General features: G+C 39.2%; 1 pseudogene; it reads left to right on the top strand.

Moving 5' to 3' along the window:
* Positions 1–31,921: 31,921 nt before the first annotated feature.
* LOC111750855 (prostaglandin-E(2) 9-reductase-like) lies at positions 31,922–66,985 on the top strand (annotated as a pseudogene).
* Positions 66,986–72,089: the final 5,104 nt, after the last annotated feature.

Here is a 72,089-nt window from a genome sequence, read left to right as displayed (position 1 = left end):
TGATGGGCACCTTGGTTGCTTCCATCTTTTTGCTATTGTAAACAGTGCTGCAGTGAACATGGGTGTGCCTATACCTGTTAGTGTAAAGGCACTTATTTCTCTAGGATATATTCCGAGGAGTGGGATTGCTGGATAGTATGGTAGTTCTATTTCTAGCTTTTTAAGGAAGTGCCAAATCAATTTCCAAAGTGGTTGTGCCATTTTACATTCCAGTCAGCACTGTATAAGTGTTCCAGTCTTTCCACAACCTCTCCAGCATTTATTATTTTGTGTTTTTTGAATTAATGCCAGTCTTGTTGGAGTGAGACTGTATCTAATTGCTGTCTTGATTTGCATTTCTCTAACGGCTAATGATCATGAGCATTTCCTCATGTATCTGTCAGCTGCCTGAATGTCTTCTTTTGTGAAGTGCCTGTTCATATCCTTTGCCCATTTTTTAAATTGGGTTATTTGTCTTTTTGTTGTTGTTTTTATGGTATCATATAGATTCAGAGATCAGACGCTGATTGGAAATGTCATAGCTAAAAACTTTTTCCCAGCCTGTAGGTAGTCTTTTTACTCTTTTGGTGAAGTCTTTGGATGAGCATAGGAGTTTGATTTTTAGGGGCTCCCAGTTATCTAGTTTCTCTTCTGGTGTTTGTGCATTCTTAGTAATGTTTTATATAGCATTTACGCTATGTACTGTGGTTCCTCGAGTTGTCCATATTTTTATTTCCATGATCTTTATCATTTTAGGTTTTATATTTAGGTCTTTGGTCCATTTTGAGTTAGTTTTTGTGCATGGTGTGAGGTATGAGTCTTGTTTCATAGTTTTGAAGGTGGATATCCAGTTATGCCAGCACCATTTGTTAAAAAGACTGTCTTTTCTGCATTTAAATGACTTTGGGCCTTTGTCATTTTCCACAAATATCAGCTGCTCTTATATGGATGGATTTATGTCTGGATTCTCAATTCTGCTCCATTGGTCTATGTACCTGTTGTTGTACCAGTACCAGGCTATTTTGACTATTGTGGCTGTATAATAAATACCAAAATCAGATAGTGTGAAGCCTCTCACTTTATTCTCCTTTCTCAGTAATGCTTTACTTATCTGGGGCCTCTTTGCATCTATATGAAGTTGGTGATTTGTTTCTCCATCTCATTAAAAAATGTCGTTGGAATTTGGATTGGAATTGCGTTGTATCTATAGATCGCTTTCGGTAGAATAGGCATTTTTTTAATGTTGAGTCTTCCTATCCATGAGCAAGGTATGTTTTTCCACTTATGTAGGTCTCTTTTTGTTTCTTGCAACTGTGTTTTGTAGGTTTCTTTGTATAGGTTTTTTTACCTCTCTGGTTAGATTTATTCCAAAGCATTTTATCTTCCTGAGGGCTACTTTAAAAGTATTGATTTGGTGATTTCATCTTCGATGTTCTCTTTGTTGGTGTAGAGGAATCCAACTGATTTTTGCATGTTTATCTGGTATCCTGATACACTGCTGAACTCTTCTATTAGTTTCAGGAGTTTTCTTGAGGATTCTTGAGGTTTTTCTCTGTATAAAATCATGTCATCTGCAATTGGAGATACTTGTAAGTCTTCCTTACCGATCTGGGTGCCCTTTATCTCTTTATCTAGCCTACTCTATCTTGCTAGGACCTCCAGCACAATGTTGAATAAGAGTGGTGATAAAGGGCATACTTGTCTGGTTCCTGTTCTCAAGGGGAATGCTTTCAGACTCTCTCCATTGAGGATGATGTTGGCTCTTGGCTTTTTTATAAAGCCAAAAACCAAACCCACTGCCGTCAAATTGATTTTAACTCATAGCGACCCTATAGGATAGAGTAGAACTGCCCCATAAAATTTCCACGGAGCACCTGGCGGATTCAAACTGCTGACCTTTTGGTTAGCAGCCGTAGCACTTAACCACTATGCCACCAGGGTTTCTTGGCTTTTGTATAAATGCCCTTTATTATGTTGAGGAATTTTCCTTCTACTCCTATTTTGCTGAGAGTTTTTATCACAAATGGGTGTTGAACTTTGTCAAATGCCTTTTCTGCATCAATTGATAAGATCATGTAGTTTTTGTCTTTTGTTTTATTTATATGATGGATTACATTGATTGTTTTTCTAATGTGAACCATGCATACATATCAGGTATAAATCACACTTGGTCATGGTGAATTTTTTTTTTTTGATATGTTGTTGATTTCTATTGACTAGAATTTTGCTGTGAATTTTGCATCTAAGTTCATGAGGGATATAGGTCTGCAATTTTTTTTTTTTTTTTTTTTGGTGTCTTTACCTGATTTTGGTATCACGGATATGCTGGTTTCATAGAATGAGTTTGGGAGTATTCCATCCTTCCCTATGCTCTGAAATACCTTTCCTAGTAGTGGTGTTAAGTCTTCTCTGAAAGTTTCATAGAATTCTCCAGCAAAGCCATCAAGGCCAGGGTTTTGTTGTTGTTGTTGGGATTTTTTAAATTACCTTTTCAATCTCTTCTTTTGTTATGGGTTTATTTAGTTGTTCTACCTCTGTTTGTGTAAGTTCAGGTAGGTAGTGTGTTTCAAGAAATTTACGCATTTTTCCTAGGTTTTCAAATTTGTTAGAGTATAATTTTTTATAGTAATCTGATATGATTCTTTTATTTCATTTGGGTTTGTTGTAATATTGCCCATCCCATTTCTTATTTGGGTTATTTGCTTCCTATCCTGTTTTTCTTGTGTTGGTTTGGCGAATGGTTTATCAATTTTGTTAATTTTTTCAAAGAAGCAGTTTTTGGTCTTGTTAACTCTTTCAATTGTTTTTTCTGTTCTCCATTTAATTCTGCTCTAATTTATATTATTTGCTTTCTTCCTGTGCCTAAGGGTTTCTTTTGTTGCTCTCTTTCTATTTGTTCAAGTTGTAGGGATAATTCTTCGATTTTGGCCCTTTCTTCTTTTTTGTTTGTGTGCATTTATTGATATAAATTGGCCTCTGAGCACTGCTTTCAGTGTTTCCCAAAGATTACGATAGGAAGTGTTTTCATTCTCATTAGATTCTATGAATTTCTTTATTCTATCCTTAATTTCTTTTATAACCCAGCCATTTTTTAGCAGGGTGTTGTTCAGTTTCCAAGTGTTTGATTTCTTTTCCCTGCTTTTTCTGTTATTGATTTCTAGTTTTATGGCTTTATGGTCAGAGAAGATGCTTTGTAATATTTCGATGTTTTGGATTCTGTTAAGGCTTGCTTTATGACCTAATACGTGGTCTATTCTAGAGAATATTCCACGTACATTGGAAAAGAAACTTTACTTGGCTGCTGTTGGGTAGGTGTTCTTTATATGTCTATGAGGTCAAGTTGATTGATTGTGGCATTTAGATCTTCCACATCTTTATTGAGCTTCTTCTGGATGTTCTGTCCACCAAAAATGGTGTGTTGAAGTTTCCTACTATTATCATGGAGCTGTTTATCTCACTTTTCAATGCTGTTAGAATTTTTTAATGTATGTTGAAGCTCTGTCATTGAGTGTGTAAATATTTAATATGGTTATATCATCCAGTTATATTGTCCCTTTTATCATTATATAGTGTCCTTCCTTATCATTTGCATGTTTTTAATTTAAAGTCTAATTTGTCAGAAATTAATATTTCCACTCCTGCTCTTTTTTGATTGTTGTTTCCTTGGTATATTTTTTTTCCATCCTTAGACTTATTTTGTTATTGTCTTTAAGTCTAAGGTGTGTCTCTTGTAGGCAGCATATGTACGGATCATGTATTTTTATCCATTCTGCCACTTTCAGTCTCTTTATTGGTGTATTTAGTCCATTTACATTCAGCATAATTATGGATAAGTATGAGTTTAGTGCTGTCATTTTGATGTCTTTTTTTTGTGTGTGCTGTTGACGGTTTCTTTTTTCCATTTAATTTTTTGTGCTGAGTTTTTTCTTTACATATTCTTTTCCTCTTATTCATTGTTGTTTATTTTGTTTTTGCTGAGTCTTTATGTTTTTTTTGTATTTTATTTTGATGTGTAGGATTTTTATGCTCCTTTGTGGTTACCTTAATATTTGCCTTTATTTTTCTTTGTTTAAACAATTCTATTATTTCTTTATATCGCCTTGACTTCTTCTCCATATGAAAGATCTATGACTACATTTCTTAGTCCCTCTTTATTGTTTTAATGTTGTCATTTTTTATATAATGACATTTCTGTTTCCCCGTTTTGAGCATTTTTTATCTTGATTTATTTTTGTGATTTCCTTACCTGTTTGATATCTGATTGCTCTGTTCAGTGTTCTATTCTTGGGTTGATATCTGATATTATTGATTTTCTAACCAAAGAACTCCCTTTAGTTTTTCTTGTAGTTTTGGTTTGGTTTTTACAAATTCCCTTAACTTCTATTTATCTGGAAATGTCCTAATTTCACCTTCATATTTGTGAGACAGTTTTGCTGGGTATATGATTCTTGTCTGGCATTTTTTTTTCCTTCGATGATTTATATAAGTCCCATTTTCTTCTTGCCTGCGTGGTTTCTTCCAGGTAGTCCAAGCTTATTCTTATGTACTATCCTTCGTAGTTGACTTTTCATTTATCCCAAGCCTCTCTTAAAATTCTGTCTTTATCTTTGGTTTTGGCAAGTTTGATTATAAGATGTCTTGGTGACTTCCTTTTGAAATCTACCTTATGTGGGGTTCAGTGAGCATCTTGGGGAGATATCTTCTCACCTTTCATGGTATCAGGGAAGGTTTTTGCCAACAGATCTTCAACAATTCACTCTGTATTTTCTGTTAACCCTCCCTGTTCTGGTAATTCAATCATTCATAGATTATTTCTCTTGATAGAGTCCCACATAATTCTTAGGGTTTCTTCATTTTTAAAAATTCTTTTATCTGATTTTTCTTTGAATATATTGGTGCCAAGTGTTTTATTTTCAACCTCATTAATTCTGCCTTCCATTTCCTAAATGATACTCCTCTGACTTTCTGTTGAGTTGTCTAATTCTATAATTTTATTTTTAATTTTATGAATTTCTGATTGCTGCCCCTCTATGGATTCTTGCAGCTTATTAAATTTTTCATTATATTCTTTAGTAACCATTTTAATTTCTTCATCTACTTTATCCATGTGTTCCTTGGCTTTTTGTGCATTTTGCATCTCCTTCCTGATCTCTTGAAGAGTTCTGCGTATTAATCTTTTGTAATATACATCTGGTAATTCCAGGAAGACACCTTCACCCAAAAGATTTCTTGATTCTTTTTTTGAGAGCTTGTTGAAGCAATTGTGGTCTGCTTCTTTATATGATTTGTTGTTGGCTGTTTTCTCCAAGCCATCTATAAGTTACCGTATTATTTTATTTTATGTTTGTTTACTGTATCCTAGCTTTTTGCTTTGTTTTGTTTTGATATGTCCACATAGGCTGCTTGAGTGAGCTAGCTTGATTATTTTCACCTTTGAAGCTCTAATGTCCTGTCACCAGATGGCTAGAGCTGTTACCAGATATGAGTCTAGGAATTCATTCACTTTTCTTGTGTGGATTCAGCTGAGGTGTCCATGTAGTTGGTCATCAAATGTGTGGTACAGGATGTGTCTTACAGTCTTAGAGGGGTGTGGGTGATTGGTATAGGCATAGGTATCTGGTTGCAGCAAGGGGTCACACTCTGAACAAGGCAGGGGTCTGACAACTGTCTCCCAAGTGTCTGTGAGGAAAGTGCATCCCTGTTTCCTACAGCACACAGATGGGTGTGTTCTGCAGCTGGACCATGGGCACCCAATGCCTTTGGGTGTAATGACTGGGAGGCACCACTTATCCTTGGACTCCTGTCCCGGGTGGCTAGATGATGTTGGAGAACCACTAGTCCTCAGACCACTTATGTGGGTAGGTGAGGACCCTGTTTACTAGGCAAAACAGTGTCAAACTTCAAAAACCCACCTCTCCACCACATAGCTGAAATAGTTGAAGTCAGATCTTAAACACAAACACAGTTGCAGTCTGCCAATAAGGGCCTAATCTCCTGAAATGGTCTCTTACAGGTCCATGCAGGAGTGAAAGGTATTCAAAGTCCACTGACCATATTTGCCTGGACGGAAGTCACTTCTGTCTTGAGCTCCCCAGCTTAGTGGAGCTGACAGATTATCGTTTCCCCCAATGTTAATTTATTCCTTCTCCAAGGCCAGGAGAATGACTCAGAGTGCAGAGCAGTACCTATCTCATGCCCAGGAAAATCAACAGCCACTGAAGCCAGCATGAGGCCTGGGGGCACAGTAAAATAGACACAAGTACTTAGCTTTTGCTCAGAACACTGTTATTCTCTGGATTCAGAGGTGTGAATAGACCATGCCACTCACTGTCTCTCCCTCAGGAAGCTGCATCCTGAACACTACCACCAGCCCTCCCCCACTGTTGCTCCCATGGTTTGTGCCAGAGGGGTGCCAGTTCCCGCGAAGTCAGGTCAGGCAACTCCTCGCTGCTTCTGAATTATCTCTCCCACCCCTGCCCCTCTGTCTGATTTCCTAACTTTGCCTTTGATGTTGCTTGTCATATATATACTCATTTCACTTTTTTTTCGTGTCTTTGTTGTAAGACGGATCACTGGAAGCATCTGGCTACACCACCATCTTGGCCCCACCTCCAGCCCATGCTTTGCTTTTCTAATCAACACATTAATATCCTATTGTTCTATACATTCAAATTTTTCCTAAATGTAATATTTACATTTTTCATTTTTTAATGGCTTCATGATATTCCGTTATATCAGTGCATCCTAGCATTCCCCCAAATTCATAGCAATTTCAGTTGATTCTAGTTTTTTCTTTTGTGAATACTGCAGAGCAAGACCATAAGTTCTATACAATATTAGCTTTCATTTTTGGCTACTTTATAATACTTTTCTAGAAGCTATCAAGTTTTTTTTTTTTATGTAACTGGGTGAAAGATAAAAAAAACTCTAGGGCTCTGGTTGCATATTGCAAAATGATGTTAATCATTTATAATTCAGAAAGCACCATACTAGACTTCCTTTTTTTGTTGTTGTTGAAGCCTTGCTAACACTGGATATTCTTATTGCTGAATAAAGAAAGGAGATAGAAGTATAACTTTGCAGATGGGAAAATTAAAATGATAATTTTTCTTTTAATTTCTGCTTTTGATACTTTATTGAGAGTCAATGTCTTGAAAATAGCTCATGGACCATTTGTTTAAACTGTTTGCATGAGCTTGTACTGGTGTGTGTGTGTGGTCTAAGACATTGAAATGTTTCAAATGGTACATGATCAAGAAGGTGATTCATCATCAGACAAAAAAAAAGAGAGTTACTGTAAAGAGGCTTGTAATCTAACAAAATGTTCAGTACATATTCCACTAATATCTTCTAATAATTTAGGGTAATATGTGGTAGATCTGAAGAGAAAATGTACTACCCCAAGATATTAATCATTGTAGAACAATTAAGGAAACCCTGGTGGCATACTGGTTAAGTGCTCCAGCTGCTAACCAAAAGGTCAGCAGTTCGAATCTGCCAGGCACTCTTTGGAAACCCTGTGGGGCAGTTCTACTCTGTCCTATACGTTCACTATGAGTCAGAATTGACTCGAAGGCAGTGGATTTGTTTTTTCTGGTTTAGAACAATTAATAATTTATCATTATAGAACAATTACGAATTATCTTTGAAAATAAAATTAGTCAAGCAGGGACAATTCTGTTTGTACTCCATGGAATACTGCTTTAACCTTGGCTACTCTTACATGCCATTAGACAGGAGTTGACCGGGACAGTTGGAGAGTTGCTTTTCTGTTGCTCATATCTCAGGGAAAGCAGAGGAAGGAAAACAAGCTCTGCTTAGTCAGAACATTGACAGAAGATGGATATCAAATGTCATTGTGTGAAACTAAATGATGGCCACTTCATTCCTATCCTGGGATTTGGCACCTATGCATCACCAGAGGTAAGGATAATGGTCTTGGAGTTGAAGATTCAAAGGAGAATAGCCCCAGGGTGAGTAGGAGCCTACCTGGGTCATCACATCCCCTTTTCCTGTGTGACTCTGGGGGACTCACTGGTGTCTCAGTTCCACCAGGCTAGAGCTATTCATGGATAAAGTGAGAAGGTGGACAGTCTTCACTCAGTGTTTCTGGGTCTGATGCATTGTCAGCTACAGATTATTTTGGGCATTAGGTTTTCTTCCTGTTCCCATCAATATCACACCGTGACAGAATAGATGAACCTCAGCAATCAGGTACACTATGTTCCAGCTGCCTTGTGTTGAGAGTGATTGCAATGGGAGAGGTTTCTCTGTATAGTTCTATAAAGCAAGAAATCTTTCCTCCCATCAAGGAGACATTATGCACAACAGTCTTTGAGGTCAGTGAGAAGATAATATCTATACGCCTACAAGGAAGACCAGTTATTAAGACCATTATTCAAATTTATGCACCGGCCACTAAGGCCAAAGATAAAGAAATTGAAGATTTTTACCACGTTATGCATCCTGAAATTGATTGAAGTTGAAATCAGGATGTACAGATAATTACTTGTGATTTGAATGTGAAAGTTGGAAACAAAGAAGAAGGATTGATAGTTGGAAAATATGGCCTTGGTGATAGATTTGATCTTGGTGATCTCATGACTGAATTTTGCAAGATCAACGACTTCTTCATAGAAAATACCCTTTTTCACCAATATAAACAGTACCGTATACATGGACCATGCTAGATGGAATACACAGAATGCAAAGAAACTACAGGCCATCAATTACTCATATGCAAGTTAAGTTGAAATTGAAGAAAATTAGAGCAAGTCTACGAGAGCCAATGTATGTCCTTGAATATATCCCACCTGGATTTAGAGACCATCTTAAAGACAGATTTGACACATTGAACATTAATGACCAAAACCAGACAACTTGTGGAATGACATCAAGAACATCATACATGAAGTAAGCAAGATGTCCTTGAAAAGACACAAGAAAAAGAAAAGAGAGATGGAGCCAAGGTGGTGGAATAGACAAATGCTTCTGGCAAGCCCTCTTACAACAAAGACCTAAAAAAAAAAAAGTGAAATAAGTATATTTATGATAAGCTTGGAGCCCTGAACATCAAAGGCAAGCTTAAAAAATGAACTGAGGGGCAGGGAGAAGAAGAGATGGTTCAGAAGCAGAGAGAAGTTACTGGACCTGAATTGCAGGAGCGCTCAGGCACCATTTATGGGAGTGGTGGTGAACTGGTACTAGCATTTGGCTGCAGTTTCCTCAGGGAGAAAAAGCCAGCCACACAGCCTACTCACACTTCTGGAATCAGAGAAGAATGGCGTTCTTGGCAAAAGCTCAGTACTTGCGTATATTTTACTGTGCCCCACCCCGCTCCCAAGCTGGCTTCAGTGGCTGATTTCTGTGGGCCTGAGATATGCCCTTTTGAGAGCCTAGAGCCATCCTCCTGGCCTTGGAGAAGGAATAAACTTGCAATTGGGAGAAAAGATAATTTGCTAGCTCCACTAACCAGGGGAGCTCAGATCAGAAACAGCTCATATCCAGGCATAAACAGTCCATGACTTTGAGTGCCTATCCCTTCGCCATGGACTTGTGCGGGCCTGTTTCAGGAGAATAGACCCTTGATGGCAGACTCCAGCCATTTCAGCTGTGTGGCAGAGAGGTGGGTGTTTGATGTTTGACATTGCCTTGCATATTAGACAGGGTCCTCACCTACCCACATCAGGGGCCTAAAGTCTGGTAGCTCCACTCAGGTCACCGAGCCACCTACTACAGGGGTCCAAGGATAACTAGTACCTCCAGTCCTTACAACAAAAAACATTGGGTGCCCATGGTCTGCCTACGGAACCCACCCACCTGTACAATGTAGGGAACAGGGGCACACTTTCCTCAGAGACAAGTGGGGGATGATTCTTAGCCCCCTGCCTTGTTCACAGTGTGACCCTCTGCTGCAACAAGGTATCAGTAGCTACACAAATCATCCCTGCCTCTCTAAAACTGTAGGACATAGCCTGTACCACACACTTTGATGATCAGCTACCTGGACCCCTGAGCTGAATTCATACAAGAAAAGTGAATGGACTCCTAGTATGATATACCTGATAACAGCTCTAGCCATCTGGGGACAGGACATCAGAACCCCAAAGGCTAAAATAATCAAGCTAGCTCACTCAAGCAACCCATTTGGGCATATCAAAACAAAACAAAGCAGGAAGTTACAACACAGTAAGCAAACATAAAATAAACTAATACAATAACTTATAGATGGATCAGATACAACAGTCAATAACAAATCACATAAGGAAACAGACCATGATCACCTCAACAAGCTCTCAAAACCAAGAATCAAGGGATCCTCTAGATGAAAGTGCCTTCTTGGAATTACCAGAGGCAGAATACGAATGATTAATATACAGAACCCGTCAAGACATTAAGAAGGAACTGAGGCAACAAAAAGAACAAGCCAAAGAACACACAGATAAAGCAATTGAAAATTGAAAAGATTATTCAGGAACATAAAGAAAAATTAAACAAGCTGGAAAAATCCACAGACAGCAATCAGAAATTCAGAAGATTAACAATAAAATTACAGAGGCAGACGACTCAATACAAAGTCAGAGGAGCAGAATCAAGAACGTGGAAGGCAGAATTTCTGAGTTGAAGATAAAGCCCTTGGCACTAACATATTTGAAGAAAAATCGGATAAAAGAATTAAAAAAATGAAGAAATCTTAAGAATCATGTGGGACTCTATCAAGAGAAATAACCTACAAGTGACTGGAGTACCAGAACAGGGAGAGATAACAGAAAATACAGAGAGAATTTTTAAAGATTTATTGGCAGAAAACTTCCCTGATATAATGAAAGATGAGAAGATATCTATCCAAGATGCTCATCAAACTCCACATGAGGTAGATATTTAAAAGAAAGTCAACAAGACATATTATAATCAAACTTGCCAAAACCAAAGATAAAGAGAGAATTTTAAGAGCAGCTAGGGATAAATGAAAAGTCACCTAAAAAGGAGGTAATGAAAATAAGCTTGGACTATTCGGCAGAAACCAATGCAGGCAAGAAGGCAATGAAAAGTCACCTAAAAAGGAGTTAATGAAAATAAGCTTGGACTATTCGGCAGAAACCAATGCAGGCAAGAAGGCAAAGGGATGACTTACATAAAATATTGAAGAAAAAAATTGGCAGTCGAGAATCTTATACCCAGCAAAACTGTCTCTCAAATATGAAGGTGGAATTAGGACATTTCCAGATAAAGAGAAGTTTAGGGATTTTGTAAAAACCAAACCAAAACTACAAGAAACGCTAAAGGGAGTTCTTTGCTTAGAAAATCAATAATATCAGGTATCAACCCAAGACTAGGACACTGGGCAGAGTAATCAGAAGTCAACCCAGACAGGGAAATCACAAAGTAATTCAAGATTAAAAAAATGCTCAAAACAGGGAAACAGCAATGTTATTATGTAAAAGAAGACAACATTAATACAATAAAAAGGGACTAAGAAATGTAGTCATAGGCCTTCCATATGGAGAGAAAGACACGGCAATATAAAGAAAATTTGCACTTAAACTTAGAAAAATAGGGGTAAATAATAAGTTAACCACAAAGATGACAAACTATCCAACACATCCAAATAAGATACAAGAAAAAAACAGAGACTCGGCAGAAACAAAATAAACAACAAATATGAGGAAAGGACAATATATAATCTACTCAGCACATAAAATTAAGTGGGAAAACAAACTGTCAACAAAACACAAAAAAAGACATCAAAATGATAGCACTAAATTCATACCTATGCATAATTACGCTGAAAATGGGCTAAATGCACCAATAAAGAGACAGAGTGGCAGAATGGATTAAAAAACACGATCCATCTATATGCTGCCTACAAGACACACCTTAGACTTAGACTTAGAGACACAAACAAGCTGAAACTCAAAAGACAGAAAAAAGTATATCAAGCAAACAACAATCAAAAGAGAGCAGGAGCGGAAATATTAACTTCTAACAAAATAGACTTTAAAGTTAAATCTATCATAAAGGATAAGGAAGAACACTATATAATGGTTAAGGGGACAGTATACCAAGAAAATATAACCATATTAAATATTTAAGCACCCAATGACAGGGCTGCAAGATACATAAAACAAACTCTATCAGCAATGAAAAGTGAGATAGACAGCTCCAGTATAATAGGAAAAAAAAAAAATAATAATAGTAGGAGACTTCAAAACACCACTTTTGGTGAAGGACAGGACATCCAGAAATAAGTTCAATAAAGACATGAAATATCTAAATGTCACGATCAACCAACTTGACCTCATAGACATATACAGAACACTCCACCCAACAGCAACCAAGTATACTTTCTTTTCTAGCGCACATAGAACATTATCTAGAAAGACCACATATTAGGTCATAAAGCAAGTCTTAGCAGGATCCAAAACACTGAAATATTACAAAGCATCTTCTCTTCTCATAAGGCCATAAAAATGAAAATCAATAACAGGAAATGCAGGGAAAAGAAATCAAACACTTGGAAAATGAACAACACCCTGGTAAAAAATGGCTGGGTTATAAAAGAAATTAAGGATAGAATAAAGAAATTCATAGAATCTAATGAGAATGAAAACACTTCCTATCGTAATCTTTGGGACACATTGAAACCTGTGCTCAGAGGTTTATATAAAAAAATGCACACAAGCAAAAAAGAAGAAAAGGCCAAAATCAAAGAATTATTCCTACAACTTGAACAAATAGAAAGAGAACAACAAAAGAAATCCCCAGGTACCAGAAGAAAGCAAATAATAAAAATTAGAGCAGGACTAAATGAAATAGAAAACAGAAAAACAATTGAGGGAATTAATAAGACCCAAAGGTGTTTCTTTGAAAAAATCAACAAAATTGATAAACCATTGGCCAAACTGACAAAAGAGAAACAAGAGGGGAAGCAAATATCCCAAATAAGAAATGAGATGGGTGATATTACAACAGACTCAACTGAAACTAAAAGATCCATATCAGATTACTATGAAAAATTGTACTCTAACAAATTTGAAAACCTAGAAGAAATGGATGAATTCCTAGAAACACAGTACCTACCTAAACTAACACAAACAGAGGTAGAACAACTAAATAGACCCATAACAAAAGAAGAGATTGAAAAGGTAATCAAAAATCTCCCCCCCCCCAAAAAAAAGCCCTGGCCCAGGCGGCATCACTGCAGAGTTAAACCAAACTTTCAGAGAAGAGTTAACACCACTACTAGGAAAGGTATTTCAGAGCGTAGAAAAGGGTGGAATACTCCCAAACTCATTCTATGAAGCCAGCATATCCCTGATACCAAAATCAGGTAAAGACACCACAAAAAAAGAAAATTACACGCCTATGTCCCTCATGAACTTAGATGCAAAAATCCTCAACAAAATTCTAGCCAGTAGAATTCAACAACTTATCAAAAAAATAATCACCATGACGAAGTGGGATTCATACCAGGTATGCAGGGATGGTTCAACATTAGAAAAACAATTAATGTAATCCATCATATAAATGAAACAAAAGACAAGAATCACATGATTTTATCAATTGATGCAGAAAAGACATGAGACAAAGTTCAACACCCATTCATGATAAAAACTCTCAGCAAAATAGGAATAGAAGGAAAATTCCTCAACATAATAAAGGGCATTTATACAATGCCAAGAGCCAACATCATCCCAAATGGAGAGAGCCTGAAAGCGTTCCCCTTGAGATGGGGAACCAGACAAGGAAGCTCTTTATCACCACTGTTATTCAACATTGTGCTGGAAGTCCTAGCCAGAGCAATTAGGGTAGAGAAAGAAATAAAGGGCATCCAGATGGTAAGGAAGAAGTAAAAGTAACTCTATTTGCAGATGACATGGTCTTATACACAGAAAACCCTAAGGAATCCTCAAGAAAACTACTGAAACTAATAGAAGAGTTCAGCAGTGTATCAGGGTAGAAGATAAACATACAAAAATCAATTGGATTCCTCTACACCAACAAAAAGTACATTAAAGAGGAAACCACCAAATCAATATGATTTACAGTATCCCCCAAGAAGATAAAATACTTAGGAATAAATCTTACCAGAGATATAAAAGACTTATACAAAGGAAACTACAAAATGCTTCTGCAAGAAACCAAAAGAGACTTACGTAAGTGGAAAAACATACCTTGCTTGTGGATAGGAAGACTTAACATTATAAAAATGTCTGATCCAAATTCCAAAGACATTTTTTAATGAGATGGAGAAACAAATCATCGACTTCATGTGGAAGGGCAAGAGACACCGGATAAGTAAATCATTACTCGAAAAGAACAAAGTGGGAGGCCCCACTCTACCTGATTTTAGAACCTATTATACTGCCATAGTAGTCAAAACAACTTGGTACTGGTACAACAACAGATACATAGACCAATGGAACAGAATTGAGAATCCAGACATAAATCCAGCCACATATGAGCAGTTGATATTTGACAAATGCCCCAAAACAGTTAAATGGGGAAAAGACAGTTTTTTTAACAAATGATGCTGGCATAACTGGATATCCATCTGCAACAAAGAAGAAACAAGACCCATACCTCACACCATGCACAAAAACGAGCTCAAAATGGATCAAAGACCTAAATATAAAATCTAAAATGGTAAAGATCATGGAAGAAAGAATAAGGACAACACTAGGAGCCCTAATACCTGGCATAAACAGTATACAAAATACTAATAACAATGCAGAAGAAAAACTAGATAACTGGGAGCTCTTAAAAATCAAACACCTATGCTCATCCAAAGACTTCACCAAAAAAGTAAAAAGATTACCTACAGACTGGGAAGAAGTTTTTAGCTATGACATTTCCAATCAGTGCCTGATCTCTAAAATCTACATGATACTGCAAAAACTCAACTACAAAAAGATAAATAACCCAATTAAAAAATGGGACAAAGATATAAACAGAAACTTCACTAAAGAAGACATTTGGGTAGCTAACAGATACATGAGGAAATGCTCACCATCATTAGCCATTAGAGAAATGCAAATCAAAACTACAGGAGATTTCATCTAACTCCAACAAGGATGGCGTTAATCTAAAAAACACAAAACCATAAATGTTGGAGAGGCTGTGGAGAGATTGGAACACTTATACACTGCTGGTGGGAATGTAAAATGATACGACCATTTTGGAAATAGATTTGGTGCTTTCTTAAAAATCTAGAAATAGAACTACCATATGATCCACCAATCCCACTCCTTGGAATATATCCTAGAGAAATAAGAGCCTTTACATGAACAGATATATGCACATCCATTTTCATTGCAGCACTGTTTACAATAGGAAAAAGATGGAAGCAACCAAGGTGTCGTCAACGGAAGAATGGATAAATTATAGTATATTCACACAATGGAATACTACGCATTGATAAAGAACAGTGGTGAATGTGTGAAACATTTCATAATGTGGAGAAATCTGGAAGGCATTATGCTGAGTGAAATTAGTCAGTTGCAAAAGGACAAATATTGTATAAGACCACTATTACAAGAACTGGAGAAATAGTTTAAACAGAGAAGAAAATATTCTTTGATGGTTATGGGGGGGAGGGAGTTAGGGAGAGGGGCATTCACTAATTAGATAGTAGATAAGAACTACTTTAGGTGATGGGAAAGACAACACACAATACATGCGAGGTCAGCACGACTGGAGTAAACCAACAGCAAAGAAGTTTCTTGAATAAACCGAAAGCCAGTGTAGCAGGGGTGGGGTTTTGGGGACCATGGTTTCAGGGGACATCTAAGTCAATTGGCATAATAAAATCTATTAAGAATACATTCTGCATCCCATTTGGAGAGTGGTGTCTGGAGTCTTAAACGTTAGCAAGTGGCCATCTAAGATGCATGAATTGGTCTCATCCCACCTGGACCAAAGGATAATGAAGAACACCAAGGACACAAGGTAATTATGAGCCCAAGAGACAGAAAGGGCCACATAAACCAGAGACTACATCAGCCTGAGACCAGAAGAACTAGATGGTGCCTGGCTACAACCGATGACTGCCCTGACAAGGAACACAACAGAGAACCCCTGAGGGGGCAGGAGAGCAGTGGGATGCAGACCCCAAATTCTTGTTAAAAAAAAAAAATAACCAGACTTAATGGTCTGATTGAGACTAGAAGGACTCTAGTGGTCACAGCCTGCAGACCTTCTGTTGGCCCAGGATGTGAATGATTCCCAAAGCCAACTCTCCAGACAGGGATTGAACTGGACAATGGGATGGAGGGATGCTGGTGTGGAGTGAGCTTCTTGGATCAGGTGGACATTTGAGTATATGTTGGCATCTCCTGCCTGGAGGGGAGATGAGAGGTTAGAAGCTGGTGAAATAGACATGAAATTAGAGAGTGGAGGGAAGGAGCGGGCTGTGTCATTTAGACAGAGCAATTGCGAGTACGTAGCAAGGTGTGTATAAGTTTTTGTGTGAGAGACTGACTTGATTTGAAAACTTTCACTTAAAGCACAACAAAAATTTTAAAAAAAGAAAACGAAAAGACCTAAATGGGTGTCAGAAGAGACTTTGAAACTTGCTCTTGAACATCAAGTAGCTAAAGCAAAAGAAAAAAACGATGAAGTAAAAGAGCTGAACAGATTTCAACGGGTGGCTCTAGAAGACAAAGTATTATGATGACATGTGCAAATACCTGGAGGTAGAAAACTAAAGGGAAGAACACACTCAGCATTTCTTAAGCTGAAAGAACTGAAGAAAAACTTCAAGCATTGAGTTGCAATATTGAAGGATTCTATGGGTAAAATATAACACAGGAAACATCAACAGAAGATGGAAAGAATATACAGAGTCACTATACCAAAAAGAATTGGTCAATGTTCAACCATTTCAGGAGGTAACATATGATCAGGAAGTGATGGTCCTGAAGGAAGAAGTCCAAGGTTCACCGAAGGCGTTTGTGAAAAACAAGGCTCCGGGAATTGATGGAATACCAATACCAAATACCAATCGAGATGTTACAACAAATGAATGCAGTGCTGGAATTGCTCACTTGTCTATGTTAAGAAATTTGGAAGGCAGCTACCTGGCCAATTGACTGGAAGAGATCCATATTTATGCCTATTCCCAAGAAAGGTGATCAAACTGAATGAGAAAGTTATTGAACAAAGTCATTAATATCACATGCAAGCAACATTTTGTGAAGATCATTCAAAAGTGGCTATAGTGGTATATCGAAAGGAAACTGCCAGAAATTCAAGCTGGTTTAGAAGAGGATATCATTGCTGATGTCAGATGGATCCTGAATGGAAACAGAGAATATCAGGAAGAAGTTTCACTGTGTTTTATTGACTATGCTAAGACATTCAACTGTGTGGATCAGAACAAATTATGGGTAACATTGGGGAAAATGGAAATTTCAGAACACTTAATTGTGCTTCTGAGGAATCTGTACATGGATCAAGATGCAGTTGTTTGAACAGAACAAGGGAATACTGCGTGGTTTACAGTCAGGAAGGATGTGCATCAGGGTTGTATCCTTTCACCATACCTATTCAATCTGTGTGCTGAGCAAATAATCTGAGAAGTTGGACTACATGAAGAAGAAAGTGGCATCGAGGATTGGAAGAAGACTCTTTAACAACCTGAGATATGCAGACGACACAACCTTGCTTGCTGAAAGTGAAATGCACTTGAAGCACTTAGTGATGAAGATCAAAGATCACAGACTTCATTATGAATTATGCCTCAGCATAAAGAAAACAAACATCCTCATAGCAACACTATGATAAACGGAGAAAATATTGAGGTTGTCAAGGATTTCCTTTTAGTTGTATCCCCAATACACACCCATGGAAGTAGCAGTCAAGAAAGCATAGTTTGGGGGAGGGAGGTCAAGTTGGGAGTGTAGTCAGGTGCTTCCGGTAGTCCTTCTTAAAACAAAGATTTGAAAATACTAGTAAGTCAATTATATATATGACAAGCTAGGATCCCTAACATCAAAGGCAAAGTTAAGAAATCTGAGCAACAGGTGGAGGGAGAGATGATTCAGAAGCAGAAAGGAGTTGCCTGACCTGACTCGGAGGGAACCGGCACCCCTCAGGCACAAACAACTGGACCAGCAGCAGGGAGGCGGGGCTGGTGATAGTGTTCAGAATGTGGAGAGAAGGTTAAGAAGCAGCAAGGATTTGCTGGAACTGACTCGGCAGTAACCAGCGCCCCTCAGAACTGATCCTCTGATGCCACTGCGGTGGGGCTATAGGTAGCATTCCAGACTCGTTTTTCATGTCAGAGAGTGAGCTACACTGAGTCTATCTACACCTCTGGAATCAGTGAAGAACAACACTCTCGGCAAAAGATAAGTACTTGCATCTAATCTGCTGCAGTTACCAAAAAGTACCCCTTCCAAAAGAACTCTCTCCCATTTATCTGTTCCCTCCTCCCTCTGCTCCAGCACAGCCGGCTTCAGTGGTGGTCATTTTCCCTGGGTCTGAGGTAGGTCCTTTTCACTCTGAGCCATTCTCCCTGCCTTGGAGAAGGAAAAATTAACAAATGGGGAAAAATAATCTAGTTCCCCTAAGCTGGAAACTCAGGGCAGAATCAGCTTCTTTGCATGGGCACAGGGAAAAGCAGTCCACCAAGTCTGAATGCCTTTCACCCCTACATGGACCTCTCTGGGCCCATTTAAGGAGCTTAGGGCCTCATTGGCCCAGTGCCATGGTCTGAGTTCAACTGTTTCAGCTGTGTGGTGAAGAAGTGGGTTTTTGATGTTTGACACCACTCGCCTTTTAAGCAGGGTCCTCACCTACCCACATCAGGGGCCTGAGGACTGGTGGCTCTATGCACACCACCTAGCCATCTGCGACAAGGATAAGTGGTGCCTCTCAGTCCTTACAATTAAAAGCACTGGGTACTCATCGTCTGATCATATGTTACCTCCTGAAATGGTTGAACATTGACCCACCCTCCTGTACACTCTAGGAAACAGGGACACACTTTCCTCACAGACACTTGGGGGACAGTTGTCAGCCCCCTGCCTTGCTCAGAGCATGATCCCCTGCTGCAGCCAGATATCTATGCCTACACCAATCACCCCTTCTCCTCTAAAACTGTAGGTGAGAGCTCGCACTACACACTTGATGACAGACTACATGGACACCTGAGCTGAATCCATACAAGAAATGTTAATGGGCTTCTGGGATCATACACCTGGTAACAGCTCAAGCCATCTGAAGATAGGATAATAGAGCTTCAAAAGCCACAATAATCAAACTAGCTCACCCTAGCAGCCTATTTGGGCACATCAAAACAAAAGAAAGCAAGAAGCTAGGACACTGTAAGCAAACATAAAATAAATTAATACAATAACTTATTGATGGCTTGGAGACAACAGTCAATATTGAATCACATAAAGATATTGAAGATAAAACACTTGGCACCAATATATTCAAAGAAAAAAATCAGATAAAATAATTTTTAAAAATGAAGAAACCCAAGAATCAAGAGAAATAGCCTATGAGTGATAGGAATATCAGAGCAGGGAAGGAGAACAGAAATTACAGAGAGAAATATTAAAGATTTTTGGCAGAAAACTTCCCTAATATCATGAAAGACGAGTAAATATCTATCCAAGTCACTCATCAAACCCCATATAAGGTATATCTCAAAAGAAAGTCACCAAGACATACTATAATTAAACTTGTCAAAACTAAAGATGAAGAGAGAATTTAAAGAGTGGCTAGGGATAAATGAAAAATCACTGACAAAGGAGAGTCAGTAAGACTAAGCTTGAGCTATTCAGCAGCAACCACACAGGAAAGAAGGCAATGGGATGACATATATAAAGCCTTGAAGAAAATAATTGCCAGCCAAGAATTACATATCCCACAAAACTTTCTCTCAAGTATGATGGCAAAAGTTGGACATTTAGAGATACACAGAAGTTTAGGGAATTTGCAAAAACCAAACCAAAACTACAAGAAATACTAAAGGGAGTCCTCCAGTTAGAAAATCAATAACATCAGATAACAACCCAAGACTAGAACAAAGGACAGAGCAACAAGATATTAACCCAGTGTCCGGCCACAAATGATGACTGCCCTGACAGGGAGCACAACAGAGAACCCCTGAGGGAGCAGGAGAACAGTGGGATGCAGACCCCAAATTCTCATAAAAAGAGCAGACTTAACGGTATGACTGAGACTAGAAGAATCCTAGCGGTCATGGTCCCCAAACCTTCTGTTGGCCCAGGACAGGAACCATTCCCGAAGACAACTCATCAAACATGGAAGGGACTGGACAATGGGTTGGAGAGAGATGCTGATGAAGAGTGAGCTACTTGTATCAGGTGGACACTTGAGACTGTGTTGGCATCTCCTGTCTGGAGGGGAGATGGGAGGGTAGAGAGGCTTAGAAACTGGCAAAGTGGTCACAAAAGGAGAGATTGGAAGGAGGCAGCGGGCTGACTCATTAGGGGGAGAGTAAATGGGAGTATGTAGTAAGGTGCATATAAGCTTATATGTGACAGACTGACTTGATTTGTAAACTTTCACTTAAAGCACAATAAAAATTATTAAAAAAAAAAAGACATCAACCCAGATAGGGAAATCACAAAAATTGAGATAAAAAAAAAAAAAACTCAGAACAGGGAAACAGAGATGTCTTTATGTAAAAGATGACAACATTAAATCAATAAAGAGGGACTAAAAAATGTAGGCATAGATTTTTCGTATGGAGAGGAAGTGAAGGTGATGTAAAGAGATAAAAGTTTCATTTTAACTTAGAAAACTAGGGTGACTATTAAGGTTACTGCAAAGGACTGACAATCCTAGATATCAAAATAAAATACAAGAAAAATACAAAGACTCAGCAAAAACAAAATCAAAGACAATAAAAAGAGGAAAAGACAATATATGTAGAAAGAAAGCACAAAAAATTAAGTGGAAAAAAGAAACTGTCAACAACACACACAAAAAGACATCAAAATGATAGCACTAAACTCATACCTATCCATAATTATGCTGAATGTAAATGGACTAAATGCACCAATTGAGAGACAGAGTGGCACAATGGATAAAAAAAATGATCCGTCTATATGCTGTCTACGAGAGACATACCTTAGACTTAAGACACAAACAAACTAAAATTTAAAGGATGGAAAAATATATCAAGCAAACAAAAATCAAAAAAGACCAGGAGTCGCAATATTAATTTCTGACAAAATAGACTTTAAATTTAAATCCACCACAAAGGATAAGGAAGGACACTATTAATGATTACAGGGTCAATATAACAGGAGGACATAACCATAATAAATTTTTTAGGAAAAAATGACAGGGCTTCAAAACATATAAAACAAACTCTAAGAGCATTGAAAAGCAAGACACACAGCTCCACAATAACAGCAGGAGACCTCAACATGCCATTTTTGGTGAAGGGCAGAACATCAGAAAGAAGCTCAATAAAAACATGGAAAATCTAAATGCCACAATCAACCAACTTGACTTCATAGACATATAGAATATTCCACCCAATAGCAAACAAGTATACTTTCCTTACCAATGCACATGAAACATTCTCCAGAATCTAACACATATTAGGTCATAAAGCAAGCCTTAACAGAATCCAAAACATCAAAATATTACAAAGCATCTTCTCTGACCATAAAGCCATAAAAGTAGAAAGCAATAACAGACAAAGCGTGGAAAAGATATCAGACACTTGGTAACTGAACAACACCTTGCTCAAAAGCTACTCCGTTACAGAAGAAAATAAGGAGAGAATAAAGAAATTCATAGAATCCAATGAGAATGAAAACACTTCCTATCAGAACCTTTGGGACATAGCTAAAGCAGTGCTCAGAGGTCAATTTATAGCAATAAATGCACACACCCAAAAAGAAGAGAGGGCCAAAATCAAAGAATTATCCCTTAACTTGAACTCGTAGAAAGAGAGCAACAAAAGAAATCCTTGGGCACAAGAAAAAAGAAAACAACAAAAATTAGAGCAGAATTAAAGGAAATAGAATGCAGAAAAACTATTGAAAGACTTAACAAAACCAAAAGATGATTCTTTGAAAAGATCAACGAAATCAATAAACCACTGGCCAAACTGACAAAAGAAAAAAAGTATAGATAGCAGATAACCCAAATAAGAAATGAGATTGGTGGTACCACAACAGACCCAACTGAAATTAAAAGAATCATATCAGATTACTATGAAAAATTGTACTCTAACAAATTGGAAAACCTAGAGGAAATGGACAAATTTCTAGAAACACACTACCTACCTAAACTAACAAAAACAGAGGTAGAACAGCTAAATAAACCCATAACAAAAGAAGAGATTGAAAAGGTAATTAAGAAACTTTCAACAAGAAAAAGCCCTGCCCCTGATGACTTCAGTGGAGAATTCTACCAAACTTTTAGAGAAGACTTAACACCACTACTACTAAAGGTATTTCAGAGCATAGAAAAGGATGGAATACTCTCAAACTCATTCTATGAAGCCAGCATATCCCTGATACCAAAACCAGGTAAAGACACCACAAAAAAAGAAAATTGCAGAGCTATATCCCTCATGAACTTAGATGCAAAAATCCTCAACAAAATCCTAACCAACAGAATTGAACAACATGTCAAAAAAATAATTCACCGTGACCAAGTGGAATTTACACCAGGTATGTTGAGATGGTTTAACATTAGAAAAACAGTTAATGTAATCCATCATATAAATAAAACAAAAAACAAGAACCACATGATCTTATCAGTTGATGCAAAAAAGGGATTTGACAAAGTCCAACACCAATTCATGACAAAAACTCTCAGCAAAATAAGAATAGAAGGGAAAATCCTCAACATGATAAATGGCATTTATACAAAGTCAACAGCCAACATCATCCCAAATGGAGAGAGTCAGAAAGCATTCCCCTGGAGAATGGGAACCAGACAAGGATGCCCTTTATCACTACTCTTATTCAACATTGTGTTTGAGGTCCTAGCCAGAGCAATGAGGCTAGATAAAGAAATAAAGAGCTTTCAAATTGGTAAGGAAGAAGTAAAAGTAACTCTGTTTGCAGACGACATGATCTTATACACGGAAAATCCCAAAGAAAACCCACAAGAAAATATAGAAACTAATAGTTCAGCAGAGTATCAGGAAACAAAATAAACACACAAAAATCAGTTGGATTCCTCTACAGCAACAAAGAAAACATCTAAGAAGAAATTACCAAATCAATACCATTTACAATAGCCCCCAAGAAGATAAAAAACCAGAGATGTAAAAGACATATACAAAGAAAACTACAAAACACTACTGTGAGAAAACAAGAGACCTACATAAGTGGAAAAACACACCTTGCTAATAGATAGGAAGCCTCAACGTTGTAAAAATGTCTATTATATCCAAAGTGATGTGTAAATACAACACAACCCCGATCCAAATTTCAACAACATTTTTTAATGAGATGGAGAAACAAATCACCAACTTCATAAGGAAGGGGAAGGGGCACTGGATAAGTAAAGCAGTGCTGAAAAAGAACAAAGTGGGAGGCCTCACACAATCTGATTTTGGAAACTAGTATACCGCCACAGTAGTCAAAACAACCTGGTAATGGTACAACAGAGAGAGAGACCAAAGAAACAGAATTGAGAATCCAGACAAATCCATCCACATATGAGCAGCTATTTGACAAAGGAAATGGGGAAAAGACAGTCCCTTTAACAAGTGGTGCTGGCATAACTTGATGTCCATCTGTAAAAAAGTGAAACAAGACCCATACTTCATACCATGCACAAAAACTAACTCAAAGCGGATCAAAGATCTAAATACAAAATCTAAAATGATAAAGACCATGAAAGAAAGAAAAAGGACAATGCTAGGAGCCCTAATACATGGCATAAACAGTATAGAAAACATTACCAACAATACACAAACACCAGAAGAGAAACTAGATAACCGGGACCTGCTAAAAATCAAACACTTATGCTCATCCAAAGATTTCACCAAAAGAGTAAAAAGACTACCTACATACAGATGGGGAAAGAATTTTGGCTACAAAAAGTCAGATGAGCGTTGAGCTCTAAAATCTACATAATACTGCAAAAACTCAACAACAAAAAGACAAATAACCGTCATGGATTGAATTATGTCCCCCACAAAATGTGTGTATCATTTGGGCTTGGCCATGATTCCTGGTATTTTGTGATTCTTGTGTATGTTGCAAATACTGCCTCTATGATGTTAATGAGGGAGGGTGGATGGCAGTTGTATTGGTGAGGCAGGACTCAACCTACAAGACTGGATTGTGTCTTGAGACAATCTCTTTAGATATAAAAGAAAGAATTGAGCAGAGAGATGGGGGACCACATAGCCCCAAGAAAGCAGCACCAGGAGCAGAGTGTATCCTCTGGACTCGGGCAGGGTCATTGCACCTGAGAAGCTCCTTGACCAGGGGAAGATTGAGGACAAGGACCTTTCTCCAGAGGCCACAGAGAGAGAAAGCCTTCCCCTGAAGCTGACTCCCTGAATTTGGACTTTTAGCCTACTTTACTGTTAGCAAATAAAGTTCTCTTTGTTAATGCACCCACTTGTGGTATTTCTGTTATAGCAGTACTAGATAACTGAGACATACCCTGGTTAAAAAATGGGCAAAAGTTATGAATAGGCACTTCACCAAAGAAGACATTCAGGCGGTTAACAGATACATGTGGAAATGCTCACGATCATTAGCCATTAGAGAAATGCATATCAAAACTGCAGTGAGATAGCATATCATCCCAGCAAAGGTGGCATTAATCCAAAAACACAAAATAATAAATGTTGGAGAAGATGTGGAGAGACTGGAACACTTATACACTGATGGTGGGAATATAAAATGGCAAAAGCACTTTGGAAATAGATTTGTGCTTCCTTAAAAAGCTAGAAGTAGAGCTGCCATAGGATCCCGCAATCCCACTCCTTGGAATATAACCTAGAGAAATAAGAGCCCTCACGCGAACAGATATATGCACACCCATGGTCATTGCAGCATTGTTTACAATAGCATAAAGATGGAAGCCACCAAAGTGCCCATCAACAGATGAATGGATAAATAAATTATGGTATATTGACTTAATGGAATACTACACAAGGATAAAGAACAACGATCAACCTGTGAAACATCTCACCATGGAGTAATCTGGAAGGCATTATGCTGAGTGAAATTAGTCAGTTGTAAAAGGACAAATATTGTATGACACCACTATTATAAGAACTCAAGAAAAAATTTAAACACAGAAGAAAATATTCTTTGATGGTTATGAGGGTAAGAAGGGAGGGTGAGAGGTATTCATTAATTGTATAGTAGACAAGAACTATTTAAGGTGAAGGGAAAGACAACACACAATACAGGGGAATTCAGCACAACTGGACTAAATCAGAAGCAAAGATGTTTCCTGAATACAACCAAGCACTTCGAAGGGGGTCTGGGGACCATGGTTTCAGGGGACATCTAGGTCAATTGGCATAACAAGATGTATTAGGAAAATGTTCTGCATCCCACTTTGATGAGGGACATATGAGGTCTTAAATGCTTGTGAGTGGCCATCTAAGATGCATCAATTGTTCTCACCCCATCTGGAGCGAAGGAGAATGAAGAACACCAAAGGAACAAGATTAATATGAGCCCAAGAGACAGAAAAGGCCACATAAACCAGAGACTCCATCAGCCTCAAACTGGAAGAACCAGATGGTGCCCGCCTACCACCAATGATTGCCCTGACAGGAAACACAACAGAGAATCCCTGATGGAGCTGGAAAACAGTGGGATGCAGACCTCATATTCTCATATGAAGACCAGACTTAATAGTCTGACTGAGACTGGAGGAACCCCAGAAGTCATGGGCCCCAGACCCTCTGTTAGCCCAAGACTGGAACCACTCCCAAAGCCAACTATTCAGACAGGGATTGGACTGGACTATAAGAAAGAAAATTATGCCTGTGAGGAGCGAGCTTCTTGGTTCAAGTAGACCCATGAGACTATGTGGGCAGTTCCTTTGTGGAGGCCAGATGAGAAGGCAGAGGGGAATATGAGCTGGTTGAACAGCACAGGAAATACTGGGTGGAGAAGAGGAGTATAACATTAGGGGGAGAGCAGCTAGGGGTACATAGCAAGGTGTGTATAAGTTTTCGTAGGAAAGGCTGACAATTTATAAACTTTCACTTAAAGCATTATAAACAAAAAAAGAAAGAAATCAAAGGATACATTACATTGGGCAAGTTGGCTGCAAAAGACTTCTTTAAAATGTTGAAAATCAAAGATGTCACCTTGAAGACTAAGATTCGCCTGACCCAATCCATGGTATTTTCAATTACCTCATATGCATGCGAAAGCTGAACAATGAATAAGGAAGACCAAAGAAGAATTGATGCCCTTGAATTTTGGTGTTGGCAAAGAATATTGAAAATACACCATGGACTGGCAAAAGAACAAACAAATTTGTCTTGAAATAAGTACAACAGGATGATCCTTAGAACCAAGGATGGTGAGACTTTGTCTCACATACTTTGGACATATTATCAGAAGGTATCAGTCCATGGAGGAGGACACCATGCTTAGTAGATGGTCAGCAAAAAAGGAAGACCCTCAATAAAATAGACTGACACAGTGACTACAACAATGGGCTCAAGCATAGCAACAATTGTGAGGATGGCAGGACCAGGCAGTGTTTCATTCTGTTGTGCATAGTTTTGCTAGAAGTTGCAACTGACTTTATGGAACCTAACGACCACAACAACAATAGAGGAATTTTATAAAGTTGCAGGGTACAAGGTCAACAAACAAAAATTAGTTGGGTTTCTATACACTAGCAATGACATATCTGAAAAGGAAATGAGTCCACTTACAATAACATCTAAGAGAATAAAATACTTAGGAATAAATGTAGCCAGAGATATGATGGACATATACAAGGAAAATTATAAAACACTGCTGAAAGAGATTAAAGAAGACTTAAATAAATGGAAAGATGTTCCATGCTCAAGGATTGGGAGATTTACTATTGTTAAGATGTTAATACTATTCAATGTAATCTATAGATTCAATGCAATGTCAATCAAAATTCCGTCAGCCTTTTTTACAGAAATGGAAAAACCAATCTTCAACTGTATATGGAATTTTAAGACTCCAAATAGTTAAAGCAATATTGAAAAAGAAATACAAGGTAGAAGGACTCACTGTTCCTGATTTGAAAACATATTATACAGCTACAGTAATCAAACAGCCTGGTACTGGTTAACAATAGGCACATAGACCAATGGAATAGAATTCAGAGTCCAAATATGAACCTACAAAACCATAGTCAAATGATTTTGAGGAGGGTGCTGAGTCCATTCGATGAGAAAGTAGAGTCTTTTCAAAACGAGTGTTGGGAAAATCGGATTTTCAGGTACAGTAAAATAAAACAGCGTCCATGCCTCATGCCACATACAAAAATAAATTCAAAATGGATTAAGGACCTAAATGTATGAACTTAAACTGTAAAATTATTAGAAGAAAATGCAGAGGCAAGATGATTAGGCCTAGCTTTTAACAATGAGTTATCTAATATAATTAAAAACGCACACACACACACACACAAAGAACAAAAGATGAGAAGAAAAAAACATAAGTGGAACCTCATAAAATTTAAAACTTTTTGTTCATGAAAAGACTTTACAAAAAAAGTGAAAAGACAAGCTATCAAAAGAGAGTATATCTTGGAAACCATATACCCAATAAGAACCTAATAACCAAAACATATATAAAACTTCAACAACTTAACAACAAAAAAGACAAATAACCCAATCCTGAAATAGGCAAAAGGCTGGAATAGACACTTCACCAAAGAGAACATTCAAACGGCCACCAAACTCACAAAAAGATGCTTGATTTCATTAAACATCAGTTAGATGCAAATCAAAACCACAATAAGATACCATTGAACTAGCACTGGATTGCTAAAATTAACAAGAGAGAAAATAAAAAATGTTAGCGAGGATGTGAGGAAATTGGAATCCTTAACCAGTGCTGGTGGGAATGCAAAATGGTACAGCCATTTTGGGAAACAGGGCCGCAGTTCCTCAAAAAACTGATTAATAGCCTTCACATATCAAAAGACAAGAACAGGCAAATGTATAGAGGCCCAAGTTTATTGGGTGTTTCTAGGGGTCGGTGGGAGGGAAAAATGCGGTTATTGCATATGTAGCAGTGAGTTTCAGATTACGGTGATGGTAAAATCACGTTGCTTAAGGGTAGGTTTGCACAGCTGATTAATTGGCATCAATAAGTTGTACACCTGCAAAAAGTTGTGTGATAAATATATTTACAAGGACAAAAAAATAAAAACAGAGTAGCTACTGAGGCTGCTATGTACAACCATACACCTTAGGGAATTTGGTTCCTTGGTTTGGAGGTTTCAGGTCATGGTATCAAGGGACATCAGAGTCAATTGTCCTAATAGCATGTTTAGGGATTCTGTTCTACCTCCTAGTTCATTTCATAGTGCTTAAAACCTCGTAGGAGGCTATCCAAGGCATAACAATTGGTCTCTATTTGTCTGGAGCAACAGAGGAAAGATTTCAGAAACAGGAGGAAGAAATAAAATGTGTTGCTAACTGCCTCCATGAACAACTGCCTCCTTTGCCATGAGACCAGAAGAATTGGATGGCTCTTGGCTATCATTACTGAACACTTTGACAAAAAATTCTACGGAAGAATCCTGATCAGAAGTGGGGGGCAGGGAAAGCAGAATAGATTTTCAAATTCTCATGGAAATCCAGTCTTTATGGAGCCATGGAGGCTGGATGAAACCCTGAAATTATTGCCCTGAGTATATTAAACCTTAAACAAAAATATCCCTTGAAGTCTTCTTAAAACTAAACAACTATTTAGCTTAACTAGTGAAGAATATCTGCCTTAAGCATTATGATCTTCCAAGATCTATGCATATGGGATCAAACTGACAACAGAAAATTGAAAGATTAGATAAGAACCATAAAGGGGAAATGAGTTTATGTTAATGGGCAGGAACAACTCAGGAAAGTAGGGAGAGAATTGTTGCACAACTCCAAGAATGTAATCAATGTCACTGAATTTTACACATAGAAATTGTTGGGTAGGTATATATTTTGCTGTATATACAAAATAATAACAATAAAATGAATTATACAAAAATCAAAAAAGATATAAATGGAGGAAAAAATCTAAGAATAATAGACAAGTAAATCCATTACGCTTGTTTTTTCCCCAAAGAAAAACGAACAAACAAAAAAACCGAATAGACATAGAGACACACACAGGGAGAATATGTGAGGAAAACTGCACAAGGAAAGGAACACCAAAGATCCCATGCAGACACAAGAAACTAGCAAACAGGTGTAGAAAAAGAACTGATGTAACAGAAAACCTGATTTGAATATTTAACCTCCATAATAGCAACAAATTTTTTTTTGTTTTTCTTCGAATCCACCCTCTTGTGTTAATTTTTTTGTTCCAACAGCACTGTTGTTGTTAGGTGCCATCCAGTTGGTTCTGACCCAGAGTGACCCTATGTACAACAGAAGGAAACACTGCCCAGTGGTAGGCCATCATCACAATCACTGTTATGCTTGAGCCCATCGTTGCAGCCATTGTGTCAATCCAATTCGTTGAGGGTCTTCCTCTCTTTTTTGCCACCCTCTAATTTACCAAGCAGGATGCAAGGATGCCCTTATCCAGGGAGCGGTCTCTCCTGATAACATGTCGAAAGAATGTAAGACACAGTCTCGCCATCTTTGCTTCTAATGAGTGTTCTGGCTGTACTTCTTCCAAGACAGATTTGTTCATTCTTCTGGCAATATGTAGTATATTTAGTATTCTTCACCAACATAATAATTCAAAAACATCAGTTCTTCAGTCTTCCTTATTCACTGTCTGGCTTTCACATGCACATGAGGCGATGAAAACACCATGGCCTGGGTCAGGTGCACCTCAGTCCGTAAAGTGACATCTTTGCTTTTCAAACACTATAAAGATGTCTCTTGCAGCACATTTGCACAATGCAATATTTTGTTTGATTTCTTGACTGCTGCTTCCATGGATGTTGATTGTGGATCCAAGGAAAATAAATGAGAGTAAAAATCCTTTACAACTTCAATATTTTCTCCTTTTATCATGATGCTGCTTACTGGTCCAGTTGTGAGGATTTTTGTTTTCTTTATGTTGAGGTGTAATCCATATTAAAGGCTGTGTTCTTTGATCTTCATCAGTAAATGCATCAAGTCCTCTTCACTTTTAGCAAGTAAGGTTGTGTCATCTGCATATCTCAGGTTGTTAATGAGTGTTCCTCCATTCCTTATGCCCCAGTCTTCTTCTCATACTCCAACTTCTCGGATTACTTGCTCAGGATACAGATTAAGTGTGGGGAAAGGATGCAGACCTGACACACATCTTTCTTAACTTTAAACCGTGCAGTATTCTCTGTTCTGTTCAAATGACTGCCTCTTGGTCTAAGTACAAGGTCTCATGAGCAAAATCAAGTGTTCTGGAATTCCCATTCTTCACAATGCTATCCATAATTTGTTATGATCCACACAGTCGAATGCCTTTGCATAGGCAACACAACACAGATAAACATCTTTCTGGTTTTCTCTGCATTCAGCCAAGAACCATCTGACATGAGCAATAATATTCCATGTCTGACTTCCTCTTCTGAATCTGGCTTAAATTCTGGTATTTTCCTGTAGATGTACTGCTACAACCATTTTTGAATCATCTTTAGCCAAATTTTTAATTGAGTATGATATTAATGATATTGTTCCATAATTTCTGCATTCTTTTGGATCACTTTTCTTTAGAATTCTTTCAGTCGATTGGCCAGTTAGCTGTCTTCCAAATTTCATGGCATTGATGAGTGACCACCTCCAATTCTGCATCCATTTGGTGAAATATCTTAATTGGTATTCAGCCAGTTCCCTGAGAATTGTTTTCCATCAATGTATTCAGTGTAGCTAGGGCTTCTTCCTTTAGTACCATCAGTTCCTGATGGCATGCTACCTTACTTCTTATCCATTTGAATTTGTGGTTCGATTTTTTTTTTAGTTTGATTTATCTAGGGAAAACATTTCTAGCTATCAGAGATAGCACAATGGGATGATTTCGACAATCATATAGTGAAATTGCTCTCACTGAAACCCAGGTTAGATGAATACCTAACTGACGTTTGCTATGCATTTTAGTCACAGATGAGTCCTTAAGCATTTTTCTTTTGAGCATCTGAAAATTTTCCGTAAAGATTAATATAAATCTATTTCCAGTAAAGGTTTTAGTCATTGTCATAACACTGTGTGTTGTCTGATGTTTTCACTTATTCTGTGCTCTAAATTGGCCTCTAAGCCCTGAGAGTTTATAATTCCTGCTCCAAGGTTTCATTTCTCCTGGAATCATGGCAGTGATGGAGGAGGGAATTGTATCTCTGAAATAGGGGGCAGAGAAGAAACACAGAATGTGGGGAAATAGCCACAACACTTCATGACAGCTGCTCATAGAACTAAGGATCACCCTACATACAGAGTCATTACACTTAGTCTGTAGTAAATTTGAGTCACAGAGAAATCAGTAGAGAAGCAGAGGCCACTACTGAAGGCTGTTGAGAGACACCCCAGAGTTTCTAGGTGTGGTGTAGGGGAGCAGGTAATTCTGGTCCTAAGACCAGACCATTTCAACAGAGACTTTGACCAACTCTGGTATATCCAGCTAGGCCAGTTGGGAGCCACCAAGATCTGGATCTGTTTAAACCTTCAATCCAAAGGTGGTCAAAAAAAAATTCTCAATTCAAGAGAGAAAAAAGATGGTGGCAGTGTCCAGAAAGCCCAGCCCAGGTTAATGCCAGGAGAAATTCAAATTTTGTATTAAATCAGAGGCAATAATCAGAAGTTTAACTATGGCTGAGGAGCAGCAAGTGAGGTCTGTGTCAGGTGAAAAAGGTAGTGTGAGACAAAAGTTTAAAGGGTTGCCATGGAGTCAATTCTGACTCACTGGTTGGAATACTGCTTTAATCTTGGCTCCTCCTACATGCCTTTAAATAACAGTTGACCAAGAAATTTGGAGTCTTGCCTTCCTGTTGCTCATATATCTGGGGGAAAGCAGAGAAAAGAAAACAGGCTCTGCTCAGTCAGGACAGTGATAGAAGATGGATCTCAAATGTCAGTGTATGAACCTAAAGGATGGTCACTTCATTCCTGTCCTGGGATTTGGCACATTTGCCCCAAAAGATGTAAGGATAGGGGCATTAGAATTAAAGACTCAAATGAAAACTGCTCCGGAATGAGTGGGAGTTGACCTGGGTTTCTACATCCCCAGTTCTTGTGTGACTCTGGGGGACTCCCTGGGGTCTTAGTTTCACCAGGCTATAGCTTTTCCATGGATAAAGTGAGAAGGTAGACAGGATTCACTCAGTGCTTCTGGGTCTGATATATGGTCACCTACAGGTTATTCTGGGCATTAGTTGTTCCTCCTGTTTCCATAGATGTCACAGCTTGTCAGAAGAGATGAACCTAGCAGTCAAGAACACTGCCTGCCAGCTGCCATGTATTGAGACTGATCGCAAGGGGAGGGGTTTTTATGTATAATTCTATAATGCAAGAATTGTTTCTTTCTACCAAGGAGACATGATGCATAGCAATCTTTGAGGTAAAACGTCCTGGAAATGAAGGTGCATGAGGAATTGTGGTAGATAATTTGAGTTTTGTACTGAGCACCAGGCAATAAATGGTGCACCTGGACGGAGCCCAGTTTCCCTTATATGTCTCTCACTGATGGGAAACTCATCCTGGAAGGAAAGATGACACCTTTTGGGGGGAAATGCTACAATCTTAAAAGACCAAGTCTTCAATTCCTGGTTTTTGTTAAAGTGCATTAGATTTGAAGCAAATAGGTAGAGTTTGTCCCCTCATAGAAGAGGGAGAAAAGGGGACTAGTCACTAGACTAGAAGCCAGATAGTTTGCATTCCAAATTTGTCTTTCAGGTCACTTAGCTGTGTGACAAGAGACTAGTGACTGAACTTTTGGGTTTCATTTTTCTCCTCTGTAATATTAAAGGATATATTCAAGAGACATTGAGAAGGACAAGTGACAGGTATTGTCTACTTAGTACTGCAAAGGAGGATGAGGGACAGAGAAGGTTCAAGGATAGCCCTGAGGTTTCAGGCATGGTAACTTTCTCCTGCTGGTACACCTAAGGAAGGAACATGGCTGGGGGTCTTCAGAGGGCAGCTAGGACTATCAACTTCCCAGTGATTAGGTTGAAAAACAAAGCTTCTGAAATACTTAAAAAGACATCAAAAACACTTTGTTTCATTTTTCTTTTTGTCCTTTATCACAGGCACTCTAATATTGGTGTTCAATTTTCAGTAGACAAACCAATGATTTTACATTTCACTATTATCACATCTTCCCTAATTTAATTGGCCTTGGTTTTCAGGCCAGACACCCACTTTACTAATCCCTTAAGTCTACAGCTTCCGTCTTATGAATGGATCTATATTCGAGACTACACACTTTTTTTTTTTAATTGTGCTTTAGGTGAAAGTTTACAGCTCAAGTTAATTTCTCATACAAAAATTTATACATATATTGTTTTGTGACAGTCCCCACAATATGACAGCCTACTCCCCCTTTCTAACGTGGGTTCCCTGTGTCCATTCAACCAGTTCCTGTCCCTTCCTTCCCTCTCAACCTGCCTCTGGACAAGAGCCACCCTTTTGGTCTCATGTATCTGATTGAACTAAGAAGCACACTCATCATGTGTATTATTTTTTGTTTTATAGTCCTGTCTAATCTTTGTCTGAGGGACAAAGGTTTCAGTTCTGAGTTTACAGAGCATCTAGAGGCCATAGTTTGGGGAGTTTCTCCAACCGCTGTCAGACCATAAAGTCTGGCCTTCTTATGTGAATTGGAGTTCTGCTCCACACTTTTCTCTCACTCCATTCAGGGCTCTCTATTGTGTTCCCTGTCAGGGCAGTCACTGGTAGTACCCAGGCACCATCCAATTCTTCTGCTCTCAGGCTGGTGGAGTCTCTGGTTTATGTGGTCCTTTAGTCTCTTAGGCTGACATTTTTCTTGTGTCTTTGGTTTTCTTCATTCTCCTTTGCTCCAAGTGGGATGGAAACAATTGATAGATTTTACATGGCCACTTGCAAGCTTTTAAGACCCCAGATGCCACTCCCCAAAGGGGATGCAGAACATTTTCTTAATAAACTTTCTAATGCCAATTGACCTAGATGTCCCTCAAAACTATGGCCTCCAGGCCCCAGCCCCAGCTACTCAGTCTCTCAAAGTGTTTGGATGTGTTCAGGAAACTTCTTAGCTTTTGCTTTGGTTCATTTGTGCTGACTTCCCTTGCATTGTGTGTTGTCCTTCCCTTCACCAAAGTTGATCCTTGTCTACTATCTACTTAGAGAACTTCCTTCCTTCCTCCCCATCCTCATAACCAACAAAGAATACATTTTTCTCTGTTTAAACCTTTTCTTGAGTTCTTATAACAGTGGTCAGATACAATATTTGTCCTTTTGTGACAGACTAATTTCAGTCAGCATAATGCCCTCCAGATTCATCCATGTTGTGAGATGTTTTGAGGATTCATCATTGTTCTTTATCATTGCATAGTATTCCATTATGTGTATGCACCATAATTTCTTTATCCTCTTATCTGTTGATGGGCACCTAGGTTGCTTCCATCTTTTTGGTATCGTGAACAATGCTGCAATGAACATGGGTGTGCATATGTCTGTGTGATGGCTCTTATTTCTCTAGGACATATTCCTAGGAGTGGGATTGCTGGATCCTCTGGTACTTCTATTTCTAGCATCTTAAGGAAGCACCAAATTGTTTTCCACAGTGGTTGTACCATTTTACGTTCCCACCAGCAGAGGGCATGAGTTTTCCAGTCTCCCTGCAACCTCTCTAACATTATTTTGTGTTTTTTGGATTAATGCTAGTCTTTTTTTGTTGGGGTGAGGTAGTATCTCATTGTAGTTTTGATTTGCCCTTCTCTAATGGCTAATGATCATAAGCATCTCCCCATGTACCTGTTAGCCCCTTTAATGTCTTCTTTGGTAAAGTGTCTGTTCATATCCTTTGCCCATTTTTAATTGGGTATTTGTTTTTTTGTGGTTGTAGTTTTGCCGTATCTTGTAGATTTTAGAGATCAGACCCTGATCAGATATGTTGCAGCCAATTTTTTTTTCCTCAGTTTGTAGGTTGTCTTTTTACTCTCTTGGTGAAGTCTTTGGATGAGCATAAGTGTTTGATTTTTAGGAATTCCCAGTTATCTAGATTCTCTTCTGGTGTTTGCGCATTGTTAGTCATGTTTTGTATTCTTTTTATGCCATGTATTAGGGCTTCTAACATTGTCCCTATTTTTTTCTTCCATGATCCTTATCATTTTAGATTTTATATTTAGACCTTTCATCCATTTTGAGTTAGTTTTTGTGCATGGTGCAAGGTATGAGTCTTGTTCTTTTTTTTTTTTGCAAATGGATATCCAGTTATTCCAGCACCATTTGTTAAAGATGTTAGCTTTTCCCCATTTAATGAACTTTGGGCCTTTGTCAAATATTAGCTGCTCACAGGTAGAGCATGGTGTTTTTTTTTTTAAGCCGTGAGACTGGTTTCAGCATGGGTAGCCCGGCTTCTTGCTTAAGGGGTGTCAGCAGAGTGGGGTGGGAGATGGTGAGGGGAAAAAGGCACTTCTCCTCTATGAAACTCCCATAGGGGTAGGGGTTACTTTGACCCCCCACAGTAGGTTATAGGATTGTACTTAACTTTTGCTCCTCCACCACTGCTTCCACCGAGCTCTGTCTGGAGGCTCAAGCACACTTGCGGCTGCCCAGCCTCACCCAGTGTGGTGAGATGCCTCCTAAATGTTATTGCTCACCTCAGCCCACATGTGCCAGCTGACCCAGCCAGCAGGGTGCTAGCAGCCTTAGGGATTGGCACTTTTTTGCTGCTTTGAATTGTCTCTCCTACCCTCTGCTGCTCAATCCGACTCTTCAGCTTTGTGTTTGATGATCAGGGCTCCTAGGTTGTCATATATAATTGATTCTTATGGTCTCTGTTGTAAGAAGGATGACAGTAAACATCTGACTATTCCATCATTTTGACCCCGTCTCTAGGCTACAGATTTTACACCTACTAGTTAGCTCTTGTATACAAATAGATATGAGTCAGAATAGCCTCAAAGGTAATGGGTTTTTTTGGGTTTGGGTATACAATCCTTTTGTAAGTGGCTCTTACAAAAGTATTAACAGTAGACTACCATCCATAGAAAGTTTTGTTTTCAAGGTTGGCCCTGACTGACATTCAGAAATAGGGTTTCAGGAGGGATCCCATCATTCTATGCTTGGTAAGAGTGTTTATGTCTAAACTGCTTGCATAAACAATGAGGCTTAGCATGAATAACTGCTTTACTTCTGGGTGTCTGGCTTTTTGGTATGTGCTAGGGAGACAGTACCTATGTGACCAGCCCCCAGTAAAAAGCTTGGGCATTGCATCTCTAATGAGCTTCCCACCAGAGAACATTCCCTACGTGTTGTCAAAATTCAACCCCTGAGGAACCAACTGCATGCCGTGTGACTCCACTAGAAACATCTGAAGCTCGTGCATGGTTTCCTCTGTAATTCCTGCCATGTACCTTTTCTCTTTGCTGATTTTGCTTTGTGTTACTTCACTCCAATAAATCATACCTATGAAAACAGCCATTTACTCTAGTTATTTAGTGAAACCGTGACCTAGAGACTTTCAATGCCTGTGAAAAACTACCCCAGTTTCCTTGAAATGAAGGGTTTCCTGGGATGCCCAACTTCATTTCTAAAATTGGAAAAGTTCCAAGCAGACCAGTGGGTACTTTACATCCAGAACTAACACAAGACATGAAGGAATGGTTCTTTCTGGTGAAGGTCAGCGCTTGTGGCACCAACTACCTCTCAATCTAGTAGATACCTGAATCTTATCTTTTGCTTTCTCCTTAGGTACCTAAGAGTGCAGCTGAGGAGGCAACCAAATTAGCTATTGTTGCTGGCTTTTGTCATATTGACTCAGCTTATGTGTACCAAAATAAAGGGGAAGTTGCATAAGCCATCCGAAGCAAGAGTGCTGATGGCATTGTGAGGAGAGAAGACATATTCTACACTTCAAAGGTGCTGTGTATAAGGTGTGTGTGTGTGTGCATATTTATGAAGTGATTGTGTATGGAAATGGGTTGAGTGGTTTAGCGAGTTATGCTTATTTCTACATCTTTTATTCACACATATTTACCTAATAAAACTAGTATCAAAAGAAGAGAGAAGTGGTAGCTTTCTAATCATTGCTATGATTAAATTTTATGACTTTAAAGTATTTTATTTTCTGAGCCTCAGCCTAAAGCACTGTGACTTTGCAGAAATGATAGAGTCACACAGATCTATAATCAAATTACAGCTTTTCTTATCAGTGTGATCTGTAAAATTTCTTAATATTTTGAATTTCAGGCCTCACCTTTGTCCACACAGAGAACACTATAAGAAGGCTATTGCAGTATTAAACAAGATATAGGCAATCCCTAGGCTGCTAATGAGGTGCATTCCTGAAGGTGGCATTAAGAATTTGTAGGCAGTCAGGACAGGTGCATACGGTTCTTATGTAGACTTACGTTAGCGCAAGAAAAGGTTCAAAGCCTTTACAATGATTTAAAAACTGCACATGCAACAAGTGAAGTGATTGTGTTGAAGAATATGTTGCTAGTAGGGGTTGGTTCAGTTGTTTCAAAGTGAAGACAAATTTACCTAACATTAAAGGGCAAGTATGAGTTGTCCCCAAGTCAGACTTTTGTAACATGGGGACTGCCTGATAGCTAACATTTCTTGAATTGTGCCCAGCACATATTAGCATGTGCAACACATTTTTTCCTTCAGTTATCTACATGAAAGGGACATTAATGCTTCCATCATAGGGTTGAATTGAGGATAGAATTAGACAAAGTGTGAAATTGTTTTGTGTTCTCTACTAAACATAATTGAGTTGATGGGCATAATTGTTTCTTGATAATGATTATTATCTCTTGAGGCATTTCCTTCTACTGCTCAGTAGATGTACTGACAATATATTCAAACTAATAATAGTGTTTATGTGAGTAGATCAGAAAAAAGGGAAACCCAAAAACAAAGAGTTTTCACGCATGTGATCATCTAGTTTTCAACCAGTAGAAAAGTAAATATTAGGAGAAGCAAGACAGTAACTTCCCAGGAGGTAAACATTAAACAAAATGTTGCAAAAACTGGTAGAGATCCTCTCTTTGTCTATTACCTGTAATGGGACTCTCCCAGCACAGGTGTTTTTCAGTGTCCTCCTCTGTATACAACACATGCAGGAAATCCCATTCCTTTAAAGCTGCTTTCATAGGGCAGGGTTTCTATTTCTTTTAGATATATTGATCATCTTTCTCTATTACATTTCATAATGAAACCCACACGTTTTAAAGTATCACAATAAATAAGAGCCTGAATAAAACCTAAAGATTACATCTACTCTTACTGATTACAGTCCAGGTTCACATTTGTTCTGTCTACATTAGTGACCCAGGTTTAGTTTAATATCAATGATGTTGACAAACAAATTTCAGCTTTGGATATGCCGAACACAATCCATGTGTCACCTGTTTCTACATCTCTTCATTAAATTGCCTAAAGTATTAATCAAACACGCCTTCTTTCTTGATCACTGCAGCTTTGGGCCACTTTCCTTCGACCAGAGTTGGTTCGGCCAGCCTTGGAAAAGTCACTGAAAAAGCTTCAGCTGGACTATGCTGATCTCTACATTATCCATTTCCCAGTAGCTCTAAAGTTAATAAATTTGCGTAATTAAACCTATGTCACTTTCACTGTCAGTATGAACATCATCTTGCATGGATGGTTGAATTCAGTTTTTCTTAGGAGAGCAAATGGATTATTATACTGGGGAAGGATCCAAAATAATAGTTCATGATTCCTTATTCACCCTGTTTGGTTCATGTGCCTACCTTTGGGCCATTGTGTGTTTAGAAGGATAAGGAACTCTGATTGTACGGTTACAGCTCAGTCTGGATTTATGTTGTAATCCATTGTTATGAAAATGAAGGACGTTATTTATTGCCTTTCCAGGTGAAAGAGAATAATTTGATCAAAAACAAAATACGCTGGGCAGACAAAAGTAACATAATTCAAATATGAGTCCACATTAAAACATAAGAAAGTGACATATAATAGATGTATAGTAGATAATAGATTATGGGAAGCTTGGCTTTTAAAAGGCATTCCTTACAACTCTATGCACAAAACATTTTGCAAATATTAGCATCTGGAGATATGCTGTACCTACCTCATGGAGGCTTAGTGTCCCAGTCCTAGATGTACCACACAGCATGGCTAACATGCAGGCAGCATTTTGTGATATCACTCTAATGACTGCTTTTATTCCAGCCTGGGGAGGAGGTACCACCAACAAATGAACATGAAAAAGTAATGTTCAACACAGTGGATCTCTGTGTCACATGGAAGATGAGTGCTTAGAGGAGAAAGCAAATTATGAGTGTCTTAGTCATCTAATGCTGCTATAACAGAAGTACCACAAGGGGATGGCTTTAACAAAAAGAAGTTTATTCTCTCACAGTCCAGTAGGCTAAAAGTCTGAATTCAGGGCACCACCTCCAGGGGAAGTCTTTCTCTTTCTATCTGCTCTGCTGGAAGGTCTTTTTGATACATCAGTCTTCCCTTGGACTGGGAGCATCTCAGCACAGGGATCTCAGGTCCAAAGGATGCACTCTGTCCTGACACTGCTTCCTTGGTGGTATGAGGTCCCCAAGTCTCTCTGCTTGCCTTTTCTCTTTTTTAACAATGAGAAGTTTATTCTCTCACAGTTCAGTAGGCTAGAAGTCCATATTCAGGGCACCGGCTCCAGAGGAAGGCTTTCTCTCTCTGTCGATTCTGGAGGAAGGTCCTTGTGATATATCAGTCTTCCCTTGGTCTGGGAGCAGCTCAGCACAGGAACCTCAGGTCCAAGGGATGCACTCTGCTCCCTGTGCTTCTTTCTTGGTGGTATGAGGTCCCCACTCTCTGCCAGCTTCCCTTTCCTTTTTTTTTTTTAATAATTTTTATTGAGCTTTAAGTGAACGTTTACAAATCAAGTCAGTCTGTCACATATAAGCTCATATACACCTTACTCCACACTCCCACTTACTCTCCCCCTAATGAGTCAGCCCTTCCAGTCTCTCCTTTCGTGATAATTTTGCCAGTCTCTAACCCTCTCTACCTTCGTATCTCCCCTCCAGACAGGAGATGCCAACACAGTCTCAAGTGTCCACCTTATACAAGTAGCTCACTCTTCATCAGCATCTCTCTCCAACCCATTGCCCAGTCCCTTCTATGTCTGATGAGTTGTCTTTGGGAATGGTTCCTGTCCTGGGCCAACAGAAGGTTTGGGGACCATGACTGCCGAGATCCTTCTAGTCTCAGTCAGACCATTAAGTCTGCCCTTTTTATGAGAATTTGGGGTCTGCATCCCACTGATCTCCTGCTCCCTCAGGGGTTCTCTGTTGTGCTCCCTGTCAGGGCAGTCATCGGTTGTGCCTGGGCACTCGCCTTTCTCTTTTATATCTCAAAAGAGATTGGCTTAAGACACTACCTAATCTTGTAGACCTCATCAATATAATTTCAGCTAACCCATTTTATTACATCATAGTGATAGGATTTACAGCACATAGGAAAATCACGTGAAATCGTGGACAATCACACAATACTCAGTATTATGGTCCAGCTAAGTTGACAGATATTTTGGGGGGACACTATTCCACCCCTGACAGTGACGAAGCCAGGAGAGGGGGAACCTGGTTCACATCTTGCACCTGTGTTAAGAAAGTACATGTGTAGTCCTTGATCTCACTTTTCTTCTCTTTAACATCAGGAATTGGGCAAATGATCTCAAAGTTCTTTTGGAGCTTTATTCCTTAATTAGCGTTTTCCTGGTCATACCAGAGTGTGACCTTCCTTCTGAAAGGAAGTTGACACAATACCAAGGCTATTGCCTTGGTAAGTCAATAAAGCTACTCTTGGAGAATGAAAGGGGAAATTTTTTCTATCTGGTCTAGAAGGGTATAGGAAATTGAATGATAAATTTGAAGTTATATTGATACAAACAGTTTTTTCTAACCATGTGTTCCCAAGACTGATGGGAAAAATTTTTAGAAGAGTGTAGATATTTGAAACATCAAGTACAGTCCCATCTCCACCCTAAAGCTCCCCAGGAAAGGAGAGTAAGATATGTGTAAATTTCATGACCTTTCTTATACACTTTGAGGGCCTGAAAATAAATTTTTCTAAAATATCTTGTTTTGCTTAACACATGTGAATCGTGCAATATCTATTACCATAAACTAGGTAGCAGCATCACCTCTGGCATGACTTTCATTAATAAGCTTCCTCAACCAGAACAGCGTGTGGTGTTAACTCAGTAACTCCCAATACCTTACTCTCCCTCTAGTGCCCCATGCTCTGCATCTGACAAATGACTTTCCACACCTGTCATGACAGGAAATCAGAGCTCTTCCCCACAGGTTTCCTCATTGCTCTGACTCCCTGCCTGGTGCCCAACTTCAGTTTTGTGAGTTGTATGATAAATTAATTTATGGTTTACCATTTCTCACCCTACTTCCTTCTGGAGTCCAGCTGGAGACATTGTGACTAACTTGCTATTTTTTTTCTTCCTTATATAGACTTAGGGTTACGATATTCATCTATTAATAAAGAGTGTATGAATAAACTATTGTGGTGGGGGGGTGTGTCCTAGGGAAGCAAAAGTACCTGCCCTCATAGATGTTATACCTAAGTAAGTGGAGACAAAAGTAGGTAACCACCAAAAGATAAAAAAGTAAAAACGTAACTGTATAATTGTCCGATGGTGCTAAGTCCATGGAAAAAAATACAGCAGTGTTCTGGGGGGAGTGGTTGGGTGTGAGTATTTAGGTAATAGAGGCTTCTAAGGGAAAGCTTCATTGATAAGAGAAAAATTGAACTGCAGTCTATAGTAAGGTGTGAGCCATAGGATTTCCAGGGGAAGAGTATCTGGGCAGAGAGGACAGCAAGTGAAAAGCCATTCATGAGGTAGAGTGCTTTTGTGTCCAAGGAACACCAAGGTCTCTCCTAAAGCTGGAAGAGAAAAGAGTGGGAAGAGGTGAGCTCAGAGGACAAAGGAGATTAGATTATGGCAGGCCTTATAAGAATGACCTTGGCTTTGACTCAGCATGAGCTTGAAAGCCATTAGAGGAGTTTTATCTGATTTACTTTATAGAAAGACCACTCTATATTTGCACTAATAGGCTGAGTAGTAGCCAAGTATGAGTGTTTAATTTTAAATTAATGAAAAATCAGTAAAATTTAAAATTCAGTTCCTCAGTCACATATTTTGATAGCTACACGTGGCTAGTGGTCACCCTATGGTACAGTGTAGCTATGCACTATTTCTGTCATCACAGGAAGCTCTACTGGACTACATGTATCCAAATGCTGTGTGGATGATAAACTAGAGGGGTTAGTTAGAAAGGCTCGAGAGGAGGTTCATGAAATAATCCAAATGAGAAATTATGGGATAAAAGTGTGAAGGTTATAAGAAATGGGTGGATTCTGGATCTGTTCTGAGAGGAGAGGTGGCATGATGCTTTGATAGACTGGATGAGGTATGTGAAACTAAGAGAACACTAGTTAGAGTCTGAGTTCCTTGTCCTGAACAACTTGCTGGTGTTGTTTGCTTCCACCGAGACAGAGACTGCAGGAGAAGCAGGTTGGGAGGGGGACCAGAAGCTCAGTTTTTGGCATGTTTAGTTTGCGATGCCTAACCGGACATCTATAAAGATGATGAGTAAGCAGTTGAATCTGGAAGTCTATTTATATATGGGGTAGTCTAGGGTAGAGATATCAATTTGTGAGACTTAGTTATGTAGAGAGTATTTAAAATCATGAACATAAATAGATCACTTGAGAATGAGATGAGATAAAAAAGCAGTGAGGTCTGAGGCCTCAACACTGGAACTCTTTAATATTAAAGGCCGAAAGTTGGGGCTCTAGCAAGGGAAGCAACCTGGGAATTAAGAGGAGACTCAAGAAAGATCAGTGTTTAAAAGCCCTGTGAAAAAAGTGTCTCATGGGAAAATCAATCCACTGCGTCTAAGGTTGCTGCTGCGCCAAAGGGAATATGCCCAATTGGCTTTAGAAGTTCATGACCTGGACTTGGGGTCTTTTGATAGATTAGCCTGAAGGACAGCCTTAGTGGAATATGACACAGAGAAAGAGAAGAGAAAATTGAGGACAGTGTGCCATACTGTCATCTGTTTTCCTAAGTATGATACACTAATTCTATTTTTGTTATCACCATCTTCTTCCAATCTTCTCTATATTACTTTTGCTTTTCATGACAATCAGTGCCAATCAGTTTCATGGTCATTTCTAGAAACTTGTTTCTGTTAACAAGGCTCTATCTCCCATTTGTTCTATGACCAAATCACCCAAATTCTTCCTCACAACCCCTTTCTCCCCAGGCCCTCGAGAAGTGTAAGGATGCAGGGTTGGCCAAGTCCATTGGAGTGTTCAACTTTAACTGCAGGCAGCTAGAGATGATCCTAAACAAGCCAGGGCTCAAGCACAAGCCTGTCTGCAACCAGGTGAGGCCCTCATTCCACCAGGTCTGCTTCTGCTTTCTGTTCTTCACATTCTTTTTTTTTTTTTGTAATTATGTCTGATATCTTCCCCTCCTATTCAGCTTACATTTTTGAACTAGAAGTTTCTAGAGTGTAGAATCTCTCTAGAGTCAGTCATTGGAGAAGGACATTATGGGAAGAGAAGAAGACCCTCAGTGAGATAGATTGACACAGTGGCTGCAACAATGGGCTCTAGCATTGTAATTATCATGAGGATGGAGCAGGACTGGGCAGTATTTCGTTCTTTGTACATAGAGCCTCAATGAATTGGAACCAACTCGACGGCACCTAACAACAATAGAGCCTCTGTCTAGAAAGGCATTGAAAGGAGAAGATGAGTGTTAAGGTTTGTGTGTGGTTTGCATGCCTGAATTCTTTTTTTTTTTTGATATCTCTATTCAGGTGTTCTTGACCTATTAAGCACACATGCACAAACAATAACCAGAGACTATTGAAGTCCTCCAGGTTAAAGGGATGAAGTTACTAGTTTATAATGATGATAAATGTAGAGGAAGTCAACCCTAAGGGACATTTAGCAATCTGTGGGGGTAGAGTTAGAGACTGACTAAATCTTGGTTTTGTTCTCCTTGACGTCTACCCTGAAATTTTTTGCTTAAATATTTCTTTTTTGCCAAACATTTTCAAAATGAGTTGTAGGTATTATACTTGTCACCTACATGCTTGTCTTTGCTGCCTAGTGCTGCTATAACAGAAATATCACAAGTGAGTAACCATAAAGACCACTTATTTTCTCACGGTTCAGGAGGCTGGAGGTGGAAATTCAGGTCATGCCTCTAGGGGGAGGTACTTCCTTGTCTATTTCAGCTTCTAGTACCTGTTGCTGTCGAGTCGATTCTGACTCATAGTGACCCTGCAGGACAGAGTAGAACTGCCCCACAGAGTTTCCAAGGAGCACCTGGTGGATTCAAACTGCCAACCTTTATGGTTAGCAGCCATAGCACTTAACCACTAAGCCACCATGCTGTAAATCTTGAAGTTCCTCGTCCTGTAGATACATCTGTCTCTGATAACTGCCTTCCTCTTCCCCCTTTGTGTGTCTATGTCTATTTTAACTTTTTATAGCTCAGGAATGATTAGGTTTAGGATCCTCCCTATACTGTTACTGCCTCATTAACATAACAAAAGGTAACCCTTATTTCTAAACAAGGTCATATTTGCAAGTACAACCTTTAGCATCCCAACATTTATTTTAGGGGGAGACAATTCAATCCATAACAGTACCTCAGCATGTATCTTATAAGGATGAAGATATTCTCAAAGAAAAGTTACTATATCTAAGCAAGTTAATGATAATTTTCTAACATCTAATATCCAGTCCATATTCAAATTTCCACATTTTATCCCCATAAAATTTATACATCTTTTGTTTTAACTGGGATCCAATTGTGGCTCGTATTACTTTTTGTTATATTTTTAAGCTCTTTTAATCTGCAATGATCTCTCAGCTGTTTTGTATCCCAAAATATCCAAACAGGTTATTATCAAATATTCTGGATTTATCAGATTATTGTCTTGTGAATTAGATAATTTGTTTCTCTAGTTCCAGTTTCTGTAAACTAGAAGTTAGATTTGAAAACTTTATTGCTTTAGTTGTTAGGTGTCAGTGAGTCAGTTCCAACTCATAGAGACTGTGTGTACAACAGAATGAAACATTGCTCAGTCCTGCACCACCTCCATGATCATTAATATGTTTGATCTCATTGTTGCAGCCACTCAGTCAATCCATCTCATTGAGGGTCTTCCTCGTTTTCACTGACCCCTTACTCTACTAAGCATGATGTACTTCTCCAGGGACTGGTCCCTCCTGATAACATATCCAAAGTACATGAGACAAAGTCTCCCCATCCTTGCTCCTAAGGAGCCTTCTAGCTGTACTTCTTCCAAGTCAGATTCTTCTGGCAGTCCATGGTATATTCATTATTTTTCATCAACGTCATAATTCCAAGGCGTCAATTCTTCTTCTGTCTTCCATATTCATTGTTCAGATTTTCGATGCATATGACGCAATTGAATATACCATGATTGGTTCAGGTGCATCTTACTCCTCAAAGTGACATCTTTGCTTTTTAGCACTTTAAAGAGGTCTTTTGCAGTAGATTTGCGCAATGCAATACATCATTTGAGTCCTTGACTGATGCTTCTGTCAGTGTTGATTGTGGATCCAAATAAAATGAAATCCTTGACAGCTTCAAAATTTTCTCCATTTATTGTGATGTTGCTTATTGGTCCGGTTGTGAAGATTTTTGTTTTCTTTATGTTGAGGTGCAATCCATGCTGAAGGCTGTAGTCTTTGATCTTCATCAGTAAGTGCTTCAAGTCCTCTTCACTTTCGGCAAGCAGGGTTGTTTCATCTGCATAATGCAGGTTGTTAATGAGTCTTCCTCCAAACCTGATGCCACATTCTTCTTCATATAGGCTAGCTTCTTGGATCATTTGCTTAGCATACAGATTAAATAAGTATGGTGAAAGAATACAACCCTGACTCACACCTTTGTTAACTTTCACGCTGACTCGTGCAGTAACCCCTTGTTCTATTTGAACGGTTGTCCCTTTTTCTATGTACAGGTTCTTCATGAGCTCAATTAAGTGTTCTGGAATTCCCATTCTTTGTAATTTTATCCATAATTTGTAATGATTCACACAGTCGAATGCCTTTGCAGAGCCACGAAAACACAGGTAGGTAAACATCTTTCTGGTATTCTCCACCTTCAGCCAAGATCCACCCAAAATCAGCAACGTTATCCTACATTCCATGTCCTATTCTGACCCTGGCTTGAACTTCTGGCAGTTCCTTGTTGAAGTACTGCTCCAACTTTTTTGAATGATCTTCAGCAAAATTTTACTTATGTGATAGCAATGATATTGTTCCATAATTTCTGCATTCTTTTGGATCACCGTTCTTTGGAATGAGCACAAATATCGATCTCTTCTGGTCAGTTGGCCTTAAGCTGTCTTCCAAATTACTTGACATAGACTGCCAGTGCTGCAGCCATTTGTTGAAACTTCTCAACTGGTACACCGTCAATTTCTGGAGCTTTGTTTTTCACCAATACCTTCAGCACAATTTGGACTTCTTCCTTCAGTACCGTCAGCTCTTGATCATATGCTACCTCCAGAAATTGGTTGGACTTCCTCCAATTCCTTTTGGTGTAGTGACTCTGTGTATTCATTCCATCTTTTTTTTTTTTTATTAACTTTTATTAAGCTTCAAGTGAACGTTTACAAATCCAGTCTGTCACATATAAGTTTACATACATCTTACTCCATACTCCCACTTGCTCTTCCCCTATTGAGTCAGCCCTTTCAGTCTCTCCTTTCGTGACAATTTTGCCAGCTTCCCTCTCTCTCTATCCTCCAATCCCCCCTCCAGACAAGAGTTGCCAACACAATCTCCAGTGTCCACCTGATATAATTAGCTCACTCTTCATCAGCATCTCTCTCCCACCCGCTGACCAGTCCCTTTCATGCCTGATGAGTTGTCTTCGGGGATGGTTCCTGTCCTGTGCCAACAGAAGGTCTGGGGACCATGGCCGCTGGGATTCCTCTAGTCTCAGTCAGACCATTAAGTCTGGTCTTTTTATGAGAATTTGGGGTCTGCATCCCACTGATCTCCTGCTCCCTCAGGAGTTGTCTGTTGTGCTCCCTATCAGGGCAGTCATCAATTGTGACCGGGCACCAACTAGTTCTTCTGGTCTCAGAATGATGTAGGTCTCTGGTTCATGTGGCCCTTTCTGTCTCTTGGGCTCTTAGTTATCGTGTGACCTTGGTGTTCTTCATTTTCCTTTGTTCCAGGTGGGTTGAGACCAACTGATGGATCTTAGATGGCCGCTTGTTAGCATTTAAGACCCCAGACGCCACATTTCTAAGTGGGATGCAGAATGATTTCATAATAGAATTATTTTGCCAATTGACTTAGAAGTCCCCGCAAACCATGTTCCCCAGACCCCCGCCCCTGCTCCGCTGACCTTTGAAGCCTTCATTTTATCCCGGAAACTTCTTTGCTTTTGGTCCAGTCCAATTGAGCTGACCTTCCATGTATTGAGTGTTGTCTTTCCCTTCACCCAAAGCAGTTCTTATCTACTGATTAATCAATAAAAAACCCTCTCCCTCCCTCCCTCCCTCCCCTCTTCGTAACCACAAAAGTATGTGTTCTTCTCAGTTTTTACTATTTCTCAAGATCTTATAATAGTGGTCTTATACAATATTTGTCCTTTTGCCTCTGACTAATTTCGCTCAGCATAATGCCTTTCAGGTTCCTCCATGTTATGAAATGTTTCAGAGATTCGTCACTGTTCTTTATCGATGCGTAGTATTCCATTGTGTGAATATACCACAATTTATTTACCCATTCATCCGTTGATGGACACCTTGGTTGCTTCCAGCTTTTTGCTATTGTAAACAGAGCTGCAGTAAACATGGGTGTGCGTATATCTGTTTGTATGAAGGCTCTTGTATCTCTAGGGTATATTCCGAGGAGTGGGATTTCTGGGTTGTATGGTAGTTCTATTTCTAACTGTTTAAGATAATGCCAGATAGATTTCCAAAGTGGTTGTACCATTTTACATTCCCACCAGCAGTGTATAAAAGTTCCAATCTCTCCGCAGCCTCTCCAACATTTATTATTTTGTGTTTTTTGGATTAATGCCAGCCTTGTTGGTGTGAGATGGAATCTCATCGTAGTTTTAATTTGCATTTCTCTAATGGCTAATGATCGGGAGCATTTTCTCATGTATCTGTTGGCTGCCTGAATATCTTCTTTAGTGAAATGTGTGTTCATATCCTTTGCCCACTTCTTGATTGGGTTGTTTGTCTTTTTGTGGTTGAGTTTTGACAGAATCATGTAGATTTTAGAGATCAGGCGCTGGTCTGAGATGTCATAGCTGAAAATTCTTTCCCAGTCTGTAGGTGGTCTTTTTACTCTTTTGGTGAAGTCTTTAGATGAGCATAGGTGTTTGATTTTTAGGAGCTCCCAGTTATCGGGTTTTTCTTCATCATTTTTGGTAATGTTTTGTATTCTGTTTATGCCTTGTATTAGGGCTCCTAGGGTTGTCCCTATTTTTTCTTCCATGATCTTTATCGTTTTAGTCTTTATGTTTAGGTCTTTGATCCACTTGGAGTTAGTTTTTGTGCATGGTGTGAGGTATGGGTCCTGTTTCATTCTTTTGCAAATGGATATCCAGTTATGCCAGCACCATTTGTTAAAAAGGCTATCTTTTCCCCAATTAACTGACACTGGTCCTTTGTCAAATATCAGCTGCTCATACGTGGATGGATTTATATCTGGGTTCTCAATTCTGTTCCATTGGTCTATGTGCCTGTTGTTGTACCAGTACCAGGCTGTTTTGACTACTGTGGCTGTATAATAGGTTCTGAAATCAGGTGGAGTGAGGCCTCCCACTTTCTTCTTCTTTTTCAGTAGTGCTTTGCTTATCCGGGGCTTCTTTCCATTCCATATGAAATTGGTGATTTGTTTCTCTATCCCCTTAAAATATGACATTGAAATTTGGATCGGAAGTGCGTTATATGTATAGATGGCTTTTGGTAGAATAGACATTTTTACTATGTTAAGTCTTCCTATCCATGAGCAAGGTATGTTTTTCCACTTAAGTATGTCCTTTTGAATTTCTTGTAGTAGAGCTTTGTAGTTTTCTTTGTATAGGTCTTTTACATCCTTGGTAAGATTTATTCCTAAGTATCTTATCTTCTTGGGGGCTACTGTGAATGGTATTGATTTGGTTATTTCCTCTTCGGTGTTCTTTTTGTTGATGTAGAGGAATCCAAGTGATTTTTGTATGTTTATTTTATAACCTGAGACTCTGCCAAACTCTTCTATTAGTTTCAGTAGTTTTCTGGAGGATTCCTTAGGGTTTTCTGTGTATATAATCATGTCATCTGCAAATAGTGATAGCTTTACTTCCTTCTTGCCAATCCGGATGCCCTTTACTTCTTTGTCTAGCCTAATTGTCCTGGCTAGGACTTCAAGTACGATGTTGAATAAGAGCGGTGATAAAGGGCATCCTTGTCTGGTTCCCGTTCTCAAGGGAAATGCTTTCAGGTTCTCTCCATTTAGAGTGACATTGGCTGTTGGCTTTGCATAGATGCCCTTTATTATGTGGAGGAATTTTCCTTGAATTCCTAATTTGGTAAGAGTTTTTATCATAAATGGGTGTTGGACTTTGTCAAATGCCTTTTCTGCATCAATTGATAAGATCATGTGGTTTTTATCTTTTGTTTTATTTATGTGATGGATTACATTAATGGTTTTTCTGATATTAAACCAGCCTTGCATACCTGGTATAAATCCCACTTGATCATGGTGAATTACTTTTTTGATGTGTTGTTGGATTCTATTGGCTAGAATTTTGTTGAGGACTTTTGCATCTATGTTCATGAGGGATATAGGTCTAAAATTTTCTTTTTTTGTAATGTCTTTACCTGGTTTTGGTATCAGGGAGATGGTGGCTTCATAGAATGAGTTGGGTAGTATTCCGTCTTGTTCTATGCTTTGAAATACCTTCAGTAGTAGTGGTGTTAACTCTTCTCTGAAAGTTTGGTAGAACTCTGCAGTGAAGCCGTCCGGGCCAGGGCTTTTTTTTGTTGGGAGTTTTTTGATTACCGTTTCAATCTCTTTTTTTGTTGTGCGTCTATTTAGTTGTTCTACTTCGGAATGTGTTAGTTTAGGTAGGTAGTGTTTTTCCAAGAATTCATCCATTTCTTCTAGGTTTTCAAATTTGTTAGAGTACAATTTTTCGTAGTAATCTGAAATGATTCTTTTAATTTCATTTGGTTCTGTTGTGATGTGGTCCTTCTCGTTTCTTATTCGGGTTATTTGTTTCCTTTCCTGTATTTCTTTAGTCAGTCTAGCCAATGGTTTATCAATTTTGTTAATTTTTTCAAAGAACCAGCTTTTGGCTTTGTTAATTCTTTCAATTGTTTTTCTGTTCTCTAATTCATTTAGTTCAGCTCTAATTTTTATTATTTGTTTTCTTCTGGTGCCTGATGGGTTCTTTTGTTGCTCACTTTCTATTTGTTCAAGTTGTAGGGACAGTTCTCTGATTTTGGCTCTTTCTTCTTTTTGTATGTGTGCATTTATCGATATAAATTGGCCTCTGAGCACTGCTTTTGCTGTGTCCCAGAGGTTTTGATAGGAAGTATTTTCATTCTCGTTGCATTCTAAGAATTTCCTTATTCCCTCCTTGATGTCTTCTATAACCCAGTCTTTTTTCAGGAGGGTATTGTTCATTTTCCAAGTATTTGATTTCTTTTCCCTAGTTTTTCTGTTATTGATTTCTAGTTTTATTGCCTTGTGGTCTGAGAAGATGCTTTGTAATATTTCGATGTTTTGGACTCTGCAAAGGTTTGTTTTATGACCTAATATGTGGTCTATTCTAGAGAATGTTCCATGTGTGCTAGAAAAAAAAGTATACTTTGCAGCAGTGGGGTGGAGAGTTCTGTATAAGTCAATGAGGTCAAGTTGGTTGATTGTTGTAAGTAGGTCTTCCGTGTCTCTATTGAGCTTCTTACTGGATGTCCTGTCCTTCTCCGAAAGTGGTGTGTTGAAGTCTCCTATTATAATTGTGGAGGCATCTATCTCACTTTTCAATTCTGTTAAAATTTGATTTATGTATCTTGCAGCCCTGTCATTGGGTGCATAAATATTTAATATGGTTATGTCTTCCTGATCAATTGTCCCTTTTATCATTATATAGTGTCCTTCTTTATCCTTTGTGGTGGATTTAAGTCTAAAGTCTATTTTGTCAGAAATTAATATTGCTACTCCTCTTCTTTTTTGCTTATTGTTTGCTTGATATATTTTTTTCCATCCTTTGAGTTTTAGTTTGTTTGTGTCTCTAAGTCTAAGGTGTGTCTCTTGTAGGCAGCATATAGATGGATCGTGTTTCTTTATCCAGTCTGTGACTCTCTGTCTCTTTATTGGTGCATTTAGTCCATTTACATTCGGCATAATTATAGATAAATAAGTTTTTAGTGCTGTCATTTTGATGCCTTTTTATGTGTGTTGTTGACAGTTTCATTTTTCCACATACTTTTTTGTGCTGAGGCGTTTTTCTTAGTAAATTGTGAGATCCTCATTTTCATAGTGTTTGACTTTATGTTAGTTGAGTCGTTACGTTTTTCTTGGCTTTTATCTTGAGTTATAGAGTTGTTATACCTTTTTGTGGTTACCTTATTATTTACCCCTATTTTTCTAAGTAAAAACCTAACTTGTATCATTCTATATCGCCTTGTATCACTCTCCATATGGCAGTTCAATTCTTCCTGTATTTAGTCCCTCTTTTTGATGATTGTGATCTTTTACCTATTGACTTCCATGATTCCCTGTTATGTGTATTTTTTTTTAATTAATCTTAATTTGTTTGTTTTTGTGATTTCCCTATTTGAGTTGATATCAGGACGTTCTGTGTTGTGTCCTTGTGTTGTGCTGGTATCTGATATTATTGGTTCTCTGACCAAACAATATCCTTTAGTATTTCTTGTAGCTTTGGTTTGGTTTTTGCAAATTCTCTAAACTTGTGTTTATCTGTAAATACCTTAATTTCACCTGTATATTTCAGGGAGAGTTTTGCTGGATATATGATCCTTGGCTGGCAGTTTTTCTCCTTCAGTATTCTGTATTTGTCGTCCCATTCCCTTCTTGCCTGCATGGTTTCTGCTGAGTAGTCTGAACTTATTCTTATAGATTCTCCCTTGAAGGAAACCTTTCTTTTCTCCCTGGCTGCTTTTAAAATTTTCTGTTTATCTTTGGTTTTGGTGAGTTTGATGATAATATGTCTTGGTGTTTTTCTTGTTGGATCAGTCTTAAATGGGGTTCGATGAGCATCTTGGATAGATAGCCTTTCGTCTTTCATGATGTTAGGGAAGTTTTCTGTCAGGAGTTCTTCAACTATTTTCTCTGTGTTTTCTGTCCCCCCTCCCTGTTCTGGGACGCCAATCACCCGCAGGTTATCCTTCTTGATAGAGTCCCACATGATTCTTAGGGTTTCTTCATTTTTTTTAAATTCTTTTATCTGATTTTTTTTCAGCTATGTTGGTGTTGATTCCCTGGTCCTCCAGATGTCCCAGTCTGCATTCTAATTGCTCGAGTCTGCTCCTCTGACTTCCTATTGCGTTGTCTAATTCTGTAATTTTATTGCTAACTTTTGGATTTCTACATGGTGTCTCTCTGTGGTTTCTTGCAACTTATTAATTTTTCCACTATGTTCTTGAATAATCTTTTTGAGTTCTTCAACAGTTTTATCAGTGTGTTCCTTGGCTTTTTCTGCAGTTTGCCTTATTTCATTTGTGATGTCTTGAAGCATTCTGTAAATTAGTTTTTTATATTCTGTATCTGATAATTCCAGGATTGTATCTTCATTTGGGAAAGATTTTGATTCTTTTGTTTGGGGGGTTGGAGAAGCTGTCATGGTCTGCTTCTTTAAGTGGTTTGATATGGATTGTTGTCTCCGAGCCATCACTGGGAAACTAGTTTTTCCAGAAAATCTGCTAAAAAAAAAATGCAGTCAGATCCCTATCAGAGTTCTCCCTCTGGCTCAGGCTATTCGGATGTTAATGAAGCCGCCTGGGGAGGGTGGGGGAGGGAACAGAGAGATAGGAGAGTAGCACCTCAGAATATAGCCAGAGTTGCTTGTCTTGCTTGGAATGACTATTATATCTGAGATTTCCGCGGGGCGCGTCGCCTATGTGTGCTGGTTGTGTGGAGATTGTCCTGGGGGTCTGGCCCGCTGGAGTCAAGGTCAGATCCTCCGCTTCCAGCCCCACGACCAGTGTCAAGGCTCCCCTACTGGGATGGTGCACTCTCGAATCCAAAATCAGTCGCTGCCTCCCAGGGACTTCTCGTCCCTCCAGCCGCGTTGCCGTGCCGCCTCCGAGAACCAGTTGGGCCACCTCCCGGGGTTAGTTCAGGTGGGTGGAGCAGGTCCCCGTGCTTGTGCCGTGACCGAGTGTCCCGGCTGGGACGCTGTGCTCCCCGCTCCAATACCAGTCACTGCCTCCCGGGGACTTCTTCTACCAGCTGAGTCCCACGCCACCCGCACGACCCAACTGGGCCCCCTCCCGGGGTTAGTTCAGGGGGGTGGAGCAGCTCTCCGTGTTTATGCCGTACCTGCATCCAGTCCAAATCCCGGCGGTATGGTTCCCTGGCTGGGATGCTGCTCTCCCCGTTCCAAGACCAGTCACTGCCTCCCGGGGACTTCTCCTACCGGCTGCGTCCCACGCCGCCTGCGGATCCGGCTGGTCCCCCTCCCGGGGTTAGTTCAGGGGGGTGGAGCAGCTCTCTGTGCTTGTGCCGTACCTGACTGGTACGCTGGCTCCAGGCTCTGAAAACAATCGCTGCCTCCCCGTATTAGTTCGTTCTCCGTCTCTAAATCTGTGTTTGTTGTTCAGGGTTTGTAGATTGTTATGTATGTGATCGATTCACTTGTTTTTCCGTGTCTTTGTTGTAAGAGGGATCCGAGGTAGCGTCTGCCTAGTCCGCCATCTTGGCTCCGCCTCCCCGCACACGACATTTTAATGAATCTGATACACCAGCTGAAATGGCTTGGACCTCTGGGACTCTCTTTGCTCCTCTTGGACTATATTAACCTTGATGCTGCCCAATTTTTTTTTTTTTGAACACACAGTACACGCTGTATAAGCTGCGTGTTCCTGTATTTGTGAATCATTGTTGGAAGAATACATCTGTAATATCGTTTTTAACTTTGTTTGCATTCTCAGAAATCCTTTTACATTGATTAGCTATAATGAGACACACAATGTAAAAGCATTGGGCTGGGTAATGGGATTATAAAGAAGTATTTCTGCAGTATTTCTCCCCCATTTATCCAAGCAATTGGAGTTAACACCAGGAAATAGGATACGGCATAAATAAAAATGTTTCTTCAATAATGGTGTTTTGAATAAATTCCCCATTGTCCTCATTATCGGTTTTTATCTCGGGAAGATCTCAGAGCACTGTAGGCAACCAGAACGATCTCTTTGGACTTGCAGAAATCTAGCAGTTTGCTCTGGTTGAGATAAGCATGACATTCCAAGGCAGAAATGGGTCAGATCACATGAAAATGTGATATTAAAATATAAAGGACATGATAAAATTCAAAGAAGCTAGATAAAAACTGTAAAGTGGTATTTGAACTAGAAATACCAACATGAACTAATGATTGAAAACATATTTTTTCTCTGTCACTGACAGGGTCAAAAACAATGATCTTGCATAGAAGAAGTAACTCTATTGCCCAGTTCTTGGCTATTAAATACCATTACCTGACACAAGGAGAGAAGGGTAACTCTTCACCTGGAGGAGAGAAACAACTTTTCAGCTCTGGACATCTATTGTGCCAGAAAGCATGAAAGTACTCAAAGACTTATAAGTGTATGTTCAAAGGGTAAACAGTTTGTTGGGTAGATTTGAGCATAAAAAAGGAATAAGGACTAATATAATTTCTAACACATTGAATAAATAAAAATCTTTAAATCCATATGAATGAGAGGCAGAGAGATAGAACAATTTGTCCCTATGGAAGATGATTATTGTAGTAATTGCTTTCTCTGAATATTGGTAGGAAACCCTGGTGGCATAGTGGTTAAGAGCTATAGCTGCCAACAAAAAGTCATCAGTGCAAATCCACCATGTACTCCTTGGAAAATCTATGGGGCAGTTCTACTCTGTCGTATAGGGTTGCTATAAGTTGGAATCAACTTGATGGCAAAGAGTTTTTTTTTTGGAATATTGATAATTAAAGGGTAAGAATTATGTATTTATTCTGTCTTATGAGAAATAATTGTAGTTTATCCTGGGTTGATAGGTAATATTCTAGTTTTATAGAAAAAAGTCAGGTAAGAAAAGTATAAAGAATGAGAAAAATAGAAAATAATAATTTACAAATCCCATCAAAATAACTGATTTAGGCCAAAATCACCCATGGATACTAAACCATTAAGCATAAATTGTTGAAGAACATGATTTTCTTTGATACGAATAAATCAACCAGCCTATTATGAGCTAATTGCAAAAGAGAAAATATGTGATTACACAGAACAGATCTGGCTACTACCTGCTTAGCCAAGTGCTGAAATCAAACATCACTGGTGGTGGGACCATCTGTCAATACGTGTTTCCTAAACCCATGTCCACGGAGCCAATTTCTACACATAGTGACCCTATAGGACAGAGTAGAAATGCCCTTAGGGTTTCCAAAGAGTGACTGGTTAATTTGAACTACTGACTTTTTTGGTTAGCAGCAGAGCTTTTAACCACTGTGCCACCAGGGCTCCATGTGCTTCCTAAAAACAAACAAAATCCATTGCTGTAGAGTTGATTTGGCTCATAGCTACCCTATAGGACAGAGTAGAACTGCTCCATTGGGTTTCCAAGGAGCGGCTGGTGGATTCCAACTGCTGACCTTTTGGTTAACGATCAAATGCTTAAATCACAGCTCCACCAGTGCTCCAACAACTTTATAAAATTTTCTTGACAAATGTGTTTAGCCTGAATCTAATAAAGCCTTCCCTCATGTGTCTGTCAGTTTGTCCTGCCGTGGTGGTTTGAGTGTTGCTATGATGCTGCAACCTATGCCACTGGTATTTCAAAAACCAGCAGCGTCACCCATGGTGGGCAGGTTTTGATGGAGCTTCTAGACTAAGACAGACTAGGAAGAATGACCTGGAGGTCTACTTCTGAAAAAATTAGCCAGTGAAAGCCTTATGAATGCCAGTGAAACATTGTCTGGTATAATGCAGAAAGAAGAGCCCATCAGGTTTGAAGGCACTCAGACTACAAATGCGGAAGACTTGCCTACTCAAGGTAGAGCTGGCCTTTGGACAGAGTAGAGTTTTCAGGACCTCCATTTGCTAAGTGGGAAGCACATTTCAAATTGAGAACAAATAGCTGCAAAGATCCATTAATAATTGAAACATGGAATATATGAAATATGAATCTAGGAAAATTGTAAGTCATAAAAATGAAATGGACCACATAAAGATCAATACCCTAGGCATTAGTGAGCTGAAATGGACTGGTACTGGCCACTTTGAATTGGACAATCATATGGTCAACTATGCCAAGAATGACAAATTGAAGAGATATGGAGAAAATCCAAGAGTATGAACGCCGAACACCCTTCTAACTCAGCACTGAAGTCACTCCTGAGGTTCACCCTTCAGCCAAAGATTATACAGGTTTATAAAACAAACAACAATAAATGTAGCTTAACCACGTATATGGGACTAAATGGGCATACCAGCCCAGGGGCAAGGACAAGAAGGCAAGGGGAGTCAGAAAAGCTGGACAAATGGAAACAGAGACCCCAAGGTCAAGACAGAGAGAGTGTGGACACAATCATGGCATTGGCAACCAATCTCACAAAGCAATATGTGTATTAACTAATTGTTTCATGAGAAACTAATTTGTTCTGTAAACCTTTATCTAAAGCACTATATTAAAAAAAGGAAGTAAAATGTCATTAAAGAGACAGTAAAGAAAGAAAAGGCTCTGAAATCTGCTCTTCAACATAGAGTAGCTAAAGCAAACAGAAGAAATGATGAAGTAAAAGAGCTGAACAGAAGATTTCAAAGTGCAGCTTGAAAAGACAAAGTGAAGTATTACAATGAAATGTACAAAGAGTTAGAGTTAGAAAACCAAATTGGAAGAACACGCTTGGCATTTCTCAAGCTGAAAGAACTGAAGACAAAGTTTAAGTCTTGAACTGCAATATTGAAGTGTCTATGGAGAAAAATATTGAATGAAGCTGGAAGAATCAAAAGAAGATGGAGGAGGAGGGGCCAAGATGGTGGACTAGGTGGATGCTACCGCGGATCCCTCTTGCAACAAAGACTCAGAAAAACAAGTGAATCGATCACATACATAACAATCTACTAACCCTGAACAACAAACACAGATTGAGAGACGGAGAACGAACAAATACGGGGAGGCAGCAATTGTTTTCAGAGCCTGGAGCCAGCGTACCAGTCAGGTGACCTTCGGCGCCCGATTTGGGGCAGAGCCCAGGGGGGCAGATGGCACAAACAAGGGGCCCAGCCCTGGCCCCCGAACTCATTCCGGGAGGGGGCCCAGCCGGTTCGCGTGGGCGGAGTGGTGGCGCAGCCAGTGGGAGAAGTCCCCGGGAGGCAGTGACTGGTCTTGGAGTGGGGAGAGCAGCGTCCCGGCCGGGGAACCGTCCCGCCGGGATTTTGGCAGGTCACAGGTATGGCATAAGCACGGGAAGCAGCTCCACCCCCCTGAACTGACCCGGGGAGGGCCCAGCCGGTTCGCGCGGGCGGCGTAGAGACGCAGCCGGTGGGAGAAGTCCCCAGGAGGCAGTGACTTGTCTTGGAGCGGGGAGAGCAGCGTCCCAGCCGGGGAACTGTCCCGCCTGGATTTTGGCAGGGTGCGGGTACTGCATAAGCGGGAAGCAGTTCCATCCCCCTGAACTAGACCCGGGGGGGGGCCCATCCAGTTTGCACGGGCGGCGTGGCGACGCGGCCTGTGGGGGAGGTCCCCAGGGGGCAGCGACTGGTCTTGGAGCGGGGAGCACAGCATCCCAGCCGGGACGTGCGGTCACGGTGCAGGCACAGGGAGCTGCTCCGCTCGCCTGAGCTGACCCCGGGGGGCAGCCCAGCCAGTTCTCGGGGGCGGCGCAGCGACGCGGTAGGCAGGACGGGGAGTCCCCGGGAGGCAGCGACTGATTTTGGAGTCGGGAGTGCCCCGTCCCAGTAGGGGAACCTTGACGCTGGACGTGGGGCTGGAAGCGGAGGATCTGACCTTGACTCCAGAGGGCCAGACCCCCCGGGTGCAATCTCCACACAGCCAGCATACATAGGCGACGCGCCCTGCGGAAATCTCAGATATAATAGTCATTCCAAGCAAGACAAGCAACTCTGGCTATATTCTGAGGTGCTACTCTCCTATCTCTCTGATCCCTCCCCCACCCTCCCCAGGCGGCTTCATTAACATCCGAATAGCCTGAGCCAGAGGGAGAACTCTGATAGGGATCTGAACTCATTTTTTTTTTAGCGGATTTTCTGGAAAAACTAGTTTCCCAGTGATGGCTCGGAGACAACAATCCATATCAAACCAAATAAAGAAGCAGACCATGACAGCTTCTCCAACCCCCAAACAAAAGAATCAAAATCTTTCCCAAATGAAGATACAATCCTGGAATTATCAGATACAGAGTATTAAAAAAACTAATTTACAGAATGCTTCAAGACATCACAAATGAAATAAGGCAAACTGCAGAAAAAGCCAAGGAACACACTGATAAAACTGTTTAAGAACTCAAAAAGATTATTCAAGAACATAGTGGAAAAATTAATAAGTTGCAAGAATCCATAGAGAGACAGCATGTAGAAATCCAAAAGATTAACAATAAAATTACAGAATTAGACAACGCAATAGGAAGTCAGAGGAGCAGACTCGAGCAATTAGAATGAAGACTGGGACATCTGGAGGACCAGGGAATTAACACCAACATAGCTGAAAAAAAATCAGATAAAAGAATTAAAAAAAAAAATGAAGAAACCCTAAGAATCATGTGGGACTCTATCAAGAAGGATAACCTGCGGGTGATTGGCGTCCCAGAACAGGGAGGGGGGACAGAAAACACAGAGAAAATAGTTGAAGAACTCCTGACAGAAAACTTCCCTAACATCATGAAAGACGAAAGGCTATCTATCCAAGATGCTCATCGAACCCCATTTAAGATTGATCCAACAGAAAAACACCAAGACATATTATCATCAAACTCGCCAAAACCAAAGATAAACAGAAAATTTTAAAAGCAGCCAGGGAGAAAAGAAAGGTTTCCTTCAAGGGAGAATCTATAAGAATAAGTTCAGACTACTCAGCAGAAACCATGCAGGCAAGAAGGGAATGGGACGACAAATACAGAATACTGAAGGAGAAAAACTGCCAGCCAAGGATCATATATCCAGCAAAACTCTCCCTGAAATATACAGGTGAAATTAAGGTATTTACAGATAAACACAAGTTTAGAGAATTTGCAAAAACCAAACCAAAGCTACAAGAAATACTAAAGGATATTGTTTGGTCAGAAAACCAATAATATCAGATACCAGCACAATACAAGGTCACAAAACAGAATGTCCTGATATCAACACAAATAGGGAAATCACAAAAACAAACAAATTAAGATTAATTAAAAAAAAAATACACATAACAGGGAATCATGGAAGTCAATAGGTATAAGATCACAATAATCAAAAAGAGGGACTAAATACAGGAAGCATTGAACTGCCAGATGGAGAGTGATACAAGGCGATATAGAACGATACAAGTTAGGTTTTTACTTAGAAAAATAGGGGTAAATAATAAGGTAACCACAAAAAGGTATAACAACTCCATAACTCAAGATAAAAGCCAAGAAAAACGTAACGACTCAACTAACATAAAGTCAAACACTATGAAAATGAAGATCTCACAATTGACTAAGAAAAACGTCTCAGCACAAAAAAGTATGTGGAAAAATGAAATTGCCAACAACGCACGTGAAAAGGCATCAAAATGACAGCACTAAAAACTTATTTATCTATAATTACGCTGAATGTAAATGGACTAAATGCACCAATAAAGAGACAGAGAGTCACAGACTGGATAAAGAAACACGATCCATCTATATGCTGCCTACAAGAGACACACCTTAGACTTAGAGACACACACAAACTAAAACTCAAAGGATGGAAAAAAATATATCAAGCAAACAATAAGCAAAAAAGAAGAGGAGTAGCAATATTAATTTCTGACAAAATAGACTTTAGACTTAAATCCACCACAAAGGATAAAGAAGGACACTATATAATGATAAAAGGGACAATTGATCAGGAAGACATAACCATATTAAATATTTATGCACCCAATGACAGGGCTGCAAGATACATAAATCAAATTTTAACAGAATTGAAAAGTGAGATAGATGCCTCCACAATTATAATAGGAGACTTCAACACACCACTTTCGGAGAAGGACAGGACATCCAGTAAGAAGCTCAATAGAGACACGGAAGACCTACTTACAACAATCAACCAACTTGACCTCATTGACTTATACAGAACTCTCCACCCCACTGCTGCAAAGTATACTTTTTTTTCTAGCACACATGGAACATTCTCTAGAATAGACCACATATTAGGTCATAAAACAAACCTTTGCAGAGTCCAAAACATCGAAATATTACAAAGCATCTTCTCAGACCACAAGGCAATAAAACTAGAAATCAATAACAGAAAAACTAGGGAAAAGAAATCAAATACTTGGAAAATGAACAATACCCTCCTGAAAAAAGACTGGGTTATAGAAGACATCAAGGAGGGAATAAGGAAATTCTTAGAATGCAACGAGAATGAAAATACTTCCTATCAAAACCTCTGGGACACAGCAAAAGCAGTGCTCAGAGGCCAATTTATATCGATAAATGCACACATACAAAAAGAAGAAAGAGCCAAAATCAGAGAACTGTCCCTACAACTTGAACAAATAGAAAGTGAGCAACAAAAGAACCCATCAGGCACCAGAAGAAAACAAATAATAAAAATTAGAGCTGAACTAAATGAATTAGAGAACAGAAAAACAATTGAAAGAATTAACAAAGCCAAAAGCTGGTTCTTTGAAAAAATTAACAAAATTGATAAACCATTGGCTAGACTGACTAAAGAAATACAGGAAAGGAAACAAATAACCCGAATAAGAAACGAGAAGGACCACATCACAACAGAACCAAATGAAATTAAAAGAATCATTTCAGATTACTACGAAAAATTGTACTCTAACAAATTTGAAAACCTAGAAGAAATGGATGAATTCTTGGAAAAACACTACCTACCTAAACTAACACATTCCGAAGTAGAACAACTAAATAGACGCACAACAAAAAAAGAGATTGAAACGGTAATCAAAAAACTCCCAACAAAAAAAAGCCCTGGCCCGGACGGCTTCACTGCAGAGTTCTACCAAACTTTCAGAGAAGAGTTAACACCACTACTACTGAAGGTATTTCAAAGCATAGAACAAGACGGAATACTACCCAACTCATTCTATGAAGCCACCATCTCCCTGATACCAAAACCAGGTAAAGACATTACAAAAAAAGAAAATTTTAGACCTATATCCCTCATGAACATAGATGCAAAAGTCCTCAACAAAATTCTAGCCAATAGAATCCAACAACACATCAAAAAAATAATTCACCATGATCAAGTGGGATTTATACCAGGTATGAAAGGCTGGTTTAATATCAGAAAAACCATTAATGTAATCCATCACATAAATAAAACAAAAGATAAAAACCACATGATCTTATCAATTGATGCAGAAAAGGCAGTTGACAAAGTCCAACACCCATTTATGATAAAAACTCTTACCAAATCAGGAATTCAAGGAAAATTCCTCCACATAATAAAGGGCATCTATGCAAAGCCAACAGCCAATATCACTCTAAATGGAGAGAACCTGAAAGCATTTCCCTTGAGAACGGGAACCAGACAAGGATGCCCTTTATCACCGCTCTTATTCAACATCGTACTTGAAGTCCTAGCCAGGGCAATTAGGCTAGACAAAGAAATAAAAGGTATCCGGATTGGCAAGGAGGAAGTAAAGTTATCACTATTTGCAGATGACATGATTATATACACAGAAAACCCTAAGGAATCCTCCAGAAAACTACTGAAACTAATAGAAGAGTTTGGCAGAGTCTCAGGTTATAAAATAAACATACAAAAATCACTTGGATTCCTCTACATCAACAAAAAGAACACCGAAGAGGAAATAACCAAATCAATACCATTCACAGTAGCCCCCAAGAAGATAAGATACTTAGGAACAAATCTTACCAAGGATGTAAAAGACCTATACAAAGAAAACTACAAAGCTCTACTACAAGAAATTCAAAAGGACATACTTAAGTGGAAAAACATACCTTGCTCATGGATAGGAAGACTTAACATAGTAAAAATGTCTATTCTACCAAAAGCCATCTATACATATAACGCACTTCCGATCCAAATTTCAATGTCATATTTTAAGGGGATAGAGAAACAAATCACCAATTTCATATGGAAGGGAAAGAAGCCCCGGATAAGCAAAGCACTACTGAAAAAGAAGAAGAAAGTGGGAGGCCTCACTCTACCTGATTTCAGAACCTATTATACAGCCACAGTAGTCAAAACAGCCTGGTACTGGTACAACAACAGGCACATAGACCAATGGAACAGAATTGAGAACCCAGACATAGATCCATCCACGTATGAGCAACTGATATTTGACAAAGGACCAGTGTCAATTAATTGGGGAAAAGAAAGCCTTTTTAACAAATGGTGCTGGCATAACTGGATATTCATTTGCAAAAAAATGAAACAGGACCCATACCTCACACCATGCACAAAAACTAACTCCAAGTGGATCAAAGACCTAAACATAAAGACTAAAACGATAAAGATCATGGAAGAAAAAATAGGGACAACCCTAGGAGCCCTAATACAAGGCATAAACAGAATACAAAACATTACCAAAAATGATGAAGAGAAACCCGATAACTGGGAGCTCCTAAAAATCAAGCACCTATGCTCATCTAAAGACTTCACCAAAAGAGTAAAAAGACCACCTACAGACTGGGAAAGAATTTTCAGCTATGACATCTCAGACCAGCGCCTGATCTCTAAAATCTACATGATTCTGTCAAAACTCAACCACAAAAAGACAAACAACCCAATCAAAAAGTGGGCAAAGGATATGAACACACATTTCACTAAAGAAGATATTCAGGCAGCTAACAGATACATGAGAAAATGCTCCCGATCATTAGCCATTAGAGAAATGCAAATTAAAACTACGATGAGATTCCATCTCACACCAACAAGGCTGGCATTAATCCAAAAAACACAAAATAATAAATGTTGGAGAGGCTGCGGAGAGATTGGAACTTTTATACACTGCTGGTGGGAATGTAAAATGGTACAACCACTTTGGAAATCTATCTGGCATTATCTTAAACAGTTAGAAATAAAACTACCATACAACCCAGAAATCCCACTCCTCGGAATATACCCTAGAGATACAAGAGCCTTCATACAAGCAGATATATGCCACCCATGTTTATTGCAGCTCTGTTTACAATAGCAAAAAGTTGCAAGCAACCAAGGTGTCCATCAACGGATGAATGGGTAAATAAATTGTGGTATATTCACACAATGGAATACTACGCATCGATAAAGAACAGTGACAAATCTGTGAAACATTTCATAACATGGAGGAACCTGAAAGGCATTATGCTGAGCGAAATTAGTCAGAGGCAAAAGGACAAATATTGTATAAGACCACTAGTATAAGATCTTGAGAAATAGTAAAAACTGAGAAGAACACATACTTTTGTGGTTACGAAGAGGGGAGGGAGGGAGGGAGGGAGAGGGTTTTTTATTGATTAATCAGTAGATAAGAACTGCTTTGGGTGAAGGGAAAGACAACACTCAATACATGGAAGGTCAGCTCAATTGGACTGGACCAAAAGCAAAGAAGTTTCCGGGATAAAATGAAGGCTTCAAAGGTCAGCGGAGCAGGGGCGGGGGTCTGGGGAACATGGTTTGCGGGGACTTCTAAGTCAATTGGCAAAATAATTCTATTATGAAATCATTCTGCATCCCACTTAGAAATGTGGCGTCTGGGGTCTTAAATGCTAACAAGCGGCCATCTAAGATCCATCAGTTGGTCTCAACCCACCTGGAACAAAGGAAAATGAAGAACACCAAGGCCACACGACAACTAAGAGCCCAAGAGACAGAAAGGGCCACATGAACCAGAGACCTACATCATCCTGAGACCAGAAGAACTAGTTGGTGCCCGGCCACAATCAATGACTGCCCTGACAGGGAGCACAACAGAGGACCCCTGAGGGAGTAGGAGATCAGTGGGATACAGACCCCAAATTCTCATAAAAAGACCAAACTTAATGGTCTGACTGAGACTAGAGGAATCCCGGCGGCCATGGTCCCCAGACCTTCTGTTGGCACAGGACAGGAACCATCCCCGAAGACAACTCATCAGGCATGAAAGGGACTGGTCAGCGGGTGGGAGAGAGATGCTGATGAAGAGTGAAGTAATTATATCAGGTGGACACTGGAGATTGTGTTGGCAACTCTTGTCTGGAGGGGGGATGGGAGGATAGAGAGAGAGAGAAGCCGGCAAAATTGTCACGAAAGGAGAGACTGAAAGGGCTGACTCAAGAGGGGGAGAGCAAGTGGGAGTAGGGAGTGAGATGTATGTAAACTTATATGTGACAGACTGATTGGATTTGTAAACGTTCACTTGAAGCTTAATAAAAGTTAATTAAAAAAATGTCATGTGCTTTGAAATCCTTTCTCCTCTGAAATATCGGTTTGCTTAAGAAGACAAATGTTGCAGTTCTGGGCTGTGGGGCCAGGGGGCGGGGGACGGGGAGACCTGTCTGCTGAGGGGATGCTGAGGGGATGAAGACAGCTGGTCTGGGCACCTATTTGTCTGGAGTATGGGCTAGGGACTCAGGATGTTAATTTACAGTTAAATCTAAAGAAGCAAACTAGTTCATTACCTAAGGGCTAGGTTGCTGATTATCTTTAACTGTGTCCTGCGAAGCCCAGGCATTCTGCCGTATTCTTAGGGCTTGGCATGTGCATCTCTAATTTGTAGTCTCTACATCTATAATACATGTCTACATTAAAATCCATACATGATTCAAAAACAGAGACAAAAAATGTTAGCTCAAATCATGATTTTAACACTTTTTAACTGATTAACATGTTTCAAGCAGGACCCTCCACAAGCTTTACTTGTTTTATATCTAAAATCAGGAAAATAATAAGTAACTCCCAGGTCTATGAGGATAGAAAGAAATTACCATCTAAAAACATTTCGTAAACTCCTGTACAAAAAAAAAAAACTACACACTATAATTAAGGATGAGAATGAATCATTCTCATTCGGGGCCTACCCTGTTTTCACCAATATCTTAGAAAAATGAAAATAAAAGTTATCCAAATCTTCCCATTTCTCTTCCCACTCTCATGCTCCTTCCTCTGGGGCTACACCCAGAAAAGAACAACAGCCACTGAAAAGTAAAGGAGGAAGTCCAAGGGCCTGGAACCATTTTTTTCAAATTCAACCCATTGCCATCTAGTCTATTCTAATAGGCAAACCTGAGAGACAAAGTAGACACACAGGGTTTCCAAGTTTGTAAATCTTTATGGATGCAGACTGCCACATCTTTCTTGCAGAGCGGGGCTTTGAACCAATGACTTTCCAGTTAGCATCAAGCACTTTAACACTGCGCCACCAGGGTTCCTTCTTTAAAAATCAAGAGAGCATCAAAATGATTTGGAGGGCTTTTTAAAACAGAATGCTGGGACCTCATTAGCTCTGATTCAATACATCTAGGTGAAGCCCTAGAATCTGCATTTCTATCAAGCTCCCAGGTGATGCAGATGATGCTGGTCTAGAGACCATATGTGTAGAACCACTAGTCAAGAGGGGACCACCTTAGTCTGTTTTGGAAGCCTCTTGACAGATTGAAAATACAGCCTCATGTGTTCAGCATTTCTGTATTTCCTTCTAGGGTGGACCAGAGCTTCACTGTTCTCTTGGATGATCCAGTTCTAGGTGCCCTGGCAAGAAAGCACAAGCAATCCCCAGCCCTGATTGCCCTTCGCTACCAGCTACAGTATGGGGTTTTGGCCCTGGCCAAGAGTCACAATGAGAAGAGGACCAAAGAGAACATGCAGGTGATGAGCAGGGCTGTGAGCATCTGGGGAGCTAAGTCCTAACCTTCAGAGGCATTGTTCAGTGTAAGGCTCAAGACATCTTAGGGCCCTTTTGTTATCTCTGGCATTTCCCATGCACATATGCCTTATGTACATTAGTTAGGGTTTTTCTCCTTCTTGTACAAGAGAGGCTGACTGGGAAAGGATTGGGCAACAATCAGAGAGTTGGACTCTAGTGTTCCCTGCAATTTACTCTGTAACCCTGAGCATGAGGCATGTCATTTTCATTTCTAAAAAGAAGTAATTGGATTAGGTGATTTTTCAGACTCCAGTACTCTAGGATTCTTTTGTCAGGAACCAGTTGAAGGCTCCGAGTCTCTCTCTCCTCATGTGTCCACCTAACGAGACGCAATGGATGATTCTCATCTAACCTGCTGGGTCTCTGAATTGTGAGGTCCAAGGACCTGATGACAATCTCTTCCTCCCTGAGTGCCTACAGAAAGGGACCCTATTCCTGGAGCAACCTAAAATGTTATTGTCTGGTTTACACACACAAAAATTTTTTTTAATTTATATTGTATAAAAGGTATAGAAGGGAAAGTAAGTCTCCTCCCAATCTGTTTCTCAGTTCCCCAATCACCCAATCTTCCTCTTCATACCAGTCTCTGTTGGTCTTTTCCCGTGTGGCTTCCCAGATATTCCCTATTGTCCACATGAAGTCACTGGACCAACACTCTAATTTGATATTTAAACAAATATAATTCATTGAAGGAATGAACCACGAGAGAGCATACCTTCAGCTTACCTGTAATGGAATGCTTTGCCTTATAGGCACAACAGAAACCCTGGTGGTGTAGTGGTTAAGTGCTAAGGCTGCCAACCAAAACATCGGTAGTTCAAATCCAACTTGTGGTCCTTGGAAACTCTATGTGACAGTTCTACTCTGTCCTATAGTTTGCTATGAGTCGGAATCAACTCCATGGCAACTTTTTTTTTTTTTTCTTTCTTAATGGTTATTAGTAGCGTGGAAGTGAAATCCTCAGTTTAATTTCTGAATGGAGTGCTTAATTTTAGTTCTGAAATCTCCCCAATTAGACCTACTGGCACCTCAATATTTAAAAAGTTTCTCACACATCCCTCTTCATCAAGCCACTGCCTAGGGAACAACAGATCACCCATGAAGATTTTACCAGTCTTCTGCAAAGACCTAGAATCTCTGTGAATGATTGTTCTGTGTGAGTCTTTAAACTGTTTTTTCCAGATGTCTTCTCTCTGCGTGGAACTTGATCTCACCATGTTTCTCTTTGAAATCTAGACCTAGAAGTCTTTTTTCTTATTGTAGCTAGGCTGCTCTTCTGGAAGTTTTCTTACATTTTGGATGCTGTTCCTTAGCAACCAGACACCATTTGGTCTTTCAGTACCTGAACACTATCCAGCTTCACCTTGCTATAGCTTTGGGTTTTATCCTTGTGGTGAACAGATTCTGATCAGGGAGAAAATAGGGAAAAGGGCCACATTAAAATAAATAACGAGCACTGTAAACAGGGTTTGACTTCAGAACCAAACCTTTTTGAAAAATCAGCTTTTCCTAAGTACATAATTCATCACCTGGTCATATGCCTTGAAAGTTGGCTATGGCAATGAGAAACACAATGCATTATATATTTAACAAGCCTTATAATAATAACTGGAAACCCTGGTGGTGTAGTGGTTAAGTGCCATCGCTGGTAACCGAAAGATCAGCAGTTCAAATCCACCAGACACTCCTTGGAAATTCTATGGGGCAGTTCTACTCTGTCCTATAGGGTGACTATGAGTTGAAATTGACTCAAGGGCAATGGATTTGTTTGCTTTTTTTTTTTTTTGTTTTAATAATAATAATTACAGTGATTAGAAGAAGAAGACAGGTTAATAGAAAGGAACATATCCTACACCCAATGTTTTGGGGCAACCAGCTAAAAAACGTCAAGGAAGGATGGTGGTGTGATAGGGGAATGTTATGTAACCAAGAGGCCTTTTGGAGTATTTTAGAGATGTCTTGTTCTAATCCTCTAAGGTATTTATCCTTGAACAGCAAAAGGTGTTGAAGACAGCACAAACACCTTCTTGCTGAGCTAAAATAAAGTCCAGTGTAATTTAGTTGTCTAACACTACCTTTGCTAAGGACTCTAAAGAGTTTTGTTGTGTAGTCATTCTGTCAGCAATACTATTAACAATTTGGGCCATAGTGGCAGATAGATTATGAATGGATTTTTCTAACTGTACAATTCTAAACCATGGTATAGTAGTAGCATGTAAGAAAGACCATCCCCATCCTGAATAATCAGTTATGGGATTTCCTGAAAGGGCAAGGTCTCTCTTCTGTTTGGATATTAATTCTGAATCAATGATCTATAGTCAACTGTCACTGCATGAATGGATACTCATGGGAACTCCCAATATTTTTAAAGTACATTGGCCTATCATACTCTAGCACCTAAACATGGCAAACTCCAAGTATAAGATGAATTATTGGACTTTTTTGCTGCATAATTTGATCCTTTACATAAAAAGACATATTTAGATGGGGCATATACCATGTCTTTCCCTGTTTGGATATCAGGAAATGGGATAGAATGATTGGCTCATTTAAGCCAGGTTGTAGTTAATGAGCCATCACAAATGGGCAATTCTCCAAAATTCAGGGTTTTATAGAGATAAGTACAAACATGAATATTTGGATTAAATTCAATACAGCCTTCAATTATTAAGGGATAATATCCAGGACTATTAACCAAAACTTTACACCTTGGGATCAGAATAGAACATTCTATCCACACAAGGGAAAGATTGAAACAGGGAATTGACAGATAAGTATATAATTCTGGAGGTAGCCACAGTAATATGGAGGGCTTGTTTAAATGTTTTCTTATAATCCATAGTAAAATTATGAGTGAGTTTATAATCTAAGACTGGTGTAGCAAGATGATCAGAGTGGTCCTTATGGATATTGGGACCAAGGGACATGTCCAACATTCTGTTAAGTTGCTGGCACTGGCAACTGATTGAGCATCTGTGGTTGTAACAAAAATAGAAAATTTATTATAAACTCCATAATAAAAAGGTTAATAAACAGTATAGTAAACTAAAAAGGAACTTAACGAACATAAACACATTTTATTTTCCAGTAATTCACTAAGAAATGAATACAAGTAGGTAAAATTATTTCAAAAAGTTTATAAGTATTAAACTATTCTAATAATTGGTATAATAAGAAATAAAAAAGTTAAACTCCTAGGCTTAAGGATATTCAATGACTACTAGAGCAAAAAATATATAATAATTCTACAAGTGAACAAAAATAATCAAGATAATTAAAATATTAACAGTTAAGGACCAGAGTTCATAGATTTTCGGCAGGTTATGTGCCATCTCGCACTGTGACTTTGGGGTCAGTAGCTGGCTTTGAAGCCATTTGTTTTAAACTGCTGACATACTCTTTCAGTTTGAGTTTCAAATCTCCAGCTGGCTGGCAAGTCTGGCTGGTTTCTTTGACTTTCTTTAACAGTGATAAATTAACCAACGGGTTAATTCTCTCTAATTTAGCTGCACCAGGATTAGTTAAAAGGACAAGGATTAGTTAAAAGGACAAGGTCCCTTCAACAAGGTTCTAATGAATCTTTTAGCTGAAGTCTTTTCCAATAATATTGGGTTAATATTAATTAATGGAGGAGGGTCACATTCTGCTCCTCAAATTCCACATTTGGCTTTTTCTATTCAGTATATTTTAATCATAATTTTTCTTTCCTGGGCCAACTAACATATGAATTAATTGATATAAATTAGCTAATCTTGGCTGATAAACATTAATAAGGACCGTGAATTCTTCAGTAAATTTATGAGAATCTTCACGTAAATTTGAGAAATCATTGGCAATACTGTGTAGTTCCATACGAGTCCAAGGAACAAAAGTGATAACAGGACTCCGGATTTTCTCAAGTGCCCACTTCTGGTTCTACAGGGTGAATTTTAAAAGGCATTTCAACAACAGGCTCTGAACTTTCTGACCTTCATCTGGCTAGTTTAGGGCTCTTTGATATCGCCTTCTCGGAATTAGAAATTTCATGAATAGAACATTCCATCTTTGACTCTTTAGTAGATTCTCTTGAAAAAAAGAAGTACAGCAGAAAATTCTCAGGAGGACAAGGAAGAAGAGGAGGATATAGAGGGGAGGTTGCAGAAGGGGGTCATAGGGAGCTGCAGCAAGTGTTGAATACAGCAGAGCCCTTGGCTTTCCAATTATTTTTCTTAGTCAATTCAGAAGCTGAATTCTGCAGTTCTTTATTCTGTTTAGTCAATTTAGGTACAGAGTTTCATAGAGAAGATACTATTGATGGTGTTTCTGATTTTAAGTTACCAAGCCGAAGAAAACGTCTCACTGCAATTTTTTTTCTTTTTAAATCCGGGCCCTCTCTTCTAATTCACTGTCTAGATGATTTAATCTAGCAAGTTCAAAAGTTCTGTAGTTTTGACCATTCATCCAAACTGCCTGTAGTAAAGACATGCCAAATTAACAAAAATAAGAAAGAGGAAGAACAATAATGCTTATTTATATAATGAGCAAGAAGAAACTCTCTTTGTCTTAGAATTGGCATTCCACATATTTCCAGAGTCAAGGTAGATTAGCTTAAGAAGCTTTTCAAACAAAATGTCAGAGCTCTCAGCTTCTGAGAACTGGCTTATTTGTTTAACAAAAGAGTGCCACAGAGTTAGGAAATGCAGCTTCTCAAGGTTCTGAGGTTTTTAAGCAATGACCCTGAGGTACCTGAAACAAAAGGATATGGTCTATTCAAAAGACAGAGAGAGAACAAATCCTTCAATAAAAGTCTGGGGGCCTCTGTTCAAAGTGAGCAGGGATTAGACCCAAGAGGTGTTTACCTGCTGCAACTCCCAGGATCCAGTGAAAAGCAGATAGGCACCATTTGTTAAAGAGACAGTCTTTTCCTCATTTAACTGACTTTGGGCCTTTGTCAAATATCAGCTGTTCATATGTGGATGGATTTATGTCTGGATTCTCTATTCTGTTCCACTGCTCTACATATCTGTTGTTGTACCAGTACCAGGCTATTTTGACTACTGTGGCAATATAATAGGTTCTAAAATCAGGTAGTGTGAGGCCTCCCACTTTGTTCTTCTTTTTCAGTAATGCTTTACTTATCTGGGGCCTCTTTCCCTTCCACATGAAGTTGGTGATTTGTTTCTCCATCTCATTAAAAAATGTTGTTGGAATTTGGATCGGAATTACATTGCATCTATAGATGGCTTTTGGTAGAATAGACATTTTTACAATGTTGAGTCTTCCTATCCATGAGTAAGGTATGTTTTTCCACTTACGTAGGTCTCTTTTGGTTTCTTGCAGTAGTGTCTTGTAGTTTTCTTTGTATAGGTCTTTTACATCTCTGGCAAGATTTATTCCTAAGTATTTTATCTTCTTGGGGGCTACTGTAAATGGCATTGATTTGGTGATTTCCTCTTCCATGTTCTTTTTGTTGGTGTAGAGGAATCCAACTGATTTTTTTATGTTTATCTTGTATCCTGATACTCTGCTGAACTCT

The sequence above is a fragment of the Loxodonta africana genome, chromosome 4 (assembly GCF_030014295.1).
Source record: "Loxodonta africana isolate mLoxAfr1 chromosome 4, mLoxAfr1.hap2, whole genome shotgun sequence".
Taxonomy (NCBI): domain Eukaryota; kingdom Metazoa; phylum Chordata; class Mammalia; order Proboscidea; family Elephantidae; genus Loxodonta; species Loxodonta africana.
Note: the sequence above shows the minus strand (reverse complement) of the source record. Positions and strands in the feature narration are given on the sequence as shown.